The sequence below is a fragment of the Impatiens glandulifera genome, chromosome 4 (assembly GCF_907164915.1).
Source record: "Impatiens glandulifera chromosome 4, dImpGla2.1, whole genome shotgun sequence".
NCBI classification, from domain to species: domain Eukaryota; kingdom Viridiplantae; phylum Streptophyta; class Magnoliopsida; order Ericales; family Balsaminaceae; genus Impatiens; species Impatiens glandulifera.
In genome coordinates, this window is record NC_061865.1 from 52390025 (window position 1) to 52462113 (window position 72089).

The window sequence follows — 72089 nt, forward strand, 5'->3', positions numbered from 1 at the left end:
ATCAAAATTTAATAGTTATATGTTACTCAAAATATATGTATTTTAAAAAATATTTCAAGTGTCAATCATTTATGGAGCATAAACACTTTATTAAATTTTGTTAGGTACATGAATATGACCGGTGCTTTGTTATTTACTATTTGTTTTTGTATTATTAATTAATTTATAAATATTTTTATATAATGGGTTGGGAGATTTCAATTATCTTAATCATCCTTGTTTAAATAAACACATTATCTATTATGGTTCATTTCACTTTTTTTATTTAAATTTATTTCAATAAAATAATCTGTCTCCTCTAACCATACACATGACATGCTTAGTGACTTTATTCAATTAAGATTAATTGTCATTGATCAATTATTTTAATTTTATTTATTTTATAATTAAAAAAACATTAATTTTATTAATTCATTTAATCCATAAGATGACAGCTCATTAGAAAACATTCAATTGTTCAAGTTATTAATCACAAAACAACAACTCAAACATAAATGTAAAAAATTAGCTACATTAGTAATCACAAAAAACCACTCATGAGTGGTTGATTTTTTCGATTTCTGGGAAACCAAAGTCCGAAATTCTTAACCGATCATTCTCGTTTTTTTTTTTACCTGAATTTGTTCTCGGAGTGACTACTACTTTAAACTATAATCTTCGTAGTAACGAAAATTTAGTGTGAAAATTTTGATTTTTAAGTAAAATATTTCTTTTCAATGCATGTCTTGATCAATCACCTTAAATATCTATGTACACAAGGAGACAACACTTTTCCTGCTTATCTTATAGTACAACTTGAACTTATGAACCTTCATATTTGCAGCCAACTAATTTAAAGGAACAATATCCTTAGGGATTTTTTTATTATTAATTCATTTATGAAATATTTAATATTAGATTGAGAATAAAATGAGTTATAGAAACTAATAATTGGAAAAATGAAGATTTTAAAAAAAAATTTATAAGAACATAGGATTATCCAAGAACTACAAATAAAATATCAAGTCAAATTATTATTATGATTTAAAAAAGCAAAATTTTTCTTGGGTTATTTTGCGATGTTCAGATATGACTTATTTAAATAATCTTGTTTGATTTAAGGTTAAATTTTAGTTATTTTGTTAAAATACTTAGAAGACTATTAATATTTAATGAAAAATAACTTTTTGGAAAAAGAAATATAAAATATGTTGGTTGATAAATTGATTTACAAAGTATAGGTAAATCAAATGAAGAATTTTAACATTAAGTATAATTAAAATTGGTTGATAAAGTGATAAACTAATTTTAATGTATTTTAATATTATCTAAACAAAATTAACATTAATGACAACATAATAGCAATTTTAAACATTTATTTTATTAAATAAAAACAAAAGGATCAGGTATATTCGAAAATTTTATTACTAAATTATAACTTTAATTAATATATTTTTACTCCGAATTGATTGGTGCAGTTATTTGAATAAACCATATATCTAACTCTAATTAATATATCGTTTTTTTATTATATTAAAACCTTATATCAGATGGATCATATATTTTTTGGTTCAAATTGTATCGGTATATAGGTTCGAATCGGTTTAAATTTCACCCGTTAAATTATCTTATTTGATAGAAATCGATAAAAACGATAATTTATTAATAGTTTATCAAAATAAAAGAAAAAATTCATTAAAAATTTCGTGCCAAACAAAATGAACGCATTTTCTTGGAATTACCTCATTTAAAAATGTTCTCTTGATTTGTTTATATTGTATAATGAAGATATTCTAACTAAACTATATACATCCACTTAAAAAGAAAACACATATTTTTGTAAGATTAATAAATTTGGTGGAACAGCTTGAAACAGGAGGACAAATTCCAACTCAATAACTTTGTTTTCTAAAATGACATATCTTTATAAAGAGATTGAAAGTTAGGGTTTAAAAGAAACAAGAACAGCTTTCATGCATGGGTCAAAGCTGTAATTTTCATTAATATTTATTTATTTTTTTAAATTTGAATAAAAAAATAATAAAAAATGTATTTAAGTGGACCTTATTGATTGTGTCACGGACAAGACCACAAATTGAACACAAACCTTTGCATGTGATATTATGTTAACATGCAAGCTTTACAACAAACAAATACTTTAATTCTCCACCTCCTATCTTATTTTTTTAATCTTGTCATGTCCCATTTTTTTCATCATTAATTAATGCGTCTGTCTAATTTAAGGATCTAAATAAATCATGGAAAGCCATCTAAGTACTATGTATCACTCATGCACATACCCTTGTTTGAAAATTGGATGTTTTTGTACCACCCTTTAGTTTTGGAGCTCTATTTCCAATCTTATCCAACACAAATTCTTAAACACTTTTTTATTTGAGGATCACACTTTTATTTAATTGGTGGTAGAAGGTTTGATCCGTTAATAAAGTTGTTTAAATTAATTAGAATCGAGCTTCGAGTTTCACTTTTCATATTTTGAGGTTTCAAATTTGTTAAACATTAACATCTCTTTTGACGATATTGATGTTTGTATAGTTTAAATTGTTTACTTAATAAATTTTATTTCTTAATTAACGGAGCATTACTTCTACGATCAAGTGATTAATTAAATGTTTTATACTTTACAAAATTATTGAAGAATTTGCAAATGTATATATTCTATATTTTCATATTAATCAGGACAACAAACAATTGGTATCAATGATTTTTATTGTTAAATTAATAAGAATAAAACAAATTCATTTTGAGGGTGATTTAGGAAAACTGTGTATTTACACTTTCATAAAAAAAATATATATATTGTCTTCAATGGGGATGTATTAATTATTTGTAAATACTAAAATTTACATAATAAAACGGTAAGAAATAACCAATGAAAACTAACATTACAAGAAAACTAACTTTTTCTTAAATATTCCAAAAATACGATAAGATCTCCTAATGGAATATTTGTCCACCTTTTGATAAAATAAAAAAGATTGCATTATGAAAGTCAAATCAAATAGATCATGAATTAGTGGTGTCTACTATTAATATGAGAGTTTGTGGGAAGCTTGAATTTCTTGCTTTAATTAGATTGTTAGGATGGATTTAGAGGGTCTTTTTTATTATATTAGGGTAAAATTTGTTTTTTTTTTTTTTTAGAATAAATGAGAGCTAACATGACACCTCACAGTCGTGACTACCCGCTTAAACTACAAATACTTCCAGATGCAATCGAACATATGACCTTTTGGTCTCTTAATTAAGTCGACTCTTATCACTGGACTACCTTGGTAGGATTTTAGGTAAAGTAAAAAATGTAAGGAAAAAATTTAAGTAAGAGTTTAAGCGAGTCAGTTCGGTAAATTTGTTTATCAGAATGCACAACTATACCATTGAAATTTGTTTTAGAAAATCTCAAAATGTCGATTTGGTTGGTTTGATTTAATTGGTTAGAGAATTAATTCAGTTGGTTAGATCGATTTCATTCGTTAAAAAAAATTTATTAAATAATATAAGGAGATAATATGTATAATTCTCCATATAAATTTAATAAAATTTGAAATATCTCTATACATATATAATCTTATTTGAAATTAATTATTTTATATTTATTTTTATTTAAATTTACTAAATAAACATATAATATAACATGTTATAACACCCGATGATTTATTTTGAAAATAGTCACAAAATTTTCTTATACTTTACATATATATTTTTTATTTTTTAAAATTCTACTACATGAAATGTTCTCACTAAATTTTCAATTAAATATACATATATAAAACATTATACATATTACCCTATATATAATTATACATAATTTTTTTTAAAAACTTATATAAATTATATATTAAGAAAACAAATAACAACTATAATATATATATATATATATATATATATATATATATATATATATATATATATATATATATGGTTTAATCATTGAAAACTTAATTATTAAAAATTATTAGAGTAAAAAGTAAATAATAATTAAATTATGTATATTTTTTAAATTTTAAATATAATCAATTAGTCGGTTTTGACAAATTTTTATATGTAAACTTTACACCGAACTATTTGACTAATTTTAATTTGGTTAGACTTCTAAGCACATCGACATCAATTTTGGGTAGAATCACAATTGGTAATAAACTAAATACACTTTTTGAAACTATGAGTGCGTTTAATTCAACGTTTGCATAATATTCCATTTCAGTAATTTTACGTAATAAGTTAACGCAAAAATTATAATCAAACACATTTTGAGTTTAAACACAATTTTATTTTTATCTTCTTTCTCTAGAAAATAAGTTGGGATGAATAAATTGAGTATAAACTAAATCATATCAAGAATACCTAAGAATAAGTTTAATAAAATGAGTATAAGTTGAATCAAATTTACCCAAACATTCATATCTAAGTTTTCTAGATTGATTTATATTGGCTTTGAATGAAGATGAATTGCATCTATACTTCATACCAATTATGTATATAGTAAAATCTGAATTACTATATACATTATACATCCTATGAAGAGGGTTAAATGAACTATAAAGAGAATAGAGGTTAGAAGAATAGCATAAAGAATAAAATTACAATATTTGAAATTATTGAAATAAACGTTGCCTAAGGTTGCTTCAAAGAAGAATGAAAATTTATTCATAACTCTAATGGAGTTAAGAACATAATTTGGGTAGAATTGGATAAAAGAAGGGATAAAATCAAGAATTTTTTTTTAAAGCAATCAAATTATTTTGACAGAGGTTATCAATCAGGTGACAAGAGTAAAAATCTTATTTACGGTAATCTATGCAAGGAACTCTGGGACAGAGAGAAAGACACTTTGGAATGATTTGAGAAGAAGAATTACAGACGACGAACTATGCGTTATTATGGGAGATTTTAATGTTACAAGATTCAGGAATGAAAGAGAGTCTGAGACGGACATAACACAAGACATGCATGATTTCAATGAATGCATTCGAGACATAAGCTGCATTGAATTGTCTTCCTCGGGTAATCTGTTTTCATGGTTAGCTTTAAGAAGGGCAGACAACATGAGAAATATCAGAATTAATAGAGACCTAGTAAATGAAAATGGGTGGAGTTTTGAAATCAGGTATCTTTAACCACTGCCTTTTGAAATTCTTTTGAGAGAGGGAGAAAAAACAGAAAAAAATCTTTTAAGTTCCTCAATTTCTGGATGAGAGATGAAAGATTTAATAAAATTCTTAATAAAACTTGAAACATCAGAGTTAATGGAACAAAGATATTTAGAGTTTGTGAGAAACTAAAATTACTGAAAGGAAAGATGAATAAGTTAAACCGAAAAAAATACAGTGGGATTTCTAAAAGAGTAAAGGAATCTAGAACGAAACTAGAGAAAATACAAAGTAAGGTACTAAGAACCCGAATCTACCTTATAATAGGGAAGAGGAAAAAGAGGTTCTTACGCGATTCAGGGATCTATGTTCTAAAGATGAAAGCTTGCTAAGTAAAAATCTAGAGAAAAATGACTTTCATTAATTAGGAGACAAGAATACTTATTTCTTCTATAAAAATGTTCATCAAGGAATTTCAAAAATTGGGTCTTAAGGCTCACAAACTCAAATGAAGATGTTTTACAAGGACAAAATGTAGTTAATGAGGAAGCAATAAATTTCTACAAAGGGCTAATTGGAACAAAAATGAGCACAATAATAGTGGACAACCGAAGATTGCTTCAACAAATTGTGCAAAGAAAAATCAGTGAGGAAAGTGGTAACTAATTGATTACAAGAGTCAGTTTATAAGAAGTCAAAAAAGTAGTATTTTCGATGAAAGGGATAAAAGCTCAGGGCCATATAGTTTCAACACGAACTTCTTCAAAGAAAACTAGGAAATAGTGGGTAAAAATGTAAGCGAAGGGGTTTTGGAATTCTTCCATAATAGGAAAATGTTGAAGCAATGGAACGTCATAGTGTTGAATTTGATTCATAAGAATTCAATTCCTGAAAAAATTCAGAACTTTCATCATATTTCACGCTGCAATATTATTTACAAAATCGTTTCTAAATTTTTTTCACAACGTTTGAAAACAGTTATTGATAAACTTGTAAGATTAGGAAAATCATCATTTATTCTTAAACGATATATTTCCCCTAACATTCTACTCATGCAAAACTTATTGAATGGATATGGCAAAAAAACATATCGTCACGTGTGGCTTTCAAAATTGACATTATAAAAGATTTTGACTAGATCAGATGAGAATCAATCCACGAGTTCCTCCTTGCTGCATATTTTCCAATTATTTTCACTTATTGGATTATGCAATGTGTTTTCACTCCTCACTTTGTTGTGAGCGTGAATGGTATTCATGGAGGCTTCTTCAAGGGTGAGGCAAGGAGACCATATATTTCCTTACATATTCGTCTTAACAATGGAAATTCTTGACTGCATTTTTAAAATGCTTTTGAGAAGTCATCATTTCAAATTTCACTCGTACTGCAAAGAAGAAGCAATACACCATATATGTTTTGCAGATGATATATTTTGTGGCTTATTCGGATGTTAAATCTATTAGTATAATCAGAGAAGCTCTAACAATCTTTTCGAGTATTACAGGTTTATACATCAATGAGGACAAAAGTCAGACTTTCTATGGAGGGATTAATGAAGAAAAGAAAGAAAACATATTCAATATTATGGGAATCAAGGAGGTGAACTACTAGTGAAATACCTTAGAGTAGCTTTGTCATCAAAACAACTCCGATATAATCACTTCAGACAACTGGTAGAAAATGTTAAAAATTATGTCTTTGGTTGGGCTACGAAAAAAATGTTTTATGTAGGTAGAAATATCGAACTCGTTAAAAGAGTCATATTTGAAATTATTGGTTATTGAGCACAATAGATAGTCATCCCAAAGAAATAATGGCTGAACTAGATAGAATCATGAGAGGAATAAAAATGTCAAATGGGAGGATATTTGCACTCCCATAGAAGAAGGCGAACTAGGAATAAAAATTTGTGTTTAATGGAACAAAGCCCTCACCATTATGAACCTATGAGCGTTGGAGCATAAAGCGGACTCCCTGTGAGTCAAATGAGTGCATACAAGATTTATGAAAGAAGAGAAAGAGTATATGGACATGGAGAATCAATGAAAGAATGACATGGTTATTGAAGAAGATCCTTAAAATAAGAAAAAATGTATTTCAAATGGTGTAAACCACAACTGAAAATGAAATAGGGGTACTATTCTAGCATGATCCTTGGTTGGATAATATTCTCATTATGTTCAAAAAAGAAATACAAGGAAGTAGAGTTAGAAGAGAATGCATTAAATACTCATTTAGAGACGTCTAAGAAGGTAAATGTGATTCACTTCTAAGGCGTATTCTAAAAGATAATAGAATTCTAAACCTAATGAGCCAGAAGCAACTCAATGAAAGAAATAATGAAATATGCTAAAAAACAGAAAGCAACGAGAAGTTCATTACAGGAAAGACATGAAAAATGGTTAGAACAAATGGACATGAGGTATATTGACATAATGTGGTATGGTCTCCAAATATTATTTATTGTCGCAAATTTATTCTTTGGCTGGTATACAGGAAAATGTTGACAATAAAAGACAGAATTCAAAAATACATAAACATTTTTAATATCAACTATGTCTTATGTTCAGGAGTTGAGGAAAGTATAAATCATTTATTTGGGGAATGCTAATTTTTAATACAAATTTAAAGGAAGTATACTATAAACATGAACATTATCAACTTTTTAAAACATGTGAAAAAAAATTCAAGAATGAATGAAGAATAAAGTAAAAGGAAAAAATTATCTAGAATTGATCTTAAATTATTTTTTTTTTCTTTTTTAGGTTTTTTTTTAATGAAATTACACTAAATTATTTTAAAAAAAAAATAAAGTAATCTTAGCGAAAACATTAGATGATATTTTTAGTCATGTCTTGGATTGAGTATGTCAATGACATTAAATTAGTTAAGTATATTTATAATATTTTAAAAAAATATATACTATAGAAATTTAACTAATTACCAATAATATTAATTATATTGAAATAGAACCAATTATATATGTGATGCTTAAAGTTGTTTTTCCTTTATATATATATAATATATTTCTCACTTTCATTCTCTCTCTCTAAATACTTCCTCCAAACTCTCTCTCTAGGAAGCAGGACTAGAGTAGAGTAGATCATCAGAAAACCAGTGAAGCAGTTGCAGCTTCACCAGATTTCGTTAGTTATCCAACGGTTTCTCTCCCCTTTCCCGATCTTACCCCTTCTCTACAACTAAATTTACTCTTCAATGCCATTCATCTTCAACCTCTAGACAACCGCCACCACCATCGCCGCTGCTAGCTAGATCTATCACCACTTCTACTCTGTTTCTCTATCTACAAACACCATGATCACTTTGAACGATCTCTACAACGTCCTCTCCGCAGTAGTTCCTCTCTACGTCGCCATGATCCTCGCTTACGGCTCCGTTCGCTGGTGGAAAATCTTCAGTCCCGATCAATGCGCCGGAATCAATCGTTTCGTCGCTATTTTCGCCGTACCTTTACTTTCTTTCTATTTCATCTCACTTAACGATCCTTATAAAATGAATTTCCGCTTTCTCGCCGCGGATACTCTCCAGAAACTAATCATGCTCGTTGTCCTCGGGATTTGGACTGCATTCGCCAAATCTGGTAGTCTGGAATGGATGATTACGATTTTCTCTGTTTCTACACTTCCGAATACTTTAGTCATGGGAATACCTCTTTTAAGAGGTATGTACGGTGATTACGCAGCGAGTCTTATGATCCAGGTTGTGGTTCTTCAATGTATAATTTGGTATACTTTGCTTTTATTTCTGTTTGAATATCGTGGTGCTAAGATGTTGATAATGGAGCAGTTTCCTGAGACAGCTGCTTCCATTGTATCATTCAAGGTTGAATCAGATGTTGTCTCTCTCGATGGACATGATTTTTTGGAAACTGATGCGGAGATTGGAAATGATGGAAAGCTTCATGTTACTGTAAGGAAATCAAACGCATCTCGCCGGTCTTTCTCCGGTTTGACTCCACGACCTTCGAATCTCACTGGAGCTGAGATTTATAGTTTAAGTTCGTCGAGGAATCAGACGCCGCGAACTTCGAATTTCAATCATTCGGATTTCTACTCCATGATGGGATTCCCTGGTGGACGGTTATCGAATTTCGGTCCGGCGGAAATGTATTCTGTTCAATCTTCCCGTGGACCGACGCCGCGACCTTCTAATTTCGAGGAGAATTGTGCAGTTGGAGCTCAGGTTATGAGTTCTCCAAAGTTTGGATTCTATCCATCGCAACCAGCTCCGGCGAATTATCCGGCGCCTAATCCGGACATTGCTTCAACAATAACAAAGCCGGCGAAAACACAACCGCCGCAATCATCTTCAATCGTGAAGGCTGAGCAACCGGTTATTATACAGAGCAAGCAGAATCATGATGCTAAGGAGCTTCACATGTTCGTATGGAGTTCAAGCGCTTCACCGGTGTCGGAAGTCTTTGGCAGCAACGAATTCGGCGCAGCTGAACAATCTGGACGATCCGATCACGGCGCTAAAGAAATCAGGATGATGGTCTCCGATCATCCTCAAAATGGAGAAAGCAAAGGTACAAATTCCCAATTTACTCTGCTCGATCCAGTCCATAATAGACTAAAACATATCTTCAATTTGTTATAAAGCTGTTCAAGAGACTAGGGAGGACTTCAGCTTTGGAGGCGTTGCCGGCGCCGGAAAAGATGGGGATGATGAAAGAGATAAGGATGAACCCATTGGTCTATCTAAGCTTGGGTCAAGCTCCACCGCCGAGCTACACCCAAAGGGGTTTGGAGTTGCAGAAGCTAGCGTCGGTAAACATATGCCTCCAGCCAGTGTAATGACACGACTGATCCTGATCATGGTTTGGCGCAAGCTGATCAGAAACCCCAACACTTATTCCAGTTTACTCGGCGTAATTTGGACCCTCATTGCTTGTAGGTAAGAACCCTTCTCACCAATCTCATTATAATCTTCATATTTTAAGTTTAATTTCATCTTCTTCTTCATATACAGGTTCAATCTTAAAATGCCCAAAATAGTTTATAACTCAATTACAATACTCTCGGATGCTGGTCTTGGCATGGCTATGTTCAGTTTAGGTAAGTAGCCTTGTTTTTTGGCAAACATGATTTGATCTTATAACTATTCATCAACATGATGATTTGAATAATTTTCAAATAATTTTATCCATTCATGTAATTTGGTAGTTGAGTTACTTGAGTATTGAGACTTGAGAGTTGAGACAATCGCATGAAATGGGTTGTCCTTTTGAGCCCTACAATTTAGACCATCCATGTTTTGGCTTGGATGGATGGATTTGACCTATCCGACATATTTGTGGCTACCGGTCCCATTAGATGCCATAAATCCTTACTAATACATTGAACCTTTGTATTAATCCCAACTAACTTCTCATCCTTTGGTTGTCTTAAAAATTAAGGTTTGTTTATGGCGCTACAACCAAAGATAATAGCGTGTGGAAACACGGTAGCAACCTTCGCCATGGCGGTGAGGTTTCTCACCGGTCCAGCAGTAATGGCCATAGCTTCCATCACAGTCGGACTCCATGGAAATCTCCTACATATCGCTATAGTACAGGTACAAAAATATTGACTGTTTGTATGTTTTATTCTAATGTTCTAAATTTGAATATTCTTGATCAATCCAAACAGGCAGCACTTCCTCAAGGGATAGTTCCATTTGTTTTCGCCAAAGAATACAGTGTACACCCTCAGATCCTTAGCACTGCGTAAGTGAAATTTAAGAAAATATAACTATATATTATGTATTTTGTGTAAGAAATTAAATAACAATTGTTAAAAATAATTGCAGGGTTATATTTGGGATGATAATTGCCCTGCCTATCACCCTTGTCTACTATATATTTTTTCGATTGTGAATTTGTTGCGTACCATGGTTGTTACGAATGACTATGATTATTAGTTACGACGTTTTTACCCGAGCTTGATGAGGCATAATGAGAAGAAGAAAGGATGTAAATTATTGACTTGTTAACAAGTCTTTGGATGGATCCCTTGAATGGTTGGTTTGATTAGATATAGAAGAAGAGGATAGAATGAAGCATGGTTATTGACAAGTGAAGAACACACAAAAGATAGGAGATCTGATAAAATTTCTGTCTCTATTTCTTGTTTTATTATATAATTGTGGTTGTAGGGTCTGGTTTGGTTATATTATTGATGAGAAGAGAAACAAACAAGTGTATTATTATTATTATTATTCAGGAGTAGGAAGAAGATTAGGGAGTGTGAAGGAGGTCATTGTTGTCATTTTACCTTTTTTGTTTCATAGATTTGGTTTTTATAATAAATACTATAATGGGTGACTTTGTGATAAATTATTATTATTATTATTCTACATTGTACAAGATATGAGTAACTTGAAGAAATGGTTTCATTGTCTCCAATGATTTTAATGTTGAAAGTTAGCCTCATATGAAATTTAGAAAAAGAAAATACTAATTAAAAAATGAGGAGTGATGGATAGAAAAATTAGAAAAGGGAATGATGTGGCATCGCGTTATTGGTTGAAAAAAAGAAAAAAAAAAGTATATAGTTGATAATACATTTATTACGGTTATTTTGCACTTATAAAATGACACATATACACAAAAACTGAAATATCATAGTACTCGTTGAACTAACCCTTTACTAGTACTTTTCACCTCACTAAAACCAAACTCCTATAAAAGAACTAGCCAAATTTGAAGTTGTGAGATGTCGGGGACAAACTCCCATGAAGAAAAGGAACATCGTAAGACGTTTTATTGAGATTTGAAAGGGGAACAAATGCCATGATTTGGCAACCCAACAGCTCGAAAACCCACAAATTTTGCTTGAGATTTGATCTGCATTTCCCTATATTTCACTTAATTTTAGAATGGATTGATCTCTTACAAATATGTATTTAGTAAGTTACAACATATCAATTAATCCTTTCTTTTTTATTTTTGCTAACAAATTGTCACAATTGTTTAATTAAAACAAACTATTACAATGATGCTACTCAGTTATTATGTTTCTAATTGTCATAAAATGTTTATTAATTTGAATTTGAATTAAGATGACGTTTGTGTTAGTTAAAATATAATTGAAACTCAACGTCCCAGTTTTGGTTAATATGTGAAAACTTTGTATTGAGACAAGTTTTATGTTTTGCACAATATACCTCTAGTTATTTTATAATAAATTATCTCACAAGAAAGATTGAAACTAATACTATCATGGGTATCATTTATAATAATATTATTACGATTTTTCTAGGTTTGAAATGTCGGTAGAATCGGTCAAGAAATTTTCGATAATTGGTTCAAGTATTTTTGTTCTAATTTTTATATTTTATCTTCTTTTATTTATATTTTTATTGTTGTGTTTAAATTACTATAATTATTTTTAATTATATATGGACTATTTTAAAAAATATAAAAAAATTAGGTTAAGAAATTATTTATTGTACTAATTATTTTTTTCAAAAGAAATAAATTAGAAGAAGATACAAAATTTTCCTTATTTTGTTGCAGCAAACAATCCCAGTTTTTCTCTCTTGGAATTTTCAATAGGGACAAAAGAAAACATCTCTTCTTCTTATTCTTTGAGAAACTATCTCGATTGCCGCAAATATTTTGTTTCATTCTAATTAATTACTATTTTTAATTGCTAATATATATATATATATATATATATATATATATATATATATATATATATATATATATATATATATATATATATTTATAATTAAATGATCAGTTCATATATATAAATTTAAATATTTTTTCCTAGATATTTAAATCCTTTCAATTTTATGTCTGCCTTGTTCAAACAATCTTACACATTGAATATAAGCTAGTTTCGACAAAATAATAGAAAATAACATTTATCAATTAACACTAAAAACTTTATATAAATATTTTCAATAAATATTAATATTTAGGACATATATTCATTAAATATTGAGGTATTAATTAATTAATTTGAACTTGATTTGAGTTAGGTCCTTAAATGGACCATCCGATAAAGATCAGACGGTGCACGAACGAAGATCGATCATTGCTTTGTCCTTAATTAAACTAATCTGACGTGTCACTTGTTTGACGTGGACCCATATGGCCCAATCATCGTGGGCACATCTGTACACGTGGCAAAAGGCCTATAGATTGACGACCATGCATGCCATGTGGATGCCCATGCTGGAATCATGTGGTCTTTGTTAGGCTACCAAACATATCTCCATCATTGCTTCTAATTATCTATTACATATATATATGTTTTTAAATTTCTATTCTCATTAACCATTTAAATACTTTAAATTATAGAACCGAGAGTAGAGTAGACCGTGTAGACTTATAACTCAGTGAAAGAACACATGAACTCGTGTTTTAGGGTATTGGGTTCGAGTTTTACTCCGATTTTGATTATTTCATGTAAAATTAAAATGGGTAACTAATAATGAAATAATAAACAAATGAAAAGAATGTGATGTTTTAGACATCTCTAGCTGGAAGTGGGAGATGGGGGTAGAAGATGAGAGAAAAGGATGTAAATTTTGGAAATAAAGTGGGGTCTTGTCCCCTTAAAAAAAAATAATGGGCCTATACTTTGAAATTGGCACTTCAAGGTGGGTACCCTTTGAGAAACTTTAACACCACCACCACCTCTATTCATTGCTCTAACCTCCAAAGTCTTATCACGAGAGTGAGACTTTGTTTTTTATCCGAACTTAATTATTCTCGAGGTGGCTAATATGATCTCTTTTAAATCAGATCATAGACGAATTTAGAAATTATGTGTGTTTGAAAAGAAATTGGGATAGGCATAAGAAAAATAATAAAAAAGTACTCGATAGAACGAGTGAATAAATGTAGATTTTTTTTAATTAGAGAAGTAAATATTAGAATAAATTGAAAAAAATAGAAAATTAAAGGGTCGATCACCATTCTATGGTAAAAACAAATCAGCTAAAACTCGTCTTAGCCCTAAGATTGATTTGTCTCTAAATTAGAAAGTTGTTTTTTTTAATGAAATTTAAAACATTTAATTTATTAAGTGAGACTTATTTTGTGTGGTAGATTGCAACACATACTCATATATTAATGCTAACATGCCCCCAAACACTCAAGAGTAGGGATGGCAATGGGTACCCGTATGCCCGATACCCGTGGGTACCCGATAGTCGGGTTCGGGTATTTTAAATCGGGTATGGGGTCGGGGTCGGGCATGGGGTATGAGAGAAGATACCCGATCGGGTACGGGGTCGGGGATGGGGAGTGTGTGAAACCCAAACCCGATACCCGATTATATTAATATTAAAAATAAAATATTTTTTATTATAGTTTAATGTGACATTTCAAATATCTCATTATTACAAATATCATCATGAATATTTTGTTCTTATCCATACTCCACTCAAACATTATTTCTTTGTATTCCCCAAAAGACATTATTTATTTATATTCCCCAAAAAATTATTTCTCTCATCATCTTCAAATTTTCTTTTAATAACAAGATGTATTTCAATCTCAACACTCTTCATATTCAATCTTTAACTTTTTTTAATATTTATTATATTTTCTTCACTCTAGCACAATCAAGTTCTTATTTTTTTCAAGATCTTCAACATAAATACATAGGTAAGTAATGTTTTTGTTTATTTTTTTAACATTCATTCTAACTTTTCTTCACTTTAGCAACAACAAAGTTCTTATTTCTTTCCAGATCTTCAACATATGTTAATATTTTTTTTACATTTATTCTAACTTTTCTTCACTTAGCAACAACAAATAACAAAAAAAATTTATTATTTTTTTTCAAGATTTATAACATAAATACTTAGGTAAGTAATGTTTTTGTTTATATTTTTAACATTTCGTTATTAATAATTTTATTATTTATTACAGTTATTATGTTTCTTTTTCTTCAACTTCTACAATTTTTAAGTTTTTAATCGGGTAATGGGGTACCCGTCGGGGATCGGGTACCCGATGAATCGGGGATGGGGATAAAATTAAATATACCCGTCGGGGTCGGGTTCGGGGTCGGGTAATAAAATGAAAATCGGGTTCGGGGATGGGTACTTCACTACCCGGCGGGTAGGGTACCCGTTGCCATCCCTACTCAAGAGAGTAAAATCGAATATAGAAGGACATGAAACTTAGTGGCTCATTGGTAGAGAGCACAAGAACTCGGTCATAAATTCGAGTCTTTATATTCAAATTATTGAAAAAAAATATAGGCCTAGTTCTCTTTGAGTTTTTTAAAAAAATTCAAATAAAATTAATTTTTCAATCAATCATTTCTCAACAATCACAACACTCATTTCATTAACAAAAATACTAAATTAAAATACACTCTATTTTAAATTATTATTTTTATTTTATTTATATATCAATACATTTTAAGTATTTTTAAAGTATTTTTAATAAAAAGAATTACCACCTCTTCAAAATAATCAACCATCATTATTTTTTCTCTCTAATTTTTTAAAAACTCCTAATCTCAATAAGACCTTAAACTTGTTCAGCGAAAATGTATTAAGATATGACATTGAACTTGAGAAGCTGGATATCTTTGAATACTACTATCATATTCTTTTACATTTTGTTTTTGTCATGTTGATGTTATTTTTATTTTTTTTAACTTATGTATTATATACAATTTGATGTGTTTTTTTTCTCCATAAAAATTGTATTGTGTATTTTTTTTTTTTTTTAATGATGTGGAAACACCTTATTGTTTGAATAAAAAATGTGAGGAAAAATGAGAAAAGAGATAAATTATTTTATTTTTTCAGCCAATCAGAATGCGTCATTTTCTGTCCCACTCTCTCCAAAATTTCTCTCCCTACTCATTTCTCTTTTTATATTTTTGTAAAGAGAAAATATTTCCAATTCTTGTTTTTGAGATAAATGTTTATTTCTCAAATCATTCTAATAAAATATTTCACCTACCTTCATGACCTTTCATTTAAATGAAGGTGTTTAGAATTTGAAATTGTAAGCTTTCAACTCTCTACAAATTAAATAGATTCAATGCTAGTTGCCAAAAAAATAACTTCAAAAGTACGGTATACATACAAGACTTTGAAGAACTCATAAACAATTAATATTATTTTGTTAAAATTAATTCAATTTCTTATTTAATTATATTATTTAGGAATGGTACATGATTTGTTATCATAATAGTATAAAATTAAGGGACTTATTTAGGTTATTTATAATAAACATGAGATATATTTGTGTACAAGCAAACATATCATGTATTATTTCATTGATAAGCAAATAGTGAATACATTAAAAATTATCATGTATTATGTTAGGTCTTCAACTTCTACCTATATAAGTACATTTCATAAGACTAAATGCATAAACAGGTTCACTCTCAAACACATTAAAAATTATCGATAAAAAGTTGAAAAATCTAATTCTAAATCAAACGATCCATAAAAATTGCTTCGTTATAGACCAATATCTAGAATTTAGAGATCCAATATCAAACATAGATCCGAAAAATTTCTTCATTAAACCTTCTTCATTATAAATTCGGGTATGTTTATGCAGTTACTCTTTATCTCGATTTATTAACATAAAATATTAGAAAAGGTGAAACTAAAGAATACTTATTTAGATATATCAAAGAAATTACAATTTTGAGTTCATATATATATTCCGACAATAACATCATGAAAAATGTATGTTACAAATTTTGTAACATACAATATTTATACAATTTACCATGATTTTAATTATGTAAAGTTTTTATAAGAATAGTTTTTCATTGCCTAAAAAAAAGTTAGATACATTTATATTATTATGATCAACTTTAAGTTAATAATGAATCGTCGATCATATGCCAATAAGTACGTAAATTCATGTATGGTATTGTCGTCGTGTGCTTGTCCTTATTATGATCTATTTTATATAATGGGATCGGGTCCATCTTATGGATTCTGCCTCTGAACCAAATCCAAAAACAAAACCCTAATAATAAATTCCAATCTCTTTAAGTTGTTAGCTCATCATGTTCATGCATATTACTACATTTGATGCATGGATATGGCCCTCCCCCTTCATTCTTCCCCTATATCTAGCTAGGTCACACTCCATATATATTAATTTATCGAACAAACATATCAAATAAATGACATCAAATCCACGTTACGTACGAGACACTCTCATTACTCGATTTGTACGGTTGCGATAATATTATAGTCCATTTAAACTGCCACTCACTTCCTTGTGTAATTTACTTGTGCTAATTAGAAAATAAAAGAGAAGGAGAATTAGAGTCATGTAGGGTGAACCACAGACATGAACTAGAGGGTGAGGGCCAGGCTTGCATGGTTTGGGACCAAAAAAACTTATTGAGGTGCATGGACCGGTCTAGTATAATAAAGAGACGGTGATGATATTTTGAAATCCATGTTGACTTTTAATACTTTCAAAAATCTTGATTTGGACTTTTAAGAATTTTTTGGTACATATTTTCTTTGATCAATGTTCTTTGACATCTCTTATCATAACTTTAGTATAAACTTTATTTGAATGGTTAGATAGATATTTCATCCCGAACGAGTTCTACGTTATTGTTGACTAATGAACATGCTCTTTCTTAATTTTAAAAGAGTAAATATACTAGATATAAGAGAAAAAAAAGAATAAAAAGATAATGACATGATGAGTGATTCAATTTTTGTCAAATAATATTGTTTTAATAAGTAGATGGGAGATGATAATGAAATAAATGGTTAGAGTTTATCTCAATTGAATGTCAATTGTTCTTTGAGATTGGCCCTCACAAATGGATTAGTAGACCATTCTGTTTTGAAAACAAATGGTTGTTAAACGAGACCTTTATGGATAAGGTTGTATTTAATGGCGCAATAACCACATTTCAGAGGCCACGTCTTTCATTTGGCTCTAAAGTTCATTATCAAATGGACCAATGATGGCGTCTTGATGTGGGGGAGATCGAGTTGAGAATAAAATGGCGAACGGAACTCCTAAATGCAGTTCATACACAACCCACCAAATTTTGACCACCTCGTTTTACCTCAAGATAGTAAGGGGGAAAATACCCATGTTTTTTTTCTTCTCTTTATTGCAAAAACAGGGAAGATTGGACCTTCCATGAACCATTGATGTTGGAATTGAAGTGACGACTAATGCGAAAATCAAGGAAAATATCCTTCGATTTTATATAAACTTGTACTAAAGATATGATAAACAAACGTTGCGTTTAGGACTATGCCCATGTATATATAGGAGATCTTCTTAAGTTTGCAATGCTATAATTGATTGGAGGGTAATAAGGCCTTGGGATATGATGGTTTGACAAAAGTTTAATTAGTTTGATACTTTCCTTTTATAAAATCCATCTAATTACCATAGATTTGTCCTATACTTTCTATCTTTTTAGAATGTAATACTTTGGTGAAGGAGAGTTTGATTTTTTATGCAACCCTTATTCTTAATGAATGCACTTAACATTTATGAATGGTAGGCTTGCTATATTTGTTATTGAGAAAGTATGATAATGTCAATTAAAAATCATGTGTTTTTGTAACTAGAAGAAATAGAATGTGTAAAGGAAAGATCAACTTTAATCTTTTAATTGTTTATTCACAGTTAAAAAAATAAAATTTTCAGACCTACCTTAACCTAAACTTGTGAATTAATTAAATATAAAATATATATTTTTGATAATCAAGTAAAAACAGTACAAAAATAAGTGTTCAATAAATAATTAAATAAAGTGTAATTGTTAAAAAAAATAAAAATATGAGTTGTCTCAACACGATTGCGGTTGAGAAAGTTGTGGTGGTATAAAATTCCATCTAAGATCTCGTTTTATAGTACAAAGTGTTATTCATGATATATTTTGATAGACGACATATGTGTATGATTTTTTTTTATATATTTAGTCGTTGTCTAACTTGCCTCATGAATGTTGGATATGCGTTTCAACTTTTTTGTATTATCGTGGAGTGACGAATATTTGGAGTCTTATTTGGAACATGAAAGAATCCATGGATGATACGTGAGTCTATCGATAGTTGTTGAGTTTTGGATCGAGGTTGCGGATATAACGGGACTCAATCATTGAGTTACTATCTCTATCATCTTTTGGTTTATTATCTGGTTTAAAATGAATCATCATATACAACCGATACGTAAAATCTATAACGTTATTATTATAACATTATTTAAGATTCGTTTTGAAACATCTGTAGAATAAGTTGGGAGAGTACATTGCCCTTTCTTGAAATTTTCGTTAATTTTTGGTGTTCGTGGTATATTGTCTTTGTTTTTTTTTCTTATCGTTAAGATTAAATGACTTCATATTTTAATATTTCATGTATCTTTTAAAATGAGAAAGGAAAAACATGTACATCTACAAAGAAATAAATGGAAAATAAAAACAATAATTTTTTTAAAATAATTTGGATTTAAAAATAATCAAATTTAAAGATCACACCATAAAAATGTTCTAACAAGAAAAAATTTACAAGAAAATACAACAAGCAGAATCAGAAACTCTCCAAATATATAGATAAAAATAATCTAAACTTATTTTTAATTTCAAGAAAATGTAGAATGAAAATTTTTTTAGATTTTATTCATCAATCGAAATCAAAGACACATCAAAACATACTTTAAATTAAATACTCATATTCTATGAAAAAATGTGTGTTTAATATTCTTGGTTAAAATTATCTAATAATAGATGATATGGATCAAATGTTGTCCCTAAACAATCTTTATCATAAATTTGTAATCCATTAAAATGAGACAAAATTACCCACGCATATAAATTTGACAAACTTCATTGAACATCTCTATTTATATTTTTCTTAATCTGTATAAAATAATAATAATAATAATAATAATAACACAGTTTTCTGACAGCACAAATTTAGTAAATTCTTACCTCTTTTTTTCCCATTTTATGTTTTTTTCATAAATAATTCATTATAATTTGGCCAAAGAATATATAATGTTTATTCACAGGCTGGATTGAAGTAGTAAAAGAAAATAATTAAAAATAATAAAATAAAATAAAATAAAAAGATTTGTTGGTGTAATGTCTCTTTTCATCTGACATGTCAGACTTACACATTAAACATTCAAGATCAAATTTACCCTTTTCATTAAATATTCAAAATTATATTTATTTTTTTAATTTTGTTTTATTTTTAAAATTTTGTTTTAATATTGACAAGACTTCAAGTTGAATCGTTTAAAAAAAAAAAGAAACTTGTGATTTTATTTTTTTAGATAATATTTTTGTCATTTAAATTATTTTATTGAGTTATATTTACGATTTTCATTATAAAAGAAATAGACAAATTATAAAATTACAATATTTATTTTTAAAGATCCATACAATATGATATAAATGATAGTCGTTTAAGTATAACGACAAAAAAATAAAACAAGAGTGTTCACCTTGTCATCAAACACAACGAGATTAACCATTGTGAACAACAATGAAAAATAAGTCAAAAATGCTTAGCAACGAACAAAATAACATAAAACCAATATTTAACGAGCTCGCAGACCTTTAAAAAGATGCATGAGTTCAGCCATCGCCATCATCAGTTTTCCAAGATAGATCTCCCCAATCGTCGTAATAGTAACGTTGTGGAGTAAATATATCGGTCGACCGCGACCACTGAATGTAATACGGTTCATTTCAAATCAAATATTTCACTAGAAAATAATCAAACTCAAGGTTTCTAGGAATTACAGTGATTTCATAAAAAAGAAATATCCAAGTTTGAAAATTCGAACACAACCAAACTTGTAAACATGTAAAAAATGAGTTTTTGAGCTAAGATTCTCAAGATATTTATGCTAATTTCTATCTAATGAAAACCAAAGTAAAGGAAAGAACTTGGTGAGTTGGATGTTTATCTCATTTAAAGAAAGGTGGACCATTCATTTGTAGGTTAAAAAAAGTGTGTTAAGGCTGACAATGTCCCCACTTTGAAGGAGAATGGATGGGCATGAAATTGGCTTTGAATTGATTAGCCTACATTACCAAATTGTGGACCCAATACAATACAACTTGTGGCTACAAAAAAAGGGCTTCAATTTTTATGTTGATCTATGGGTGGCCCTAAACAATGCTGTTTTTTCTTTCTATCTATCTGTTTACCATCAATGCTAGACACATTGGTCCCACTAATTTCTTTTTAAAAAATAAATAATCATATTTTATTCTATACATACAAATTTAAATCATTATTTTTAATAATTATGGTGCATGTCTAGCTAGCTAGCCAGCCATTCCAATTGAAAAAATAAATACCTTGTTGAATATAACTTCTTCAAAATAATTGTATTCCCTTGAACATATATAAATAATAGTTTATATTTCATACATAGTAAAAATAATTAAGAAATAAAAAGAAAGAGTATTCTATTGGGCTGGATATTGATGTGATAAGAACACATTCAGAAGTACTAATATTGTGACAGAGGAAAGAAAATTTTAAATATGTAAATAAATATATGTTTTGAGTTATTGTTTACTTGTAATATTTGTTAAATAATTCAATTGTTTTTATTTAATTGAAAATCTTTATTTATTAATTATTTTGTAACATTTACTTAGACTTCATTTATGTTCTTTATTGTTATCCATTATATTTTGTTTGATTAATTATTTTAAATTAATTTACGAGGTCACAAACAAAATTATAAAACTGATCCAATATAATTTTCCAACTATTGGTTCAAGACTTGCAAAATTACTTTCTATCTTGGTCAGGTCCATGAGGATGTTCCTGGAGGCCCATACAACTATTGAGCCCACTACCCACATCAATAAAAACTTATGAAGTCATTTTTTTAAGTCAGTATTTTTTTGTTTTGTTTTGAAGGTTTATACTCTATTATTAATGAAGTAATCAAGCTTTCAAGCTTATGTAATATTATTCTTCTTCAATTTGAAGTATTGTTACTACTACTGTGATGGCAACAGTATTTTACTCACAGCGAGTAGAGTATCATTTTCGAATTTGATTTTTATTTTATTACTTGATCCCGAACATAATGGGTATTTCTATTTATATCCTCATTCTCGATTCGTCGTCAGGTACTCAATTTCCGATAGGTACTCATTACCCGATTAAATACGTATAAGATTGTAAATGTTAAAAAAGAATAACTTTAATACTACTGATATGGAAATTAATAAAAACAAATGAAATATTACTTAGATGTTTATACTTATGTTCTAAATATTACTTAGATGTAACACTTTTGAGATTGAGATGTAGTCTATACTTTATAGACATTATATTTTGTCTCACTTCTACAAGTTGATGTGTTATTTTGGACTTATTGAATGTTTCTAGTTATTAATGAATTTTTTGTTTTTATTTTAAAAGGTCCCCAAACCCACCTTAATTAACCAATAAATAATAAACATCATGTTTGTTAATGGTGAAAATTGTTGTGTAAAGCATTTAACAAAACTTTTCTTGTACCTAGGTTTCATTTACTAGTGTATTAATAATAAAAAAATAGGATTATAACTCACTTACTATATACTAGACATCTTTTAACTTGGAAATATTTATCTTAATTTAAATAATAAAAAAATCATTAATAATTTTTAAATAATAATTTGCATTGTTTGGAACTCCAAAATCTAAGCTATCTAAAATCTTAGGCCTAGTTCGAATCTAGGTTATTCAAATAACTTAGTTATATTAAAAAAAAATTTACAATGATGTGAGTATTTTTTTATAATCTAATTGGCATAGCTTAAGTGAGAAAAAATTGTTAAATATTTGTAAGCTCCTCAATCAAAACTAAAATCAAAATCTTAAAAAAATACTTAAAAAAATATTAATAATAAAATTATCATTATTTAACATTTTATATGTAAATGATTTAAAATTTAGTTTTGAAAAAATAATTAAATGCACTATGAAACCAAAATTATAATTTTATCTATCTAGAAAAAAAAAAAAAAAAAGTTAAACAGTCATCTTGCTCATGGTCTCTGGGAGTTGGTCTTTGTTTTTTTTGTTTGATTAAATAATATATTTAACTGAATCGGATTTTTGTAATCTAAATAATACTTTCTATCTTTTTTATGTCATATGTTACTTGTATCTCTAATCGTATTGGTGACAATCTCTAGAGTCTGTATTCATCTCTTTTTTTTTTTTCTTTTTTTTAGTAAAAGAGATTATTTAGTCCGATCAAGAATTTGTTTTTTTATTATAATGAATTATAATTTTTATTATAATGAATTCATTATAATTTATCATTCATCTATCATCTATTTATAGATGTTACGACATTGACTATTAACCCTCGAATAAAAATAAATTTTAGTAATGCTTAAGTATATATATTTTATTTTTATTTTTTGTTAGGAAATCTTAATTTATGTAACACACATTTAAATTTTTAAATTTTATTAGTTTTAAGTTAATATTTTATTTGATTTAATAAGAATTAATATTTTATAAAAGATAAAGAGTTTTTATAGCCACTTCTTTGAGTAGGAAAGGAACAACAATAAAGAGAAAACCTAAAGTTGTTCCTCTTTGAGTCGAATCATAAACTTGAACAAATTTGTTGACAATCAACAATAAAGATTTTGTTTTTGACAGTATTAATCATGAGTATGGAGGAAAGGTAAATTAATCACATAAACGATCATCATAATCTTCTACATTTCAAAAAGGGAAATCATTAATTGTGACCAAGATCATAATCAAGAACATAATCAAAATAGTAACAAGAACCCTAAACCATAAATCAATTCCAAAAACAAACATCATCCATTCCAAATCATTAAACAAGAATTCACATTTCATCATTTCAAACATCATCAACCTTTCTTCCCCATCCATCCATCCCCTTCAAACCCTAGTTTTGAATCAAACCTCTGCAAGCTTTCATCTTTTTGATCATCTCATCTCATCCTTTTCCTATTCCTGCAATCATCCATCGCTGCCGGAGTATGATCGATCCGATGATCCACCGTCGTCAACAGGATAACACAAATCATGACGAATCTCAAATCCCCCAACCATATCTGCAAACATACTCTGTAATTCACTCATACTATAAATCTTCTCCTTTCTTCTCTCATCAGCAACATGACACATCAATTCTTGAACAAACTCAGATAAACCCTAATCAAATCACAAAACCCATCAAGCCTAATTCATCATTCATATTCAAATCGTATACCAATCAATACACCAATCAATACATTATACATTACCTCATCATCATCATCATCAGCATCTTCTTCAAAAGAATCATGTAAACCAGAATCATACATTAATCTCTTCTTCTTATCTGACAAAACTGAATAAGCTTCTTGAATTTCTTGAAATTTGCGTTTTGCTTCACCTAATAGAGATGGGTTTCTTAACCATTTATCAGGATGCCATCTCTACATCAAACAATTACACAATTAGTTTCTTGAAAAAGTAAAGACAGGGTTTTTAATATGAACATACCATAGCTAGTTTTCTGTAAGAATGACGAATGTCGTTCTCAGATGAGTCAATAGAGACGCCGAGAACGTTATAGTAAGATGGGTATCTCTGATTTGATCCAAAGCTTGTCGCCATTGATGGAAATGCGAGAAATCAGATCAATTTGAGAAGAAGGGTGCATGAGAATTGTGAAACAGTTGTAAATTTTATTGAGAATTTTTAGGGACCATTATATATATGTGTAAGAGAACATCAGGAAAGTTCCGGAAGGAGGGATTCGGAAATAAAACGTAGCAGATATTTTGTGAACGGAATGTTCTAGTAGGAAATTATCTAGAAAAATAAATATATAATCATAAAAACAATTTTATTCTAAATTATATGGAAATTATCTACACAAAACAAATAAAAATATTTTTATTCTAAATTATATGGAAATGATCTACACAAAATAAATATAAAATCATAAAAAAAAATTATTCTAAATTATATGGAAATGATCTACACAAAATTAATATAATATCATAAAATCTTTTTATTCTAAATGTATGGTCTTATTTGGACGGTGGTGTATTAAAATATCTTGTTATTTAAAAAATATTAATTGATAAAGATCTGAGGAGAGGTGTAAATTTTTTTTTTTTTTTGATAAAAAAATTTGAAAAGTATTAATATATAATAATAAAATAAAAAATATATAATATTTTAGTTATGAATTGAGTAATGTAATAATTTAAATAACTAAAAAGAATCAATCCTAATTAAAAGGTTACATAACCAAAAAAAAACATATTTTAATATTTACTACAATTTTATTGTAATTGTTTTTTATTAGAAATAGTAGTTAAAATGAATTGAGCTAATTAAGTTGCTTATTTGATTTGTAGTATAACCATTTTTTTTATTTTTTTTTTGTCTTAATTGATGATGTGATTTGCATGCTTTAAATGAATCATGTATTGTAGGATTAACATGCAAATCTATTGACTGTTCTTGAATGAATGATTCTTGACTATCATTGTTATTGATACATTAATTTTACTATTATGATCATAGTTCAAACTTAATTTGTTTAGCCTAAGTTTGAAGACTATTTCAACAAAAATTATTAAACCTAGAATTCCTAGGCTCGGTTACAAATGGTTAGATGCATGACTATTAATTTGTGGTTTTATCGTATTATTAAATTTAAAAGCTCTATCGTTTTTTGTTACGCCTTTCTTTGGCTTTGATTTGTCAATATTTTTTTCTTTGTTTGTTTTAATATGGTGAATAAACGACTCATTCATAATGAATTGACCTTTTAAGAAACATCTCTCATAATCGATATAACATCTTCAAAGTTAGGAGACTAAAAAAGATATCAACATCTCGTAGTTTGATATAATGTTTCATGAATAAAACTAGATTGAAAAAACAAAATGTTATACAATATACCTATGCCATTAATGAATAAATTTGAACAAATTAGCTAAATCAATCTAAACCTTAAAAGGACTGATTTCTATACTTTTATATTTATAAGATTTCAACTAGTCTAATCGAGGTATTGCTTTATTCTTCAAATACATGTTTTTTTTTCTTGAATCGCACTTGCTTTCCCAAGTCGCTTCTAGGTTTACCTCCAAGTCCAAAGCATTGACTCTCATATTCGTCCTCACTGTTTGCTCGTGTTTTCGCTCAAGGAGACACAAATGATCTCCATTGATAGAGGAAAATCCATTGCACTAAGAACATAAAACCATGTAACTTTCATTGACATTAAAATTAACGTTAATCATACCTTTAGCAAATTGAACCGAAACTACTAAGATGTTGTAACATCCTTCTGGAATGATTAAGCAAATAAGAAAACAAATGACACCTGATCATCTGAGCAATCCAACATATACAATGGTGTCGATTTCCATGCAAAGTCCTGTTAAATAAACAATCTTTTTGCTTGTCGTATCTCACAATTCGTTGTTAGATCGGCCTTAAATGTATGTTAACTTATGTTCACCATATTTCTAAACTAATCATGTTTCTTACCTACTTTAGCTAAGTATTAATCATTCTAAATTTAGAAACAATGTTTTTTTTTCTGTTAAGTTTTCTAAGTGATCTTAAGTAAAAGAATACTTTACCAAGTAAAACAAACAAACAAAAAATTAAATATTAAGAGTGTTGTTTTGTAAATATATGTATATATCATGCATGTTAACAAGCAAAAACAATTTTTGAATGGATTTTTTTGTTAACTAGTATTTAATAGAAAGATACATGTTAATTAAATCAAATATATTTAAAAAGAAAATCCGTGTTATAATTTGAAAAACCATATTAATATTCTTGTTTAAAACAACATGATCTGGAATTTTCGGATTTGTCAAATAATGGTAGTTTACTATATTGTTAGTCCATAAGACAACCTAATCGAAAACTACCTATGTCATTTTGATCATCAAAATGGACATATTGAGAGGAAATTTCATGAACACTAAGTACTATTTTTTAAACTTTCTTTCACAAAGTCAGTATTACTTAGTCAGTTATGTGATTAATGAATTATGAACAGATCTTACCCCTTAATTATTTTAATTTTACTTGATTAATACCATATAATTTCATATGGAGTATTTGACTTTTTTTTAAGCCTTAAATATATATATATATATATATATATCCGAATTTAGTTGATATTGAGAAGTACAAGCTTTTATGAATATCAAAACAATATATATATAGATCTATGAGATCGAAACCCTAGCTAACCTAATCATAAAGGAAATTAGTGGAGGCGATTAGAGAGTTTATTTTTTTTGTTTCAGAAAATAAAAAACGGTTCTTGTCTTTCAAGTAAGAGTTTTATACTACTTTTTATATAATTAAGTTGTCAAATTTAAGGCCGAACAGACAACGAAATAGAGATTATCAGCAATAGATTGTTCACTTGACAAGCCCAGCATGGAAACCACTCACCAAATCAGGTTTCATCGATCTAGCTCTATATGCATCTGCCAAATTAAAGAAATTAAGAAAATAAATTAGGTCTACTAATAAATCCAATGATAAACGATATCGAAAAAGAACAAGAGACGGTATTTAACCTTGTAGTTCATGATCAAATCGAACTTGTGTGGTGTGTCTTAGGTTTGTTATAAGTTGGCTTTTATAGAGGATCAAGAATACACTCTACCCTTTCCCTTTTGCACGTGAGAATTAGTTGTTTTGACTCACAGTTGGAAATGTGCTTATCCTCTATTATAACCCTAATTATACTTAATCTTCAAGGATTACTTTAATTAATTAATGAATAGTAACAATAATTATAATAGCTAGGTTGTTGTGTTTATAAATGCACTGTTTGTGTAATAATTAAGTATATGACATGTTAAATTTCGTTAAATATTATTGTGTTAATGTTTTTATTTTATTTTATTTTATAAGTTTTGTAAGGGTAGTTGTGCTCGTGGGATTGTGTGATAGATATGAGAGAAAGAGATGGATAGTTTATCAAGGAACACAAACATGCATGATCCTCTCATCTAACACAATTCCCTCAACCTCCACTTCTTCTACATAGAAAAAAAGATTTTCGAGTTGACTTCAACTATCGCTCGGTTGAGATTTGTGTCATTTGTCTCCTCGGTTTTTTATCAGTTTATAACTCGTGTGTTATAACTTGTATTAATCTTCTTTCGGACTAATTGTGTTTAATTAAGATTATTTGACTTTTGCATTATACCAAGAAAATAAAATTGATAGACTTCAGATTTTTCGACCAAAAACTTTGAGTGTTCTTGTGGACTTTAGACAAGGGGACAAACAGAGCATGTTTACGTATTCTGGAGGGTTTGGTGGTCTTCCGTTGAAAGAAACTCATGATGGAAAAGGGACATTTGTCGACTCGTATGTGCCTCGTTTTATTAAAAAAAAAAAAAATAATACCCCAAAAATGGCTTGACGAATGTCCAAACCCGTTTGTAAAAATTTGGTTGGAAAAATATAAAAATTTGATGAAAATACACCAACATGAATTTGAGCTTGATAGTTGATATAAATATGTGTATTTCTCTATAATCAAGTTAATATGTAACTAGTTTTGTGGATTCACTATATCTATTTGAAAATATTTTTTGAAACTGAATAAAAAAATTACAAATATATACTATGAAAATTATTAATTTTATAAAAGATTATCTTTGACAATTTGAACTATTTTTTATATGTATATGGGTTATTTGGAATTATTCTAACCGTTAAATTAATTTCCTATACATATGTTAACTTATGAGTCACGTGCTAGAATAAACTTTTTTTTTTTACTTTTGCTTTTACATTTCCTTTTTTCTTTTTCACTTTGGATGCTACTAAGATTAGGAAGAATTCGAAGAAGGTTTTTAATTTTATTGGATATAAAAGAGGTATATTAAAATTTATTAATAATTTTGTGTAGTGGATAGTTTTAAGCAGTTTAATTAGTTCAGTTTGTTAGAATCTAAACCACAATAAACGAGGATAAAAGCGATAAAGAAGAACGAACACCAAAATTACGTGGAAAACCCTTTACGGGTGAAAAACCACGGGCAGAAGAGAAGATTTCACTATAACGAAGATTGTACAGATTTTTTGGTGGACAACGTAAAACTGTATTAGAGAAAAGACGGTTGTCTTCTCTATATATTGTTTAACCCTAAAATGTGATGTAAATGAAAAGGGGTTAGACCCATTAAGACTACAAGTCCATACAGTGCAGGCAAAGCCCGCTGACCTAACAAGAATTCGGGCCACAAACTCTAACAATCTCCACCTTGAAACGAATTCCAATCTTTGATAGCATAACCACAAAATTAAACCTCTTCCACCAAAAGCCCCTAAGGGCATAACTCAGCAATGAAGACCAACCAAGTTCAAGCAATGCTCAAACTTGGTAATAGGAAGTGACTTGGTCATCATATCTGCAGGATTATTGTGTGTACTCACCTTGCTCACAATAATATCACCACGAGCAATCACATCACGCACAAAATGATATCGTACATCAATGTGCTAAGTCCTCTCGTGAAACATCTGATCCTTTGTCAAAAAAATAGCACTCTGGCTATCACAAAAGATTGTAGAAATCTGTAAATCATCACTAAGTTCGCCAAACAAGCCTTTAATCCAAATTGCTTCTTTGCAAACTTCTGTAATCGCCATGTATTCTGCCTCTGTAGTAGACAAAGCAACTGTAGCCTGCAACATAGCCTTCCAACTAATAGCGCAACCACCAACACAAAAAATGTAACCAAACAATGATCTTCTCTTATCAAGATCTCCAGCGTAATCTGAATCAACGTAACCGAAAACTCCATCTCTACTTTTCCCAAACTGTAAACAAACATCAGTAGAACCACATAAGTATCTGAGAATCCATTAAACTTCTTTCCAATGTTCCTTACCAGGGTTTTCCATATATCTACTAACAACACTAACTGCATATGCTAAGTCAGGTCGTGAACAAACCATAGCATACATAAGGGAGCCAACGGCACTAGAGTATGGCACTCACGACATATAATCATCATCACTATCTGACTGTGGTGACAAAGAAGACGAAAGTCTAAAATGAGCAGCTAGTGGAGTACTTACCGGCTTGGCACTTTGCATGTTAAACCTACTAAGGACTTTATCGATGTACCTCTTTTGACTTATGTACAATTTACCAGCCGGTCGATCTCTAAGAATCTCCATTCCAAACATCTTCTTTACTGCACCTAAATCTTTCATCTCAAACTCGCTACTCAACTGTGCTTTCACCTTTCTGACCTCTCTCTGATCTTTAGCGGCAATTAGCATATCGTCAACATACAACAACAGGTAAACGAACGATCCATCATCACATACTTTAAAATAGACACAACTATCGTAATTGCTCCTCCTGAAATCATGAGTGATCATAAATGTATCAAATCTCTTGTACCATTGCCTCGGTGACTGTTTCAAACCATAAAGAGACTTTTTTAGCTGACATACATAGTCCTCCTTTCCTAAGGCTACGAATCCCTCTAGTTGTTGCATGTAGATGTCTTCCTCAAGTTCTCCGTGTAAGAATGCAGTTTTTACATCTAACTGCTCAATATCAAGATCTTGGTATGCCACAATACCTAGTAAAGCCCGAATAGAACTATGTTTCACAACTGGAGAAAATACATTAGTAAAATCAACACCTGGAGTTTGACTATATCCTTTTGCAACAAGCCTGGTTTTATACCTGGCTTCTTCAACTCCCATCGTACCTTCCTTTCTCTTATACACCCATTTGCAGCGAACAACCTTCTTGCTCTTTGGTAACTTCACTAGATCCCATGTAGCGTTCTTGTGAAGCGATTCTATCTCTTCCTGCATAGCGATCATCCACTTACCAGAGTTTTCGCAGGTAATCGCCTCTGAATATGCCGTAGGTTCTTCTTCTGAATCAATCTCTTCAGCCACATTTAATGCATACGCAACTAAATCAGCCTCTACATATCTCTGAGGGCGTCTAATTTCTCTACGAGACCTATTTTTAGCAATTGAATGTTGTGGAGGTGCTTCTGAGGAGCTAGCATCATCCATTAAAACTGGAATAGGCTCTAGAGTTTCCTCTGGTGTAGGTTTCAACCCAATCTCAAGCTCCACCTCAATACTTGACTTCTGTTGATTTCCCTCGGAGGGAGTTGAAGATGGAGACCCCTGAAGCATGCTAGTCTCATCAAAAAACAACATCTCTACTGATGACGACTTTACTAGTCTCAGGACAGCACAACTTGTATCCTTTCACACCTTGCTTAAACCCTATGAACACACACTTCACCGAACGAGGCTCTAACTTCCCATTATCCACATGAGCATACGCAGGACATCCGAAAATTTTTAAATTAGAATAACTAGCAGGAGAACCAGTCCATACCTCTTGTGGAGTTTTCTTATCAATAGTAGTCGAAGGAGAGCGATTAACGAGATGACATGCATACGCAGCGGTCTCAGCCCAAAACGACATCGGTAGCCCAGCATTAAGGCGCATACAACGCACCTTCTCCATCAAAGTCCTATTCATCCTCTCTGCAACTCCATTCTGTTGAGGATTATGTCAAACTGTATGATGCCTCACAATACCTTCAGTTCTACATAAAGTATTAAACTCATTAGAACAAAACTCCAAACCGTTATCAGTTCGGAGATGCTTCACTTGCCTCCCTGTCTGCTTCTCAATCATTAACTTCCACTCTTTAAAGGTAGAAAACACGTCACTCTTTTGTTTCAAAAAGAATGCCCAAACCTTCCTGGAGAAATCATCTATAATAGTCAACATATAGAACGCACCACCTTTAGATGGTACTCTAGAAGGCCCCCACAAATCAGAATGAATGTAGTCTAGTGTTCCCTTCGTATTATGAATACCAGCCGAGAACCTAACTCTTTTCTGTTTACCAAAAACGCAGTGTTCACAAAACTTCAGCTTCGTAATACCCTGCACATCAAGAAGCCCTCTCTTGTTCAATTCGACCATGCCATTCTCACTCATGTGACCTAGACGCATGTGCCATAATCTTGTTGCATCAGAATCAGACAAAGACGAACTAGCAACAACAACATCACATGTAATCGTAGAGCCTTGCAGAATATATAAATTGGCAGTTTTCTTGAGTCCCTTCATCACAACAAGAGACCCCTTGCTGACCTTCACAACTCCACCTTCACCGGTGTATTTGTACCCTTTAGAATCAAGAATACTCAATGAGTTCAGATTTCTCTTCATGTCAGGAACGTGCCTTACATCACCAAGTGTTCGAATAGTGCCATCAAACATCTTAACTCTAACCGTACCAATACCAGTAATTCTGCAAGATGCATTATTACCCATCACAACGGTACCTCTAGAGACCACTTCATATGTAGAGAACCAGTCCCGATTAGGACACATATGAAACGTGCATCCAGAATCAAGAATCCATTCGTCGCTCTGTTTCGAATCAATATCAGACGTAACGAGGAGTTCTCCATCATTGTACTTTTCAGCAACATCAGCTTCGCCATATTTCTCTGGTTGATTGCTCTTATGATCCTCATTAGCCCTCTTATTCTTATTCTGTAACTTATAACACTCAACAACAATATGGCCTTTCTTCTTGCAGTACCTACACATTTTATCCCTGTTCTTGGATTTTGACCTACCACGGTTATTGCTGCTAAAATACATCTCCTGTTGTCTGCCTCGTACAACAAGGCCTTCAGACATGTTATCTGAACCAACAAGTTTATGCATCTTTTTTTTCGAGAAGAGTGCATCATAAACCTCATCTAGAGTCAAAGTCTCACGACTATAGAGAATGGTATCTCTAAAATTAGCATACGAAGGAGGTAATGAACACAATAATATGAGCCCTAAATCTTCTTCATCGTACTTAACCTCCATAGATTCCAAATCAGAGACTATTTCTTTAAAAACAGTTAAGTGATTTTCTAAAGACGTTACCGTCAGACATACATTGGGAATACAAGCGTTGCTTCAAGTGTAGCTTGTTAGTCAGCGTTTTCGTCATACATAAGTGATTCAATCTTAGCCAAAGTGCAGCAGCTGTTTTTTCCTTCAAACAGTCTTGAAGAATCTGATTCGACAGATGCAGATAAATCTGCGATAGAGCCTTACGATCTGCTCGTTGCTTCTCTTCATCAGTCCACGAAGACGGTATCTTGTCAGCGCCATATAGCGCATCTTCCAGATCCATCTGTGCCAAAATAGCTCGCATCTTCACTTGTCATAACGCAAATCTGGTGTTACGATCCAACAGCGGAATATCGTATTTCATCGTGGTCATGACCAAAAATAAAACAAACAAATTTGGCTCTAATACCAATTTGATAGAATTTAAACCACAATAAACGAGGATAAAAGCGATAAAGAAGAACGAACACCAAGATTACGTGGAAAACCCTTTACGGGTGAAAAACCACGGGCAGAAGAGAAGATTTCACTATAACGAAGATTGTACAGATTTTTTTGGTGGACAACGTAAAACTGTATTAGAGAAAAGACGGTTATCTTCTCTATATATTGTCTAACCCTAAAATGTGATGTAAATGAAAAGGGGTTAGACCCATTAAGACTACAAGTCCATACAGTGCGGGCAAAGCCCGCTGACCCAACAAGAATTCGGGCCACAAACTCTAACAGTTTTTTTCACCCAAATTCACTTAAAAACGTATAGTATGGTTTGTTGATCGATTCAATTTAGTCGGTTAGAAAATTAATTTATCAGTTTAGTGGGTTAAAAAACTTATAAATTAAGTATGAATATTTGAAATCGCAAATGTTGTCCATTAATAACGTGCAAGGAAGATTTTCAAGTCTCCTAAAATTTTATAATTGTTCTCCACATACTTTATTTTTTTTATTGTTTACTTTGTTGATTCACATATGAGCTAATATGTTATTTTATTGTTAAAATTTAAAATATATAATTGATAGTCAGATTGTCATTTTTTTTAATAACATCGCAACAGATGTTAGGATTTTCAACAAATAGAGATCTAGATTCAATTAATTATTTTTGGTTCAATTTGATGGGTTTAGTTCATTTAATTGATTTTCAGTTGATTTATTAATTATCCCTCTAGTTTCAATAAAAAGTCATTTTTATGTTTATATTATAAACCATGTGAAATTCTCCACATTCTATTTTGAAATTTGTTTTTTGCTATCTTAGAATTATTATTACTAGTTTTAACTTATTTACAAAAAGAGTAATTATAACTCTTTTTATAAGATTTAATTCACTCTAAATGGTATTAATATATAAATAAAAACAAAACTTGACAATAGCCATCAAATAACCAAGTAGCTCTTAATTTTTTTTATTTTTTTTCAAAGGATCTTTATTTCTTCTTGTTTGTCTTTTAAATATAGCCCGTTAGGAGTTTTCTTTTAATTTTAGATATAGTAATGAAGAATTGAACCCCGATTCATAGATAAGAGACCATCATACTAATTATATATATTAAACTAAGATTAGATTTATGTTGTTGAAAGATTTGGATTGAGATTCGAGACAACATATATGACGATTCTAAATCATTGAGTTACTATTTTTATTAACCTTTGAAGGACTATTTAGTTATGGGAAGAAATTTGGGAGAGAGAATGACGTGTTACTAAATTACTAGCTGAAAAATAATAAAGAGTAAGGAGAGAAGAGAGAGAAAATTTGTTAATTTTTCAGTGAATCAGATTGCGCCACGTTATTCCCTTTCAAATTTTCTCTCTAAAATTCTCTTCTCTAATAACTTATATTTAGTTAGAAATAAATCGACATACTTTCAGTGATGGTATTTGAACTATACGTATAATCTATAACGTTATTATTATTATTATATTATTTAAAATTAGTTTTGAAAAATATATGAATTTGTTTGAGAACTCTCGCTGAAAACTTTTGTACATATTTTTTTTTTTATATTTGTGGCCTACGATATTTGTTTTTCTCTATTTATTGTCTTTTTATGGTGTCATGTTTTATTTGGGTGTACTTAGACTAATTTCATGAAATATTTTCAAAAAAAACATATATATGAAAAACAGTGTTTTACTTAATTTTAAATTTACACTCACCAAACTATCCAATGTATTGTAGTAGATGGAAATTGGAAGATATCTATCCCCATATTATATGGGCTTCAACAACCCTAAATCTACTACCAACCACATAATATAAAACTTATTTTAATATTATTTAATTAACCTCAATCTACTATATGAGAAAGTTTAAATTCTTACAGAAATACTTATTCAAACATGATTCATATTAATTTTTAGATCTTAGATCCAAATTTTTAGTCTATTTGTACTTCATTTATTATTTAAATTATAATATAATATTTTGTGGATATTTTCTTAATACATCACAATCATATTATCTTTTAATAAAAAAACAAATTAAATTATTTAGATTATTATAATTTAATTCTTTTTAACGAAAGTAGATTTTTCATAATCATAGTCAACATAGAAAATTAATAGTGGCGGCTCAAGTTTGTGATGCATAATAATTGGTTTTTATTTTTTTTCAATTAAACATTTTTTTATTATAAGTATTTATATTTGTGAAGAGGTTAACATCAACTCATAATCATAATCATACATTTAAATAATAATATAGTTAGTGGAAATCAAATCTCAAATTATAAAATATTATATTAATATTTTTTTATTTGAGTTACTCTTATAGGTATAGAAATAGTTGTTTAAAATTTTGTTTCATTTATTTGATTTTTTATACTAAGGGCCATTGAGTAAACCCTACTTACAATATGAAATATCTTCTAATTTCATCCTAGCTTATATTTTTTGGCCCCTTACTTGAATATGGTATAACAAATGTCCTTTACTGTCGTAAATAATTATTTTTAAATTTATCAAAAATAATTTTAACAAATGTAAACAAGCATTAGTTGTCTCAGTTTTTTTTTTCTTTTTGAGATTTACATTTTATTTTAAAGGTTTAATTAAATGTATCTCAGACAATTTATGTGATGTTCCATTGCAACTTATTATCATGTTTTCTTTTAAAAGTTGAGATAACATATTTTCCATAATTTAAAATTTTTGTGTTTTTTTTATTTCCACAATACTCGATATACATGTATGAATCGAATGACATTGACCACATTTAATTTAATTTAATTTCAATAAAAATGTAAAAATAGTATCGTTAAAATGTTTGTTCAAGAGTGAAATCTTATTTGAAATTTTCATAGCCGGTTCTTCCTTTGACACTATATCATATCCTCGGTCGGATGAAATGTGTAATTATCTTAAATATATAAACAATTTTATTATTTTTCGGTCGTCTAGAAGGGACAAAAAAAATATCTTATTGTTTCTTCGACGACAATTTATGATATAGAGTGGACCTTATAGTAGGAATCAAACTTAGATGGAGTTCTAACCCTATGTAAGGAGACAAAATAGATGTAATCATGTTTTTTAATTACATATATTATATTCATATATCTAGTAATTTGTAAAAATTGTAATTTGGGATTCATAATACAAAATATAATGTTACATCTTAATGGAATATGTGTTTGGGTTCAAAAGACTTTAGAAATATATTATATATTATTGTGTTTGGACTTGTTTTATTTGAAAGAAAAAATTAATAAATTTCTAAATTTGATTTTATCACACTTGAGATCTCTTAAGTTAAAGTTGAGCTATAATATTTAGGTAGCATGCTGATTTTATAAAATAAAAATAAAAATTATATTTTCAAATATGATTTATATGATTGATAATTTTTCATTTAAATGGGATCCTTTGGATATATCAATATATTTCCTCATTGTGTTTGTTTGATCTTGGTTTACATTTTTTAATTAAACTTATAAAGATGATGATTTGATAAACTCTAAACCCGGCCCAATCCGTCTCCTTTCTTTTGTATTAACTTATTGGGCCAATCAAATTACTTATTGGGCTAAGTATTTATTGTTGACACTATTTGAAAATAATTCTTTTAGGGCTCCACCTAAACACCTAACCCTAGCTCAACTTGTTTAAGGTTAAACTCTAAAATTAATTAAATCAAATAATAACACACCCAACATAATATTATTTTATTAAATAAATATATCAAAATCATATATATTAATATTAAATATAACTAAATAAATGTGGAAAAAAAAATTAGTTTAAGGATGCATGCATGATGTAAAGAATGCGTCATGATTGCCCTTGAAAATTTTGTGTTAATTTGATTTAGAACCTAAAATATAAGTTGGTAAATATTATTAGAAATTAATTAAATTTATTTAAAAAATAAAGAAGGAAGAAAAAGTAGTTTTGTTTAGACATGTAAACCAATTAATATGATTAGATTTGAGTGATTTTCAAGGATTCCTTTATTAAACCTAATCTTCCCATTTTTCCAACATCAAATTGAGTAAGAAGACATTAATAATATTCCATGATAGAGACCTTTATTATACAATGGAATGATATACTTTTCTTTCCTAAACACTTTCATATTTTATTTATAATTAGAATATTTAAAATGTGACACAAATTCTATCTTTGAAAATTATTAATAACCAAAAAGCATAGTTTCTAAATGGTACTCAATTTCTTAGTACCTCAAACACACATAAAATATTAGTTAACAATGATAATTCATTTTCACTTAAAAAATTGTTTTTTCATACACATGTGCCATAAGATTTTTCCACCACCTAATTAATGAACCATTAAGACTTGTCCACCCCTGCACTTAGATTTAACACTTTAGAAAAAGGTGGGTTGAAAGGACGGGTAAGCAAAATCGAAAAAACTGAACAAGTTACGATAAAAAAACAAACGAAATAATTATAGATTGACCGAACCGAGTTTGACTGATTTATAATAATAAAAATCGAAACCGGTATATATTATATTTTTTAATAAATATTTTTCTAACATAGCAGTAAAGGGTCATCAAATATTTTTCCTTTTTTTTAACTCATATTGATTTAATTAATATATATTCTAACATATTTTTTAAAGTTATATAGATGTTTTAGTAGTGATTTAATAATAAATTATAATAATTTATTAGAATTTTATATATAAGAATGTACTCAATTCGTTTATTACATTATATATTTGTTAATTTTTCTGTTTTTAGTTTATTATATATTATATATATTTGTTAATCATTGTTAACTAATTGGAAACAATCAATTTTATAACCAATCAAACAGAAACCGAACTGACGTCGGATACAAGTTTTAGAAGTCGACACCAACAATTAGGATCTACCGAGCCAAACTACCTCAACCATATCAGAAATGTCCAATATAGGATAGACCACCATGTAGGTAACCGCATCCAGGACACTAAAAACTTATAAACACACATTAAACCCTTGTCAAATAGGGTTACCTCTTAAGAAAAAGATAAAAAGCTAATGTTAGTAAGGTTTGAATCAAGACCATATATAATACACATTAACATAATATTAATTTATCTAACTAAACTAAATATTTTTCAGTAATTTTTAATACCAAATTATTATATTCGCTCAATATTTAACTTAAATATACGAAATGAAAGTAAAACAAAAACACAAATTATTTTTCGCTTAGAGGAGCGGCTACCCGTGTCCAACTCGAGACAAATGTTGCACTTGTTTTTAAAACAAGGTATGGATATATTCTTTTAGGTGCAATTTAATGATTGCAATGACTATATTGTTTTGTATTATTGAAGGTAAATTGATGTATTTTGACCACTATTCCTATGTGTGATTTCACTCCATTTGTCAAAAAAATATTATTTATGGAAGAAGGAATTTTTTTAGTTTTTGTTATATTAAAATAATCCGAGGTGTGTGAAGGTTGAAAACTTGAAATCAATGATTATTAGAATATGAGTTATTGTAATTTATTACTAAACTATGAGTTTCCACTTTTAATATTGCGATAAAAAAAATTCTTTGTACAACTATAAATAAAGTAAAAAAATAAGATAAAGAAACATAAATGAAAAGGGCCCAATTACCACCTAATCTTATCCATAAGATTCAACATCTTCCCATACATAGAAACTAAAATGACAAATTATCTAAAAAGTTGAGTGTTTCTAAAACTATAATTGTTTTCCACAAGTTATTTTTTCATCATCTAATATAGTCTCTAATACCATTTCAACACGATATCTAAAACCCTATTTTCGGCCACACTAACCTCTCGACAATAAATCGTATTATACGACAACCCTCCAAACATGATTTGAAATCTTAAATCTCAAATTCCACTAAATTTGTTTTGAGATACAACTCACTCAATCTATATCAATTAAATCATGAGCGTGCATATATATTGACTTTATTGTGAAAACAAAAACAAAATCATATAAAATTAAATGTGAAATGGGACCATTATTTAAAGTGTGAGGTAGAAAGGACTTATAATTGAATTTATTAATCCAAGAATAACATACAATAAAAATAACATTATCACCACTTGTTAATGTGAGTCATGGGTGATGATGAAAATATGGAAAAAAAAAATTTAAGGGTAAGGGCGGCTGTCTTATACTCTTTATTGAGATTTTATATCTATTATGATAATTTTATTATATTTCAAAATAAATAAATTATCATAATAGATACAAAATTTCGTGAATCAGATTGATGTAAACTTTTGTTATGTATTCGTTGGAGAGAAAAAAAAAATTAAAAATTAAATCATTATATAATATTATCATTGCTAGTTATTGGTCCGGCTAATAACTCAATTATAATTTAGGAAGATAATATTTTATTATGTTTTTATCCAATTAAATATTTGATCGTTTTTTATATGTAATTAATTCTCATTAATTTAATGAGAGTTACATATAATAAATTAACTAATAAATCATACAAGATAATATCTAAAAAAAATTAAAAAAATTAATTAAAAATATAGATATTTAAATGTATAAACAATTTATAAAAATAACCTCTCAACTAAGCCTCCAAAAGCTTAACTATTTGAGTTCATGAACTCTAAGGGTTGAAGTAGAGCAAGTCCAGAACGAATTAATAAAACGGTGTCGGAAAAATTTCTACCAAATATTATGAACGGCAGTTAAAATTATCCTTAGTCGAGGGTTGATAACTAACGTAAAAAAAAGTCATGTCAAATGAAAATGAAAATAAATCATCTACATATATGGTCGAAATAGTGAAAAATACATATAAATAATAATAGAATATTTGTAAGAAGTATATGAAAGATTAAATCCATATACTCTTTATTGAAAAATAACTCAATATTCGATTATTTCGTTTCTCTTACTACTAAGAAGGGATGGACACAGACTCAAAAAAGGATCACCAACATAATTGGAAGGTATAAGTATCAAACGATCACCAATGATTGATAGTATTATTCGGATTATAAAAATTCAAGAAAAAAAAAAAAAAACCAATCCAATTAAATAAGATACCAAACCGAACCAAACACAATACCAAGTTAATATGTGTGATGGCAAGACAAATGAGGCACTCTGCTATGCTAAAAAAAAGTTATCCGTTTATTTTTCTAAAGGAAGAAATGATAATATAAAGGATTTAATAAAATAACATACAAATTCATAAAAAATTAACTATATAAAAAAATATGAAAATCTAATTTAATAGATTTTAGCCTAACTATTTTAACTTTTTTATTAATATTAATTTATATTTTCTTATAAATTTTTAAAATAGTTTAAAATTAAGAAATATAAAACACTATTATTATTTTAATATATGTTAAAATAAATTAAAGGTGAGGCCAGGGTTTGATCACCTGACCTCATCTTCAGAGTTCAGTTACCAAACCAACTGGACTAAGAGATACTTGTCAAACATATATATAAAAAATAATTTATCTTAAGGTTGGGGGAGGCCCGGGCCCCCCAAGGCCCCCCTTGTAGGTCCGCCACTGAATATCCCAAAATGTGAAAACATGTATCAGAATGATATATAATGTGTTAAGATGACTATTAATTATTAATATAACTCTAACCTAACATAAAATATTAAAATATAGTGTATGATAGTCAAATAAAGTTTGTAATATATTCGATTAGATTAAGATGACTTTTATGTTACAAATTCGAATTTATTTTAGATTAACTTGAATATAATATATAAAAGAAATGAAAGTATGTTAGATTTTTACAGGTTTAATATATATATATATATATATATATATATATATATATATAATACGATATCGCATAATATTAAAATTATCGATTTTTTTGATATACCGAAAAAAATTGGCCGGTAAGGTATGATACCGACACTAAAATTATTGATACGATAAAAGTACGAAATTTTTAAATATTCAGTAAATTTTTATATATCAAAATTAAAATTATATATATAGCACAAATAAATAATGAAATTTTTATTTTTATTTCAAGAATGAGATTGAAGATTCACAACGCCCTAATAAATTTTTCAACAGAATCATAATCAACAAATCAATCAATATTAATAAATTTATTTCATTATCTAAACCTATTTGATATTAATTTAATTATAATAATTTAAATTTTAAAAATCAAATCAAAATATAATTAAATTTTAAAATTATTTAATATAAACGATATAATACTGATATCATACTGAAATTATGGTATATTGTCAATATTTTATATATCGATATGTTACTTATATAATATCGAGATTTCGGTGTATCAAAATAATGGTAGGATAACAATATAATTATTCTATATAGAAATATTTTGATAAAAATCACAATATACATTATCCACCCACACCTATATATTTATACCTATTTTAAATTAATTTTAATATCGCAAATTAATTAATATTAAGTAAAAAATATTAATATAATAATAACTTATCTTTTAAAAATAATTATTAATCATAAATTTTAGTTAATATATTTAGACTAAAGTATTCTAAATAGTATGATTATAATTTATTGATCCACTTAACCACCTATATGATTACTTAACATACTAACAAAAATACATCATTTTGCATACTTTTGAATATATTAATGTTTAATGATTTTAATGGTTGTCATTTTGTTTTTGTTAAATTAAACTATTTAATTAAAGTACATGCTCATGATTGATTTGATGTTATTTTACAATGATTTTTCTTTTTTATGTAATTTATAAGATAATTTTTTTAAGTTAAAAATTCACTTGGTTTTGATAATGAGTGTTTTGAACTTTCTTTTTTTTAATAGTTTAATTCATATATATATATATTTAACCATTAAGTATGCATAAACATAACTTCAATAAAAAAAAACACAAACTTTTGCACCTCATTCAAATTCATTCCCTCATCATCAATAAGAGAATTTTAATAAATCAATACTATCCCAAACAGTATTGAATATAGGGTTTATGATACGATAAAAACAAATGGCACAATGAAACACCGAAAAAATATATGATCCATTGAATATAGGGTTTTTGATACGATAAAAATCGATATATTAATGTCCAATATATGGTTTATTCAAATAACCTAACAAAATTGATCAACAAATCTGATAAGTATTTAAAATATAATAATTAAAACTATGATACACCAATAAATTTTAAGAAGCTACAAAATTTGATCTTTTCTTCTTATTGTGTTTGTGTTTTATAGTTAATTTTATTTAATAAATATTATAGTTGATTAAAATTAATTTACAAGACCGTGCATTTTTTTTATATCAAATTCACCCAATATCTATCACAATTCACCACAATCGTCGAATATATATAACAAATCCAAATTAAAAAAAAAACTTATAAGATTTCGATCCATAATACTAATTCTAATACTATATATATATATATTTTTCTATCATTACATCTTCTTTTACCTATTTTGTTTGTTCTTTCTCTAATTTGATATAAGAAAAGAGAGGGTAGTCTTATTTAATATACTAAATTAATAATTCTTGTCGGTAAAAAAATGTTTTCTATCTATTTAACGTATAATACTCTCTTTATGAATATATAAGATGTAAGTTCATATAATAAGGTTGGTTTGTAAAATCTCATTAAAAAATTAATATTATTGTAGTTGGTTTAATCTGATCATTAATATTCACTTATTTTCCAATGAAAAATTAAAATTAATTTTAATTATACATGTCCAATCTCACCTGCCCCACATCAATGTTAGGTGATAGATGAAAATTAAATAAATCAAGACTAAATAATATAAACAAAATAACACGTTTCTCTAATTTATAAGTAAAGAGTTACACAAAATTCAATCAAAATCAATTTGTTCCTCTTTTAAAGTAAAAAAACATATTAATATAAATAAATGTTTATTTATAATATAAACAACATATATAATATCTTTCTATATTTTATAAATCAAAATAAGATTTTAAATCATCGTAACAGTTCAATTAAAAAATCTTACATAAAATAACAAATATCTTAAATTTCGATTCCTTCTTAAAAACACATTAAATGTAAATATTAATTTTTAAAAATAAAATACAATTTTTTTATGATTCATATTAGTTGAAATGAACGTGTATCTAACATTTGTAAGGAAAACATAATTTAATTAGTTTGTTGGAGATTTTGAGAATAATAAAATATTAATGAAATAAAATTGAATAAATTTATATAGAATGAATATTATAGGTAAGACCTTTACAATTTTGAATTTAATATATATACAATTCATATTCACTTATATATATATATCAAATTAATTTTACTCTCCTCTTGTTAACCAAACCATTCAATTCATTATTTAAAATACTAAAATATTTTATATTTTAAATTATTATTTTATATTTTATTTATTTATATATATTAATACCCTTTAAATATTTTTATAAAAAATAATTATTAACTCTTCAAAATTATCAATATCATTCAATTTCTCTCTCTTCCTTTTTTTAAAAACCACTATCAAACAAGGCCTAAAATTCAAATAATTAATTAAATATTAAAATATTTTATATTTATATATAGTCTTAAAAATATTAATATTTATATATAATATTTAAATATGCCAGTGGAAGGCGTTAGAAATAAGTCAATATCAGAATCCAAAATGGTGCTGACTGTGCATTCTAACACTTTATTCATATAATAATTCCATTATTGACCAATCGTTGACTATCATTTTACCATTTTATTTTTATATATTATTATTTAATGTAATCTCCTAAATAATATTATTCAAATCCTATATTATAATATCATATCCTTTTCTAATAAATAAATATTGAATATAACACTTTTATTAACAAAAACATATAGATTTCTTTATTTAAAAGAAGATAAATTTAATACTTTTTAATTATATCCAACTTGACTCATAAAATGTAAATATCTAATAAACTTTTTTTTTTTTAATTAAAAAAGAATTAGCCTGACACCTCATAACATGACATAATTCGCTTAAACTCGAAACCGTTTTAAGTTTTAAGATGTAATCGAACCCGAACCCGTGACATTTTGGTCTACTTAACTCGACTTTTATCATTGGACTACGTTGGTAGTGTTTTTATATCCATTTTTAATTATATTAAGAAAATGCAAAATTTGAAATGTGAAATCCAAACAGGGTCTTGGGAAAAAGAGAAAGGGGGAGACAGCAAATAAACCCTAGGTTGAAGAGAAGTTGAAAGAAGGAAGATAAAGGTTGATAGAGAGAGAGAGTGGATGAACAGTAATGCAATTAAAGAAATATATAAAGAATTATGGAATGAAAGATTAAGAATTTCATCAAGGAAGAGTGAAATTGTGGTTTTGTATTTGAAGGCAAAAGGAAAACCAGTGTGTATTAATGGAGATTCGAGCTATCGATTCAAACAGAAAGGGAAGCTTCTCCGTACTCTTCCTTTTTCTTCTTTTCATTCTAATCCTATTCGTCATCTGATTTCATCTTATTATACTGAAGATCATCATCTTTCAGATCGTTCTGATTCTTTTTCTATTCTGATCTGAGGGTTTTTTAATACTGAAAGATCGAGTTTCGTCTCTTCACGCTTTTGTTGCCGTGTTTAGATTTTCTCTTTTTACTGTTACATATACCTTTAACCGATTTGCTGTTTGGATTCATATCGGGATTCTGATCTTGTTCTTCTAATGCTTGATTCAATTCTGGGTTTTGATCATGATGAATCTGGGATATGGATAATTCAAACTTTAACTGAGTCTCCTTCCATACAATCAAATCAGTCTTCTGTGTATTAATAATCTGTCGCCTCCTCCGTTTGCCTCCACTGATATTTGTTTTTTCTAATTTCAGGAGGGGTTTTATATACATCTTACCTAAAAATAGAAATTTTATTGTAACCAAAAAACCCACCTTTTTTGCTTGTGGGAATCATAGATTTTCTTTCTATCATCAGGTTCATAAAATTTCTTCAGATCTTACAAAACAAAATCTCAGTTTTTTTTCTTTTTCTTTTTTCAATCGTGAAGAGGAGTTAGTGGGTATACTTGGTTGGATAATTTGCTTTCTATGGGAGTACCTGATAACTCGCTAGTTGATTGGATAGATAAAGTCAAGTCTTGGATAACTTGGGTACCAACTGATCTGAATTTTCTATCCACTGAGTCAAATATGTCGGGAAACAGAAGTTGTTCCTATATGTGCTACGATTGTGAAATCAAATTTGCAGATACTTGCCTTAGATATCACTGTAGAAGTTGTGGCAGGGTGTTCTGTGGGAATTGCGTAAGAAAGTTGAGCTGTTTCGATGTTGGCTTCACAGAAATTAAAAGAACTGCTGCAGATGCTGAGAATTATATTAAATATTGCAAAGTTTGCTTGAAAATCTCTAGTGTTCATGGTGAGTGGAAAGATTGTGAGAAAATTTATCCTTCTGAGTCTCCCTCGCAGAGTCCTGAACCTCCATCACCAAATTTTAGTGCTCAAAGAATGAGTGGTTATTCCTCCCATGCTGAGATCAGAGACAGTGTTGCTCCACTTAGTGGTCATCCTTCACCTATATCGGTTCATCGTTCTCCAAGCAGGTAAAGATAATTCCCCTCTAGTCGATTTTTCTTCTTCTTCTTTCAAGCTGATAGATACAAAATCGCTAACTAAATTTTGTTTCCAAACATTTATATACCTGGTAATGTTTCCAGACACGACAATAAAAGTGTTTGTATAATTTTTTTCATTTTGCATTGCATCGATAGTTTTTCATCATAAAATTTCACATATTTATATAATCATCCATTTTCAGAACAAATTCTCAAAAAGTGCATGGTTCACCGGTTATTTGGTTGAAACTAGGATTTTACAGCTTATTGGGTGGATATTAAGACGTTTTTCATTTATTGTAGGAGTGATGAGGAAGAAGGAGATTATTCAGCAAGATCCTTCTTCAGCTTATCAAGTGATTATTGTAATGACAGCTCAGATATGGATTCAAGTAGTCTTAGCCTTAGACGTGACTTTTATAGTTTCAAGTCTGTTGGATCAAGTTCATTTGATAGCCCCTCCAGGATCCATACTACTTCCAATAGAGGTGGACATCCTGTACAGCAAGAGCAATGGGGAACAACAAAATCCCAAAGTGGTAATGATATGATGTCTGTTATAAAAAAGCCAGAAACAGAGGATGTGGAGAGTACCAATGAATGTACTACTGATCATATGTCTATGTTTGATGACCAGTATGAAAAGTTTCAAAAACCACTGGACTTTGATAATAATAGCCTCATTTGGCTACCTCCACCACCTGAAGATGATTTTGTTGAAATAGAAAGTAATTTATTTTCTTATGACGATGAGGATGATGAGATTGGGGATTCTGGGGTGTTTTCTTCTAAGGAAAGGCAGATTGGTGGACCAAAAGAACCTCTGAGAACTGCGGTACAGGGGCATTTTAGGGCTCTTGTCTCTCAACTGCTACAGGGAGAGGGTGTCAAAGTAGGAAAAGAAAACAGTGAAGATGACTGGTTGGACATAGTGGCCCGTGTGGCATGGCAAGCTGGAAATTTTGTCAGGCCAGACACTAGCAGAGGAGGTAGTATGGATCCTGTCGATTATGTGAAGGTTAAGTGTATAGCATCTGGAAGTCCTAAAGAGAGGTATATCTCATCTATATGATATTTTGGGATTTTCTTCTAATCTAACACAAGTCTTGAATATTAATTTTTTCTTGGTGCCAGTGCACTTGTTAAAGGAATAGTTTGTACGAAAAACATAAAACACAAGCGGATGACTTCGCAATACAAAAACCCAAGATTACTTATTTTGGGAGGAGCACTTGAGTACCAACGAGTGCCCAATCAGCTGTCATCCTTCACCACATTACTTGACCAGGTTCTCCTTTGCTTTTGTTTCTCGGTTTTGTTTTAGTTTGAGGATAGGACACTGAGATTGAGTTCTGATTCTGTTGTATCTTCAAACAGGAGATCAATAACCTGAAACTGATTGTATCGAAGATAGAAGCCCGTCGTCCTAATGTGCTACTTGTTGAAAAAAGCGTAGCTTCTTATGCCCAAGAGTATCTCTTGGCTAAGGAGATCTCACTGGTATTAAATGTGAAAAGACCATTACTGGAACGTATAGCCAGGTGCACTGGGGCTTCAATAACTCCAACAATTGATAACCTCTCAGCAGCAAGATTAGGAAACTGTGAACTATTCCGTCTGGAGAAAGTATCAGAAGATCTTGAAAGTGTTAATCAGCTAAACAAGAGGCCAATCAAAACCTTGATGTTTTTTGAAGGTTGCCCCAGGCGACTGGGTTGCACGGTAATTCCATATTGAACTCACTTACTTTTGAATTGCCTGGGTAATTCCATATTGAACTCACTTAGTTTTGAATTGCCTGAATAAAAATAACCGTTATATAACTGTCCCATTGTTGTTAACTTACCTATATGTGCAGGAATTTAAGTTGTATTATTGATTAACTGTCTACATTGCTTCCATAATTTGTTAGTTGCAGATGTAGAATTATCTTGATTCTAGTTCTGTGGTTCTAGACTTTCTTTGATCTAAATTATTATTATTCAGGTGACCTTTTTGTTTTACTTTGTCTGCTATGTGGTAACTGACGTGATTACTGTTTCTTTTATACATAATGGCATTGCTATGATGCACATATTGATTAGCGTCTTGCAAATTGAGAAACGGGGTCCTACATTCCTTAAAAAGGAAGTGAAATGGGACACTTTTTAGTTTGAAGGCAACCACTTATTTATCACTTAGAAGAGTATAATTATTAGGACCTACACTTTAGCATGAATCTTTCACTGTAGTGTTGAACTTGCCCACTAATCTTTAACAAAGGTTTGTATGATCCCGTTGAAGATGGTATTGCTACTATTAAGGATTCAATATTATCTTTCCTTTCGCAAATTTTGTTATCTTCTTTTGATTATTTACCAATAATTAATTTAGAACATATGTTGTAATAGATGAATAAGCTTTATATATTAAAGATGCCTTTTTCAAGGGATGTTAAAGCATTTTCCATAAAAGAAAAAAAATAGGATGCTACTATGTAGCTGATCCCAGGAAACTCCTCTCCATGCATGTGGATGTGACTAAAATGGCCAATTCCATCTTCTAGGAATGTTTATAGCAAGTGCTGTTTTGAAATCATAAATTCAACAGGTGCCTTTGAGTGTAGATAAAACATTTGGATTGTTATCTTCCTTATATCTGTTATTGTGATGGACACCAGGAATGTGAAAGACTGAAAGCAAGTTATTTAATATTCTTAAAGGCTGAAACCAAACAGTATATGAATGGTTACTGAAACAGATTCAATGTCTTCAATGTTGAAACTGGCCCCTTTCCTTTTTATGTTTACTGTATCAGTGAATCCATTTATAAGATCCCTTTATAGTTTATATGATGCATCTTTCTTCTATAAACACTCTGTCTTACGAGATGGTATTGACCAGGTTATTGGAGAAATGAACTCTATTTCTTAATCATGTCTACTAACACTTGAAGATAGATCTTCTATTGATAGCTTTATTCATAACTTTTATAGGTCCTTTTGAAAGGTTCATCCCGTGAAGAACTGAAGAAGATCAAACATGTTGTCCAGTATGCGGTTTTTGCAGCTTATCATTTGTCCTTGGAGACTTCCTTCCTCGCAGATGAGGGTGCGAGCATACCCAGAATTTCTACAAAGCCTTCACTTGCTATACCAGATAGGATGAATCCTGATAATGCAATATCGATAATTCCTGATACTCCTCAATCTCCATCTATAATGGAGGATGTGGATTGGAAGCTGCAAAATGAAGAGAACAAACTACCAGATGAAATGTACGATGATGATTTAGCATGCCATGCAGTTTGGGACGATGTTGGAAATTCTACCAAACAAGAAATTTTCAAACTCGATGGCGAAGAGGATCGAGAGTCGCACGATTGTGAACCAAGAACTGTTAATGAAAATGAATATTATTCTGCAGCAGACAGCCACCAGAGCATACTGGTGTCTTTTTCCAGTCGATGTGTATTAAGTGGATCTGTATGTGAACGCTCTCGACTGCTTCGCATTAAGTTCTATGGAAGTTTCGATAAACCCTTAGGGAGGTATCTTCGAGATGATCTATTTGATCAGGTAGGTCAAATTTCTTATTCTTATTTGTAGAATCAAGTTTTGAGGAAAGCTTTGGTTGACTCATGACTGATTGCTTACTTGTTCCAGATATCCAGTTGTAGAACATGTAAAGAGCCAGCTGAAGCCCATGTGCTATGTTACACTCATCAACAGGGAAATCTTACGATAAACGTTAGAAGCCTTCTCTCTGTAAAGCTACCTGGGGAGCGTGATGGAAAGATATGGATGTGGCATCGATGCCTAAAGTGTGCTCATATCAATGGGTTTCCTCCAGCCACTCGTAGGGTCATTATGTCTGATGCTGCTTGGGGACTTTCTTTTGGGAAGTTTCTAGAGCTTAGTTTTTCTAATCATGCCACTGCTAATCGGGTTGCAAGCTGTGGTCATTCTTTACAAAAGGACTGTCTCCGCTTTTATGGGTATGTTTTCTATTTAGATTTTAGATGATGCAATGTCATAATTCTGGAGGTTAATGATGATGTATGAATTGACTTATTTTTTTTCTTTTACAGGTTTGGGAGTATGATTGCTTTCTTTCGTTACTCCCCAATTGATATCCTATCCGTCCACTTGCCCCCTTCAGTGCTTGAGTTCAAAGGCCATTTTCAACAGGAGTGGCTTAGGAAAGAGGCTATTGAGGTGCTCTACTTAGGCCTTTTTTGATGTGGGTTATTTGTGATTGATGTCAACTAACCCACTATCCAATCATTAATCTACTCATCTATCATATCTTTCAAATCATCAACCAGATGCCATCTATTTTAAAAAATAATAATTATAACTTTATACCCCTTATGTCTTTTTTACCTAAATAACTCCAAATAACCTGATTTTCAATAACCTACATCAAACAAGGTTTTGAAAATAGTCACTTGGTTATTCAAATAACCCTAGAAGTTAATTTGTCTACTGGAGTGCTCTCTTAGTCTAAGTTTTCATTTTTTTGATCCCGTGGCATATGATTATTGAAGTATTTTTAAACAGGAATTACAAGTTCAATAAATATATTCGGTGTTTATTGTTTTATTGATCCTGAAATTTTGTTTTCATGACTCAAGCTAGCTTATGGTTAAGACCTCACTTTTTTTCCTTTTAAGGTTAGTAAAATTCCTCCATCGCGTAGACTAAATATTTTTTCCACTTGCAGTTGTTGGGTAAGATGGAAGACCTGTACTCCCAGTTGTCTGTTTTCATTGACAGCATGGAGCAGAAATGTTCCCTTGGGTACCAAAGTTCTGATCGAGACGAGTTGCTTGACCACATAATGGACTTCAAAGATCAGCTCGTTCAAGAGAGAGAGGATTATGAGGTGAGAATAACGTTGTGTTCAACTGAATAAAATTTTAATCTCTATCTATTCACGATGAGATTGTTTCCAATAAAAATGTCAACAGTTTTGCAAATGTAGTTTAAATATATTATGCTTCTGATTTAGGTTTATATGGTATTCTTGTGAACAGGACTTCCTTCAATCTGCTGATGATATACTTGAACTTAACCGCCTCAGGCGATCTCTTATAGTCAATTCACAAATATGGGGACATAAGCTCAGTTCTCTGGAATTTCTATTGAAAACAAAGAGTGCTAATCCTGAGCTTGGACATGAACTGAAGGAGTTTAAAAGTTTGTCGTCTAAGGATTGCAGTTGTAACCTTTCTCCGGAAGGGGACAAAAATATTCACAAATTGCTGCCAAGGGATGATGATATACATCAAGAACAGAAGGAAGATTCCTGCTTGACTACTGAGCAACCACATAAACCAAATCCCGAGAGGGAAGTTGAGGTCCAACTGACATCCACGGAGTGTATGAAGTCGGTCGAGTCTAATTTGTCTGAAACGATTGATTCTGCATGGGCAGGTGGTGGCCCAAAGCCCCAGAATCCGACTTTCCAGAGGATAATGTCACCTGCTAGGGTTTATTCCTTTGATTCTGCTCTGAGTCTTCAAGACAGGGTAAGAAAACGGGTACCTCCCTCTTCATTGTATTTATCAACATTCAGATCATTCCATGCATCTCGAGATTGTCGGAATATGCAGAGGACTTACTCCCAGTTATTGCCTCGGGATGGCCAAAAGTTTAATTCAATGCCATTTTTCATCTCTTCCGTGTCATTTATGCCCGAAGGGGGGCACTTGTTTTCGCAAACTGGCCGTAAGGATTTGGTTATCGCGGTCTATGATAACGAACCCACTAGCATAATATCTTACGCCCTCTGCTCTAGGGAATACGATGACTGGATATCTGGGAGGCCAGTAGGCAGCAATACTGGAGAGGTAAGTCGAGAAAATTCTATGGCTTCTAGTTTTTTAGTCTGGCAATCATTTGGCGAATTAGATCATATCCACTATGGAAATTATGGGAGTGAGAGCGTATCTCCGGCAGTTAGCAGCTTGTTTTCCGATTCTAAAAGTTCTTCTCACCCGAAGATATCTTTTGGAGAGGATAAGGTTAAGTTCTCCGTGACTTGTTATTTTGCAAAGCAATTTGATGACCTCAGAAAGAAGTGCTGCCCTAGTGAAGTGGACTTCGTTCGTTCGATGAGCCGATGCATGAGATGGAGTGCGCAAGGGGGAAAGAGCAATGTGTACTTTGCAAAGTCGCTTGACCAAAGATTCATTATAAAACAAGTCCAGAAGACCGAATTGGAATCTTTCGAGGAATTTGCACCTGAATATTTCAAATACTTGACAGATTCTCTGAATTCGGGTAGTCCAACATGCCTGGCCAAAATTCTTGGAATTTATCAGGTAAATTCCTTGTTCTTTACAATCACAATCTTATTAGAAAATTGCTAAAAAAACACCTTGTTTAATTGGGTTAGTAGCTAAAATATTCTTTAGTATTTCAGTTGGATCATTTTGATTGATGATGGGATTATAGGTTTATTTGGATTCACTCAAATAATCCTTCATCAAACCATGCCTCCATATACAATTCATTTTGAAGCTCATGATCCAAATTATAGTTTTAGCTTTTGCTTCATTTGATTTTCTTTTCTCAATCATGATTTTAGATTATCTTTTAGGTTATTGTAATTTTTGGCAAATGCCATAAATATAGATTTTTTTCTAGATTTTGATACCAAAACAAACCTTTTTGTGTGTGTTTTATCTATGTGATGTTGATTATATTAAAATGGAGTGACAGGTAAACGTAAAGAATATGAAAGGCGGGAAAGAAATAAAAATGGATCTTATGGTGATGGAAAACCTTTTCTATAAACGAAACATCTCAAGAGTTTATGATCTCAAGGGCTCTGCACGGTCGCGATATAACACAGACACGACAGGGACAAGCAGTGTTTTGTTAGACATGAATCTCATAGAGACTTTACGAACAAAACCTATTTTCCTCGGAAGCAAGGCAAAGAGAAGCCTCGAGCGTGCTGTTTGGAACGATACTTCATTCCTAGCGGTAAGCTTCTCTTCTATCTAATTACAAGAAAGTTGTTGTTTAGATATTAGTAAAGTTTTGATTCTCTCTAAAAACATGGCGGTCTGAATCAAAATTTTACTTTATTTTAAGGAAATTTAGGGTAGTTATTCAAATAAGCTCGTCTGATCCTTTTTTTTTGGTGACCAGTCTGTGGACGTGATGGACTACTCTCTACTAGTTGGGGTGGATGAGGATCGGAATGAGTTGGTATTGGGAATCATCGACTTTATGAGGCAGTACACATGGGATAAGCATTTGGAGACGTGGGTGAAGGCATCTGGAATACTAGGAGGTCCGAAGAACGCTTCTCCAACCATTGTATCGCCTAAACAATACAAGAAAAGGTTTCGAAAGGCCATGACTACTTATTTTCTAACGGTTCCAGACCAGTGGTCGTCGTAAGGTGTGTTGGTTTTGGCTAATAAAATTGGAAAGGTTGTAGAGACTAATAATTCAAATCACTTTAGGATTGGTTCACTTTGTTCTTTCATTTGTGAAAGGGTAACAACCATTAGCTCAAATTGGGGGATTTGTATGTAAATTGTGATGTGGGAAGGGAGACAAAAGAGTTTAGATTTTGGGATTCTTTTGTACTTGCAAATGTACATACTGTTTGCATATTTGACCTTATTTGGAATACTTTTGAAGATCTAACAGGAAAATTTATATGGTGTAAAGACTAATTTCAACCGACTAAATATCATTCCATCTAAGAAAGTTTATGGTGAAAATTATTCTTTTTGAAATTAGAGTTCATTCTCTTTGAGAACCCGATTTTACTTTAACTTTAAGCAAAAAATCACCTGATAGCATTTGCTGATAATTGTTTTCCCCTCTTTTATAGATGATCAAGAAAATAAGATAGACACATCAATTCACTGTTAATTACGAGAAGAAGATCTCACTGAAGCGAAATACTCAAACAAGTATCTTAGAGAAATACAAACAAAGATTACGATTCCTTTTGTTATTTTTGTATATTTTATAGCTGTCAACGTTGTTTAAAAATTGTATATTTTATAACTGTCAACGTTGTTTAAAAATTGTAGTGGATTTTACAAGAATTTATTGTTTAAAAATGATTTTATTTTATTTTGAATTTTCAGCCTTATTATCAAGTGATAGACTTGAGCTGAACCCAACAATATTTTAGGTAACTCGAATTATATATAAAAATATTTTAAATGATAATAAAAAATTTAGATGATGAAGAGATTATTGAATTAATCTGTTCATTTTGTATTTGTGCAAATTTTTGCTTGTATTCAACATGTTACTTTGTTTACACTCGAGTGTTGTCAGTCTTTACATTTATCGTACGTCTTTTAAATATTTGATTTTTTCCTCCAAAACTTCAGATATTTAAAGTATATCAAGTGTGATAAATGTAAAGACCGACAACACTCAACATGTTGAGAGTAAACAAAGCAACATATTGAGTGCAAGAAAAAATGCACAAATCCCAACTGAAGAGATAATGTACACAAAATTTAAATATCAGAATCAAATTATCTAACCTCCAAATTTTAACAGAGATTAATTATGAAAGGTAGGTATAAGAAGGCTTAAATAAAATCAACTTACTTTCATTTATTATTTTATCTAAGAAAAGAACTGAATAACATGAAATTGTTTGGAGTAAGATAAATTTTAGTTTTTAAATCTAATTTCATTAAGTGATTCTAAATATGTAAAATTAAACCGAAAATCAATCTAAATGATTAAACCAAACAATCAGTTTGCTTCGTTACTTAAATATGTTTCCTACAATATATACAGTTGTTATTTATTTCATATAAATATTTACTTATTTTTAACAAATTTTAAGTATGATTGGCATTGTTTAACAATAATATTTTACAAACAATTAAAACTAAAATTGAACCAATTTTCTGATAGAACTAACTAACAAATACTGAAACAGAGGTTTTGAGATTTTCTTAAACCGATTTTGCTTACAACATTAATACTTTGTGTATATATTTATTTTTATTTTGAAAATGGATGCGGGTAATAAACTAATTTCATTTTCTAAACCTAATCCCATATAAATGTGAAACTTGAATAAAAATAAATAAAAAATGAAGTTCCTTCATTATTTAGGGTCCCCTTATTAATTTATTGGCCATGTAAAGGTTAGTCTTGAATTAAATCTTGTATTAGATACGGTAGGTGATTGTTAATGATGAAAAGTATTAATTAATTGCAACTAATACCAAATCAAATCTTAAGTGTTTGTTTTTTTGTTTTAAACTAATTAAATGGATCTAATGTTTAATTTAAATATATATATATTTTTAAATGCTTTATTCGAAAGGCTTAGTTTAACATGTCATTTTTCTGGGGACATATTTGAGATGGATCTTATGGGTTATTTTTTATTTATTTATTTTTATTGAGGAGATAAAATATTGAAAATGTTATTGGTTTGGATGTATTTTTGGACTTAAAGGACTGAAATGTATAAAAAAAATATGTTTTTTATTAAAAAATTTGTTCGGTAAGAATTTTAAAAAAGTTAAATTTTTGTATAAAAATATTTAAAAAGTATTAATATTTAATAAAAACATATTTATAAATAAAATAAAATAGAGGATAGTTTTGTTGATAAATTAATATTTGATTAATGAGAGAATGAATAAAAGATGGTAATTTGTTTTTATAAATTATTTTTAAAACTCAACCAAACTAAGTTATCTGATTTGAGTTTTTTGAATTTTGGAAAAATATCATAAGGTTTATTTATTTATTTTTTTTGATATTTACAATGTTCATGATCATGTTTAAAATATGAGTTATAAAACTATAGAATAATATATTTTTGTTAATATAAATGTGAAGTGAAAATAGTTTACTATAATAGACAAAGTAACAAAGAGTACAAATTGACTTTCGATTCTTATAGTCCACAATAATGAGATTAATAAACTAATGTACTTCTCAGTTCTATTAACCTTGACTCATTTTTTTGGAACTCACATATATTATTTTTTTATACAAATAGAATTGCTTGCCGACATAACTTATGACAAAATTGGAACAAATTAGGTTATGAAAATATATGCAGACAAATCAGATACAATAAGACCGGCATAAACACGCATGGTTCGGGAAAGGAATATTTGAAAAAAAAAATAGTTCAATCTGTCAATTAATTAGTAGAATTTGTTAGAGTACTCCGTTTTTAAGTGCGGTTTAGATGAAACGAGGATTTATGAATACTATTGGTAAAGTTTGAAAGACCACGACTAATCCTGAAAAGACACGTCAATGCCACACTCTACCGCTGAGTTATATCCCTTATAAAAAAAAACACTGAAATTTACTCTTATTTATTTATTTATTACTTTGTTTTAGAGAAATAGTTACGGTTGAAGTCATTGAAAGAATTTATCAAAATAAATGTTTTATTTAAATGTGAAATCTCATTCAAGGTAACTAAAATTGTATGCACATTCTACCATCATTAAAATCATATATAGTAAAATGTTAATATTGGTTTAACTATATAGATCAAGCTACATTGCTACATGCATATTATTATAGAAACATATATCATAAATTATATCCAATATTCAAGCATGATATAAAGAACATATACACCTTTAATTAACATATAAAAACAAACAAAAAAGCACAAAGTTTCCAGATATTGCTAAGACTTCTCTTGAAAATGGCAAGAGCAAATTCAGGAAACTCTATATTCAACACATTCTTTATCATTTTTAGGATTTTTGATTTTTCCAAGATTTCTCACTTATCCCACTTCCCGGTCAAGCATTCCTCCTCATTTCGATGGCATATGCTCTATAATAAGGTTTGGAGCATCCGATTATACTTGAACTACTAATCAACGTCGATCTTCTTATATGTCTACGCTTTTCAATCTCGCCTACTCACTTCTGTACCATACCAAAAGAATTTTAAAAAATGAGATTGTGAAACTTCCATGTGATGTGTATGGAATACACATAATGTACAATTAGACACACACAAAAAGCAACAAAGAAAAAGAATTGCAAAGTAATTTAATTTGGGTTAGGTGTATATTAAATATTATAGTTGAGACTGTGATATCTAACAACCTAGCTAACATATTCATTGATTTTAGAAGACATAAAGAAACATACTCATTGATCTCATTCACCTAGACATAGACTTTTGGTGCCAAAATGTGACCATAGTAGTAAATTAGAGGTCCCATTCTCATATTTAATTATCCACCTACCATTTTCTTTTATCAATTTTTTCGTGGAAATAAAATAAAACAAAAAGAAACTTTGTAAATTAAGTAATGAATCTATCTATTCCAAATTCTCCTTGGAATGAATTATGGCACTTGGTTTAAATACATTGTTAGGCAAAACCCTTAGTTACCCCGATTATATAAACCTAGCTAAAGTTGTTAGGTCGACACATAACATATTTTATACATGGTTTTCGACCGTTTCTAACAGTTTCTTTTAAAGAAATGGAAGAGTAAAGTTTAAGACTTTTATAGTCAAACGTCATAAAGTGCGCCTAACTTTGCGGCATGCATTAAAACCAGATTTTATGGGAGGTTGACTACTATATTATAAACTAAATAAAAGAATTCGATGCATTATTACTTTGGATTTTGGTGAATTTTCTTTCAATTATGGAGATTTTGTTATACCTAGTTAAACTATAATGATAACACATTTCTAATACAAATTACAATTTTAAAAAAAAAATCAAATTGTACTCCTAGGAGTAGGTTAATTAATTAATTATATGAATCCTAACCTCCACTATATATCAACAAATCATTCTTAATAAACTAAAAAACAATTTATTTTTTCTTTTTGACTAGAGTATGTTAACTCAAAATTTAATTGTCAATTCATACTCTTCAATTAATTTACATTAGTATAATGGTCACATGTTTCCAAAAAATTATTATTTGAGTTAATATAAGTAATTGATCAGTTATTTTGATAATGAAATATATAATCATTAATAAATGTTACTTATTTTAAACTAAAAGTAGCATATATAATTAAATAATAAATATCATAAACTAATAAGATAAAATAATTAAAACATAAATAAAAGTAAGTGCTAATTATTTATGATACTAATCCAAGAACCCTAATACCTTACTTTCTTAGATAAGATTATTTACATTTAAAATTATTTTTATTAGAATCTAACCATAAAACAAGGCCCTAACTTAATGTATTCATTCTGAAAATGACATGTTTATTTAAATTATCTCATTTTTAAAAGCTATTTAAAATACTAATATAATATTTGAAATAAAGACAAATATGGAGTCATGGTTATATATCATTAGATTGTGTTTAAATTAAATCTCCAACCAAACCATAATACCCAACTGAACCATTAAGATATTTGAAAACATGTACCAATAATTTATTTTTAGTTAAAAAATTACTCAATTAAATCAATATTTGTGTTTCAAATAAATTTGTTCTATTCCCAAAAAAAGACATGATTTTCTAATGGGCCTAACAATAGCAAAAGAGGACCAAAAAAAAAATAGCTGTCAAATTTTGACTTATCCCTAAAATTGAATCCTCTAAAGATGAAGACATTTTCTCCCTTGTTTCTTCTTTGATATATTAAATTTAATTATTATACTATTCTTTTATATTCATATTATTTTATTTTCTTCCAATGATTATATATCTTATTTTTATTATTAATTCCTACATAGGGCTCTAACAACAAAGATTGGCCTTAAAGTTAGTTCACCAACCATGTGGTACAAAGAACTTGTTTTTGATTTTTTTTTTCATATTTATTCTAAGAATTATCTATTTGAATTTATATTAATTAATGTATTCAATAAATTAGCTAAATTATAAATCAATTCTCACTAAAATTTCCTTTAAATTGAAAACATGGGTTTAATTTTGGATAGTGATAATTTTCTAAATTAAAAACAAATACTCATATTAGTTAATTTAAAATGAGTTGAATTGATTTCAAATCTCTTAATTTTAAAAAAAAAATCTAAATTCTAATAGTAAGAGTAGGGATAAGAGACCAAAATGTTACGAATTTAATTATTACTAGAAGTGGTCTAATAGAAATCGGAGTGTAATTAATTAAAACCGAAAGAATTTAGATTTAAAGTATATAATTACCAGGATCCCATTGCACATGCCGCCTATGTGTAACCTTCCCATCTTCACCTCCGCCGTCACGGCCGCCGCCCATACAAAGTCCGATGATCTTCTCAGCCGCCTCTCCTTCATCCTTGCTTTCTCTCATTAGTCTCTCCACCTCGGCTTTCGGCAGTCTCATCTTCAACCTCACGCCGCCACCAGCTTCCGCGGGAATATCACTCGCGGAAGGAACAACCGTGATGCTTGAAACCGACCTTCTATACATCTTAAGGCTCTCGAGTCTATCCTTTGCGGTCATATTTATGCCTGACCGAACTCTCCTAGGACGGTCGGCTTTTTGTTGAACCATATTATTAGTTGGTAATTCAACAATGAAATAAAGATGGTTATGTCTTAGTTCTTGCCATGTTTCCAAAGGTTTAGCACGAATACCTAATTGCTTGACGGATTCGGATTCGAGAAGAACATGGCCGGGGTAATCCTTTGTTACATCGCCCGCTTTAATCGGAGTTTTGAATTTGATTGTTTCGCCATTTATCTTCATCACTTTTACAATTCTTTTACCACCTAAAGTGTTTCCCATTTTTTTTTGGCTTTAAAATGCTCAATTGGATATGTTTTCTATGTTGGGATGATGATTAATATAATATGTGATGGGTGTGTGAAAATGGGTTTTTATGGGAAGAAGGTGATATGGGGGGCATGCATTGTGGGGTCATTTAAATTAAGTATTATTGACAAATTGTTGATTCAAATTTGTGGGTCTTTCTTGTTTGTTTGTAGTAGACTGTTTGTGTTACATATTGAGAACATTCAAGATTGTTATCATTTGAAAGTATGATTTATGGGCATTATTTTAATTATTTATGGTGCTTTACTTGAAGCCACTTTTTATTACTTTTTTTGTTTCTAAAGTTTGGATTCTAATGTGTTTAATGTGAAGAAATGCAAACTTGGTGACTATTTGTTCAAATAAAAACAAGGTAAATAGAAATTCGATAAAATTCAAAGCTAATTTTCATAAATGTTAAGCTAACGACGCTTATTATGAATGGGTAATGTTTGAATCTTCTACTATTGGATTTTGCATCAATCTTTAGTCAATTTGAAATGAGCAAAAACAAGTGAACTTTTTTTTGCATGGAAACATTGTGTTTTCGGATAATTTGGCTATTAAAAATGGTTAAAAAAATTTTTCTACATTTTTTTTTCCTCTTTTTAACATTTTGTTCAAGGTTCCGAATCTTCACAAACTCTATATAAAAAAGTAACAAGAGAAGAAATATATAAACATATTCTTATTGAGTTTAGCCATATTTGACAAAAGAAAATGTATTTTGTATTCATGGGGATCGAGATATTGAATCTAGACCAATTCATTCAACTCCCTTGGCTCGAATCACTTGACTCAATAGTTGATTGTAGATTATTCTCTTTATATGCGGGTTAAACCAACTAATATGAAATATACTTGATTAGTAATTCATCTTTCATTCAACATTGTATGTTCGATCATGATTGTGGTCACGAGATCATGTTATCTTTTTAAATTAAAAAAAATCTCATTCAACATTTCACCCATTTATTAAAATGATTGGTTAGGATTGAAATATCTTAATAATAAATATTAATTGAAATTAATGGTGATTAACTGAAAATTGAAGTAAAAGATTCAATTAATTGATTCTTAATAAGTGAAATTGGCCCACAAAATTATGGGTGTAAATGCAAGACTTTTTTTGGTTAAAGGATAAATTATTCCATTCATAAATGATGTCTAATTTGACTTTAAAGTTTCTATTAAGGGTCTATTTGAAATATATTTTATGAACCTAATTTTAGGGTTAAGTTTAGACGGAAAATGCCAATAAATTTATTAATATATATATACCTAATTAAGATATATTTAAAAATATTATCTAATCTAAATTAACTCATACTTCAAATGAATTTTATAAACATTCTTTTGTCCAAACTAAACTTGCAATTAGAGTTTCATTTCCATAATTTTTTAATTGGGTTATAGTGTTAAACACGTAATTAAAATGAATGAGATCCCCTCAAATGAATGTATCTCCAAAGATGAATTAATATCTTAAATATTGGAAAAATAAATTTAAAAACAATATAAATAATAAAGAAAAAGAAGTCACCCTCACTATAATAATTTATAATAATATTGATGATAATTTTATTATAATATTATTTTTACAGTAGGCATTTTGTTTGTGTTGTCTATAAGTGGACAAATTCTATTTTCATGGATTCACATTCTTCTTGGCCTTTCAATTCTTTGTTCTATTTTAAACTTATAATTACTTAGTATTTTTTTTATATCGACAATTCACATTCTTCCGCATTGTCGAGGGGTGCATATTATCTGAAGTCTTTCATGGAGTATCACTATGATTCATTGGGTGATGCTAGAGTTTTTGGGTAATTATTGAGAAGTTTGAATTGATGCGACTGATATAAGAGACTTACATAATTGAGTTAACATCCCAATTATTTTTTGGTGAACTATCTGGTTGGAGAAAAATCGTCATGATCGTAGTCGTTCGATTCGTATCATTCATAATGCTATTATTATGATGTTTTCTAAGATTCATTCCGAAAAGCCGATAGAGTCTGTCAGGAGTTAATCGTTCTTCTCGAAAACTTACGAGCTCATTAACATATTGAGTAACGTTTTTGATTTTTTGATTTTTTTTCTCTTCATGTAATCATTATGCTCAAATGATTTTCATCATTTTTAATATATACGAATCTATTTTAAATAAAAATATTTAGTTTCTCAATAAAATATACAAATTATATAGATTAATTGATTCTTGGCTTGCTAAGATGAAATTAAAAACAATATATGGATGCAATTGTTCAACCTAAGCAATCAATATTAATGCTTGTATTGTTGTCAATATTGTGTTATGGAAAGAAAATGTTTATGTGATTAACTCGATTTAAAACTTTATCAAACGTAACAATTACGTTTGAAAATGGAAATAATAACATATTTGTGATACTTATTCTTAATTAAAAATGAAAATAATAACATTTGTGATGCTTACTTGAATTATGGCCTGATATAAATATATGTTTGAAACCTTGAAAATTGGACTGAAATTTCATTTGAATGAATAAATATTATTAAATTTATTAATATATATATATATAAATAAAAAAATATAATATTATTTCAACTAAATGGTCAATATCTCAATCAAACATTTTTATTTTTATTTTCCTAATCCCAGATTCAGTTCCGGGTGGTGTGTTTTCAAATTGGGTTAATATAATGAATGTGAAATTTATTTAGATATATTTGTAATCTGATACCCAAATGTTTGGGATGATTTTAAAATGTTTTATTGTTTTTCTTTTTGTGTGTTCTTTAAGATAATTTTTGTTCATATAGCTTAGCTCTCCTAAGCTCAAATTGAATATCATAAGATGTCTTTGGGTGGATATTTTCATGACACTAAATAGAATGTTAAAATTTTTTTTTTATTAATTTATAAATAATTTCGCGTTTACATTAAAAATAATAATTTTAGAATTATTTATTTATTTTTAGAATATATAAATTAATATAATTAATTTGGTAGATATAATTTTTTTATAATAAATTATTTAAATATAAAATATTGAAAAATAATTGGAAGAGAAAATTTGAGTAGGGATTAAAAAAGTTAACCACTTATCACAATCTTATTGACTCAAAAAATAAAATAATTTTTTTTTTCTCTTTTCTTACACGTTTTCATATTTTCAATCAATTAAGTAATGTCACGTCATTCTTTATCTCAATCCATATCACTTTTCTAAAATATTTAATTATATAATGATAATAATCCTAATATATAATTATTGTAAGATTGTGAGGTAAAAAAATAAATAAATAAATTCACGATATTCAATTATTTTCCAAAGAAGATTTTTCAAATTTTATTAACCAATTCAAAAGAAAAAGAAAATGTTACAAGTTTCAATCTTGAAAACCCTCATTTTAAGATCTGGAGGGCCCAAATCATAATGTGGGTTTTGTCAGTTTCCAGTTTCCACAATTCCATGTTTTGCATCAAAATTCTAATGGGCCATTAGAAGATGATTCTATCAAGGAAAAAAAGTAATCATTTTTGTTTTTTTTCTTGAATCTTAAAATACTTCAAATAAAACTTATATTTACTTAAAGGAATTAACTGGAATTCATACGTCTGTTTGGGAGTTTTATTTATTTATAAAGGTGTTTTTTTTATTAATCTATTTATTTTCAAAGATTGAAAAAAAATTAAATCCCTTCCAAAAATAGATATATTCAAGTTATAACATTTATCATAAATTATTCGAAAAATTAAAATATACTTTAAAGAAACAACAAAAACCACACCGCCAATGAAAAATGAAAAAGAATAGACATCACATTCCATCCAGATTTAAAACATTTGTGTCTCAAAATCTCAAATGAGTAATTATAATTACTTCCACCTCAATTCAATTATTTTATTTAAATAAATGAAATTAATAATAAAATATTATCTTTTGAAAAGCTACTTTCTTTTTATTTAATTATAGTTAAAAAAATAAAAACTTGCATATATATATATATATATATTTATTGCTATAGTTTAGCATAATAATCCATTATCAGTTCTAAGAAAATTAAAATTTTATTATTCATCCGTTTTTTTTCTTTCTTTTTGGAAGTACCAGTAGGGAAACCTCCACTTACATTAGGACGGTTTGGTTTTTATACAAAATTTGATCTTAAGACTTGAACTACCATACTACATTATAAATTAGAATTTTAATTTTATCTTAACAAATTTTAACCTAAGTTTTTTTAGTTAAAAGATAAATATTAGTGGATATATCATTATTTTTTTCACTGAATTTCATAAGAAGAAAGATGAGAAAAAAAAGTAAGAAAGTAGATACCTCCATCAAATTGTAATGAAAGATATATAATAAATTCAAATAATAATTAAAATAGTGATCATGTTATATAAATAAGCTTATAATTATATGATATTGTACATATTTATTGTATTCACGCCCCGATAAATAGAGAATTAATCACGCTTTTCATTTGAAAAAAAAATCTTAGCTCATGGTTCATTTGATGAATTTTTTAGCATCAGATGATATTTTTTTTTGCCACTCAAATTTGAGTTAGTGCCGTGTTTTCTTGTGAATGACAATCTATTTAGTCAGATCAGATTTATCATCTCGAATTTGGTGTGATATAAATAATACTTTCAATATTTGATGGGTCATCTGCTGTTTTAAACTCACTAATCGTATTGATGATAATTTATTGCTGCTTTAAACCGACTAATCGTATTGATGATAATTTCTCGAGTTTATATTTATCTCTTTCTCTGTATCAAAGTAGATGATGTTGTTGGATCGGATATACAGTTCTTTTTTATTTTTCTTTCAAAGAGATTTTGGAATTTGTTTTTCAGATGCCCTTTTACAAGTATCTTTTAGTTGATTAGTTCTGTATCTTTTGACAGAACTTTTATCGGTATTTGTTATCAATCCTCAGAAAAAAGATCAATTTTACTTTTGCTTAGAATTCCGAGTAGAGAATCTTCTGACACTACTTAATTTGGTTTGTTCAGTTGGTTCTCATTCATTCCTCATTGTTATTGAATTTAAATGAGTTTGTCTTTAGAGTTAGCCTGTAAAATTGTGTGATTAGTGGATAATTTCATTAGAATCTTAATTTTTACAACTTTATATTATGTAATGTGTATATTTGATTTTTTTTAGATGTTATTTTTTATTATTTTCAAATTAATGTTCTATATGTAAATCTTTATTTATTTTATTGAGAATTAATTTCTTATAAAAATAGAAAATTTACAAAAAAAAAAATTGTTAAAACAATTCAAAATAAAGGTACAATATTAAAATGATTATAGCAAAAGTAGATCCCATACACAAAATATATATATATAGAAAAAAGAAACATATTTCGATGCATTGACAAATGAGGTGAAATAATAAATTATTATTGTCACTACTCACTATTCAAGAAATGCAATTATCAAACAAGTTCTAAAATTGATAAGAGCTTTTTTTAATTTCAAATGAAATTAGGTAAATTATAATCTATAAATTCAATAATTCAAGATTTATTCAAATATTATAGTCAACAAATCAACCATCTTTTAGAACTTTTTTGCTCTAATCCATGTCTTGTTAATCCCCTTTCTCACAACTTTCATAGTAAAATAGAACTTATGTATTTTTTGTATTAGGTGATTCAAAGTTTAGTGAGGGTGGATATCTGAACTGCCAGGGTTCAAGTTCATCGGACGATAAGTTTCATTCGTCTGATTAATTAATTAAGTGTGTTTACGAGTTATATGTTTAACCCATAAGATTAATAACACTTCAAATAAAAATCAAAACTCAGCATTCTTTTGTATGGATTCTTTTTACCCTACCCCTCCCATGTATAAAATTTGTAAGAAAGGAAAAAACATATTGATGGAACTCCTCCTTAGAAAATGTAATGTAATCATTACATGACCATTTCAATTGATTTGATAAATATATGATTGGGCATTAATTAGTGGACAATCCCACTAGCTATGTGGAGACAATTATAAAATTTTCATTCCAATCTTTAAATTTGACTTCTTTAACCTCATCTTGTTTGGTATATGTTTTGTTTGAGATATTTATCTTTAACATCATTTTTTTTTTCAAATTACAAAATTATAAAAACAGCTCAAGTTTATAAAAATAAATTACACCATTGTCCTAAAGAAAAATCTAACATGAATATATGTACACAACTTAACCAAGATAAAAAATAAAAATAAAATTATTTGTAAATAGACCCATAGTAATCTAAAGTTATATTCCAAGATTTCTATTCCATTAAACCAAAATTAATTCAAACACAATTAACATTAAAAGTCATTCCCTACACTTATCTAATAAAACAACTATCATATTATATACCCACTATCATAATAATGGAATGAATGAAATGATTAAAGGAAGTGAAATAGAAGGGCATGATAAAAGAGAAAGGAAAGTTCTAACAATTGTTTAAAGAATGTACTTTTTTTATCCTTTTCTTTTCATCCTACCCTTCAAATCCAATAGATGGATAGGTTTTACAATTTTTAATTCAAGTAATTTACCCGAAATTTATGGTTGTCTTTTCTAATAATAATCCCTAATTCATGGAAAAGCAAACTTAATAAGCTTAATTATTCATATGAGAATAGGGAAAGAGAATAAAGAAAGAGAGAAAAGTGATTGAAGTCCATAATTAACTTTGGATAGCTACAAAGCACAAAAGCAAATGAATTATTAAATTTTCAAAATTACATACTAGTCTAATCAAGAAAAACCAAAACAATCAACAAATCCGTTGTAGTCTAGTTGGTTAGGATATTCGGCTCTCACTCGAAAGACCCGGGTTCGATTCCCGGCAACGGAATATTTTTTTTTTTTTTTTTTTTTAGTTTCAACAATATTTGATCTCATTCAATTTTCAATTTACAACATGTTAGTATGCTTAAATAAGCTATTGTGTGTTGTGATGTTTCTTTTTCAAGTATACCTTAATTACATAATGGTTTGTATTGTTTAATTTGATGTTCTATTGTTGCATTAGAGGTCTTTAAAAAAAAATATAAACACATGTATTATTTTCTTTGAATAATGTAGTTGAATGATAATTATGTGAAATATATCTTAACTTTTATATTAAACAATGATAATAGAATAATATATTCTTATTATGTTATTCAAAAACATTATTTACTTATTTTATTACAATATAGCATTGTTCTTATTTTATGTATTATTGACAAGTGTTTTCTTTTTCTTTGTCCTAACTAATTTTATTTCTAGTAATTAACTATCTTGAGAATTATCTTAATTAACTTTCTTGAATTTGAACATCTATTTATATATACAGCAATATATATTTTTTTTAAATATTTTGAATGTAAAGAACATTAGTTATTCTCATAAGTGTCCATATATTTTGCCTAATTATAACATATATAACATTTTCTATTTAATAAATGAGTAATGAGACATGGAAAGCACTCTTAATTGATATACTATTAAATTAAATAACTCACACAAACAAATATTCACATTATGGTACAAGCATTAGGGTTGTCATCGCTAAACATAGTGGTGAACGGCTCAACCGGTTCGCTTGGACCGGGATGCATGTGGACAATGTTTTTCACAAAACCGTTAGGGGCTTTTCTATCATATGCTTGTTGAACATAAGGGAAAGAAACCACATTGTAAGGGACATATGGCCAGAACTTAGCCCTCTTCTTCCCGGTACTCCTCACCTTCTTTAGGACCTTGTTTGGTTCCACGTATCCACTTACCGTCACTCGATTTTGTTTTCGGTTAACCTCCACTGTCTTAACCCCTGTTTCCAAACATTTCATTTCGATAATTTTCTTAATCGTAGGTACCATTCAAACATTTTCTAGGGCGATATATTATTTCATTGCATATCCCGCTTTTCACTCCCTAATAAAACTCGTAAATTTATAAAATCACATGTTAATCATACCTTAGTATTTTTTATTTTGTAAGAGTTTAGTTTATTTGATATCCAATCATAATTAAAATCATAATACTAAATGGACTTTTTTATAAATTTAAATATGAAATAAAAGTAATTATTTAATAAAAAAAATCAACTATAACCTGTTTTTTTCTTCAAATTAATTATAACCCAATATCAAACAAGCAGTGTTTTAGGTTTATTTGATATGACTCATAATCAATCACTTCATTAAGTGTTTTAGATTATTTTCTTTTATTTACTTATAATAATATAAATTATATTATCAATCATTAAAAATATTATTTTTGTGAATACACTATAAACAATAATGACAAGTGATTTCATAAAACCAAAGGTTGTTAAGAAAGTTTAAAAACATCATTAAGTAGATTGAAGAATCAATCCAAATTGTTATTCTCACTAAGAAGAAATTAACATATTTAGAGATAAAGAAAGGAAGTACCTTTCATGTTAGTAACAGCGTTTTTAACCCTTCGTTCACATCCATCGCAATCCAACTTCACCTTGATCTCAACCGTCTAAACACACACATAATTAGATACTGTTATCCTTTAGTCATGAAACATGTCAAATAGGCGAGAGGATGAACGAATGAAAAATGAAATATTACGTTAATGAACACGAAAACAGATCAAACCTGCATGACTTTTCGTTTGCGATGGCTTACTAAGCTGTCGGTTGTAGCACTAACGCTGCACCATTGTGAGATGTGATCTAGAGCTCCCATCTTGATCTTTGTTAGGAAGATTGTGTGGAATTCTTGTTCTTTTGGGGGTCTCTATTATTTATATATGTAGAGCAAGAGGAGGACATACTCAAATGATTAGATAATATAATTAAAAAAAAGCAACATTTAACCCTTGTTTGATTGATGAATAGTTATTTGGATTTAATACAAACACAACAATTTGGCTCATTTGAAAATATTTTTTTGAATTGAGAAACTGAGTTTAGATGGTAAAACTTTAATAAAGTTGTTTTAAAATAAAGTACAATTAAAAAAAATAAAAAAATGAGAAAACGTATAATCCTATTATAATAGTTCAAATAACAAAATTCGTGTTTAAAATATAATTATCATGAATTTGAATTTCACTCAGAACACTTTAATATTATAGTTAATTAATTAATGAAACAAATTGTTAACTTTTAACACAAAAATTAATACTATATTTTTTTAAAATTTACTTAAAACATACAAAATAAAATAAGAAAATAACAATTTATTCCGTTGAACTAAATAACAATACCACTAAATTTATAAATAATATAAATAATCAAGAATTATTTTTACTAATTTTAATATTAAAATAAAAATAATTTAAAAAATAAAAATTATATACGGCATCTCAACCATATTCAATCTCAGGCTCCTTTTAGATGATTTTTTTTTTTTTTTTTTTACTTTGAAATGAGAGTTTATTTAATTTTTCTTAGAAAAATTAACAAAATTTTTATAGTTATCAACTTAAAATATTTTAATAAAAAAAAATTAAATTTTTGATTCAAACTCTTTTTGCTTAAAGAATTTTCATTTTTTTATGTTGGGTAGAATGTTAAAAATAAATAAAACACTCATATTATAAGATACCTTAAAATATAAAGTAATACCGTCTACTTTCAATATAAAAAATACATTATCTATAAAACTCGTTGGGATCCTTAAGAATGCAAGCTGGGCTCAATATTTATAAATAAATGACCAAATTAAATGTAACAAATAAAAGTATATAAAATTTTATTGAAATTTAATAACTAAATGACGATCAAGATTCAATTGAATAAAATATAAATCCAACAATACAACTCTGTGGTCAGGCCCACGTCTCTAATTTAAACATTCTTTATAATGAATTATGGCTCTAATTACTAAATTAATCATTTAACATATATACTTCAAAATAATTGTCCATAATAATAATTATGAGTTCCCTCTTTTCAAATGTTCTTGTAGGTTCCTTTCTTAACTTTTTTCTTTTTAAGGAGTAGTTATTACAATCACATGATTTAATGAGTGCCTTCATATTAAAACTATACTTTTATTTTAGCTTATTTAAACATTGTTATCTTGTCACATTATTCACACAGTTTTAAAACTATAAAAAAAATTATTTATCCAAAATATATGCAAAATTTCAAAAAGAAAATTTAATAAAAAAAAGGGATTTCCTTCCTCCACGCTTCCTTTAGCAAATGCTTGTTATTGTATTTGTTTTGACCTAACCGGTAAGGACGATCTGAAAATTAGAGATAAAAGGAAAAACTTAATAATATTGATCGATAATGAAATAGATTAAAAAATTAAGAAATTAGAGAGTAATGTCAACTTATTAAATAAAAAATTGATGAGCTAAAGTCCACTCAAGTCAAAGACAGATGTTAGGACTCGGTGAGCTGAAGCCTCATTCTGAAAAAATAATTATGGTAAAATATGACGTTACCCATAATTTTTTGATTTTTTTCAACTTAATTCACTATTTGTTTATTTAAGCCTCAACCCCACGTAAAAAGAAAATGTGGTTTTTTTTCCTAGGCCTATTTTAAAAAATTGATAAAAAAAATATTGTTTTTTTTTTAATAAAGTTGAATTCATACCAAAATAAAAAATTTCAATTATTATCTTGAACCAATATGATAAAATATTTTATGCTTGAAAACAAAATAATAATTTTAACTAAATATTTTATTACATCTTAGTAAATTGGCTGCTCTGGAGAGGGATATACCAGACTACCATAACCCAAGGACTCGCTGGGCTTATCCAAAACCGACCCTAATTGTGAGAACCAAAAATAAGAAAACGAGCAAAATATGAGTGAAAAAACAAACTGAAATTTATTCTTTTATGCCAAGACTATTTCCAAAGCTAATTAGGTAGGCCGAGTTTAATCTATATATTTTTATTGTATCTTATGGTCATTGAAAAACATAATCAATAAAAAATAATGCTTACCAAAACAACCAATTTATTCAAGAAATTTGGAGTTGTGGTTAACTAGGGCTCATTAATTTAAATTTTTTAGTATATAAATAAATATGCATATAACAGTTTTAAACAAATTGGATGACATCATAATTAGTTGTTTTATGTGTTTCTAGAATTTGAATTCTTTAATTTCCAAATGAAATGTGCAGTCAATAAATGATAAAGACCTACAGTTCGTTTGACTTATAAATTCTCTCATCAAATCATTGTTTATCAGTCAAAATGAAATTGTGATTTCATTGACCAAACCAAAACTAAATAATTTCCCAAAATTAATCAAATATTATATATTTATCATTAGAAATAATAAAACCACATTAAAGTTAAAACATTAAAATTAAATTGACGGCTTGGTAATAATGGGTGCTTTGGTTCCTTAGCAATACAAGATTTGTTTGTAGGTTTATTTGATGGGTTGAATTTATTTATTTTGGGCCTTTCTTGGACTGAACTAATTTCTAATTCTCCAATTTTTTTTTTTTTTTTTAGCAAGAGTTCCATATGACTTATATTTCTTTGTGTGGTGATTAAGAAATAATTTAATTTATTTATACAGATTTATTTTTTCATAAAAATGTTTAAAATCAAATAAAGAATATAATAAAGTACTTTTTTTTATATAAAAAAATGACTTTTAGTATTTTCATTAAAAAAAAAGCTAAAAAAAAGGAACTATTATATCGATTACATTTGAAAAAATAAAATAAACTTTTGCTTCAATAAATGTATGAAATCAAACAATTTGTGGTTATAGCATTGGTACTTAAGATTATATTTCACTTCTAGTTTTACTTTTCATTTGTTACAGTTGAATGTGTTTGTTAATTATTAATGATTACCATGACAAAAATGAATATTATGTTCTCTATCAACATTAGAACTAACAGGAAAAAAAATTGTGACTAAATTTAGTTTTTTATTGATAACTTACTTATGTGAAATCACACACACAAAAAAAGGATTACTTTGAGATTAAGCTATTGTCATGTACTTTTGTTTGTAAAATCAATAATAATAAGAATTTGCTTCTAAGCTTGATCATTTTGTTTGATGTTGTATTATTTGAATTAATTTTGAGGGTTTTTTTTAGATTTTGTTTGATAAAAAATATATTATTTGAATTTATTAAATTATTCTTTTTATATTTAATTTAAAATTTTATTAATCTTTTTTAATATTTTGATTAATAAATTGAGTGAGATTAAAATAAATAAGATATGATAGGTTTAATTTTGATAACATATATATATTTTTTTAATTCTTAAGCACAACAAAACCTAAATAAAAAACAATAGGCACAAACACACAAAAAAAAACTTATCGTGT

The 72089-nt window shown here is 28.7% G+C and overlaps 5 protein-coding genes and 1 non-coding gene across 6 annotated transcripts; 3 read left to right on the forward strand and 3 right to left on the reverse strand.

Moving 5' to 3' along the window:
* Positions 1–8140: 8140 nt before the first annotated feature.
* Positions 8141–11420, forward strand: LOC124935666 (auxin efflux carrier component 3-like). Its single transcript, XM_047476082.1, has 6 exons — positions 8141–9639; positions 9713–10007; positions 10083–10168; positions 10510–10667; positions 10742–10818; positions 10902–11420. The coding sequence occupies exons 1-6, from the start codon at positions 8406–8408 to the stop codon at positions 10966–10968; spliced, it is 1917 nt and encodes a 638-aa protein (XP_047332038.1). The 5' UTR covers positions 8141–8405; the 3' UTR covers positions 10969–11420.
* Positions 11421–23790: 12370 nt separating this feature from the next.
* Positions 23791–24753, reverse strand: LOC124936509 (chaperone protein DnaJ-like). The gene is made up of 3 exons (XM_047477014.1): positions 24582–24753; positions 24341–24514; positions 23791–24248 (listed from the first exon to the last, which is right to left on the reverse strand). The coding sequence occupies exons 1-3, from the start codon at positions 24693–24695 to the stop codon at positions 24054–24056; spliced, it is 483 nt and encodes a 160-aa protein (XP_047332970.1). The 5' UTR covers positions 24696–24753; the 3' UTR covers positions 23791–24053.
* A 19956-nt stretch (positions 24754–44709) lies between these two features.
* LOC124934384 (putative 1-phosphatidylinositol-3-phosphate 5-kinase FAB1C) lies at positions 44710–53762 on the forward strand. The gene is made up of 11 exons (XM_047474908.1): positions 44710–46065; positions 46381–47130; positions 47212–47365; positions 47455–47799; positions 49052–49633; positions 49721–50052; positions 50146–50272; positions 50781–50942; positions 51094–52383; positions 52784–53050; positions 53219–53762. Exons 1-11 carry the CDS (start codon positions 45551–45553, stop codon positions 53471–53473), a joined length of 4779 nt encoding a protein of 1592 aa, XP_047330864.1. The 5' UTR covers positions 44710–45550; the 3' UTR covers positions 53474–53762.
* A 2858-nt stretch (positions 53763–56620) lies between these two features.
* Positions 56621–59826, reverse strand: LOC124936412 (uncharacterized protein At1g66480-like). Its single transcript, XM_047476912.1, has 2 exons — positions 59206–59826; positions 56621–56973 (listed from the first exon to the last, which is right to left on the reverse strand). Exons 1-2 carry the CDS (start codon positions 59768–59770, stop codon positions 56954–56956), a joined length of 585 nt encoding a protein of 194 aa, XP_047332868.1. The 5' UTR covers positions 59771–59826; the 3' UTR covers positions 56621–56953.
* Positions 59827–66579: 6753 nt separating this feature from the next.
* Positions 66580–66652, forward strand: TRNAE-CUC. The gene has a single exon. It is a non-coding gene; the product is annotated as a tRNA-Glu (tRNA).
* A 610-nt stretch (positions 66653–67262) lies between these two features.
* LOC124936790 (heavy metal-associated isoprenylated plant protein 22-like) lies at positions 67263–68505 on the reverse strand. The gene is made up of 3 exons (XM_047477318.1): positions 68415–68505; positions 68220–68295; positions 67263–67612 (listed from the first exon to the last, which is right to left on the reverse strand). Exons 1-3 carry the CDS (start codon positions 68502–68504, stop codon positions 67317–67319), a joined length of 462 nt encoding a protein of 153 aa, XP_047333274.1. The 5' UTR covers position 68505; the 3' UTR covers positions 67263–67316.
* Between the last annotated feature and the right edge of the window lie 3584 nt (positions 68506–72089).

Coding starts and splice junctions, on each gene's coding strand:
- LOC124936790 (XM_047477318.1), bottom strand. CDS start 68,504: ATGGGAGCTCTAGATCACATCTCACAATGGTGCAGCGTTAGTGCTACA. Junction 68,296..68,414: donor GCAAACGAAAAGTCATGCAG/GTTTGATCTGTT, acceptor GTGTGTGTTTAG/ACGGTTGAGATCAAGGTGAA. Junction 67,613..68,219: donor CGCTGTTACTAACATGAAAG/GTACTTCCTTTC, acceptor GTTTGGAAACAG/GGGTTAAGACAGTGGAGGTT.
- LOC124936509 (XM_047477014.1), bottom strand. CDS start 24,695: ATGGCGACAAGCTTTGGATCAAATCAGAGATACCCATCTTACTATAAC. Junction 24,515..24,581: donor CTTACAGAAAACTAGCTATG/GTATGTTCATAT, acceptor TGTTTGATGTAG/AGATGGCATCCTGATAAATG. Junction 24,249..24,340: donor CTGATGATGATGATGATGAG/GTAATGTATAAT, acceptor TGATTTGATTAG/GGTTTATCTGAGTTTGTTCA.
- LOC124934384 (XM_047474908.1), top strand. CDS start 45,551: ATGGGAGTACCTGATAACTCGCTAGTTGATTGGATAGATAAAGTCAAG. Junction 46,066..46,380: donor GTTCATCGTTCTCCAAGCAG/GTAAAGATAATT, acceptor CATTTATTGTAG/GAGTGATGAGGAAGAAGGAG. Junction 50,053..50,145: donor GACTGTCTCCGCTTTTATGG/GTATGTTTTCTA, acceptor TTTCTTTTACAG/GTTTGGGAGTATGATTGCTT.
- LOC124936412 (XM_047476912.1), bottom strand. CDS start 59,770: ATGGGAAACACTTTAGGTGGTAAAAGAATTGTAAAAGTGATGAAGATA. Junction 56,974..59,205: donor GCATGTGCAATGGGATCCTG/GTAATTATATAC, acceptor GGTATGGTACAG/AAGTGAGTAGGCGAGATTGA.
- LOC124935666 (XM_047476082.1), top strand. CDS start 8,406: ATGATCACTTTGAACGATCTCTACAACGTCCTCTCCGCAGTAGTTCCT. Junction 9,640..9,712: donor TCAAAATGGAGAAAGCAAAG/GTACAAATTCCC, acceptor TTTGTTATAAAG/CTGTTCAAGAGACTAGGGAG. Junction 10,819..10,901: donor CCTCAGATCCTTAGCACTGC/GTAAGTGAAATT, acceptor AAATAATTGCAG/GGTTATATTTGGGATGATAA.